Here is a 60,948-nt window from a genome sequence, read left to right as displayed (position 1 = left end):
TTCGTGTTTATAAGAAAGCATCTCATGCAAAAAGCCCAAACAACCAAGTTAAATCATGTTTAAAGATTAATTATAGATCAAAAACTAATTAAAATATAAAATTTTATTGAAATAAAATCCCATAATACCCTCCCTAACATTGGGTATCACTGGCAGGCATAAATATCGAAGCGTGCAGAGCTGAGTATTTGGCATTTTATGAGTGCAATTATGTGTGGCAGGGTGTGTGCGTGTGAAATAGAGACCGTCTGGGGCCAGGAAATAGGTGTGAGGCCTGCGTTTGATATAAATTTCGAACAAATTACAAATAAATTGGAGTTGTCGTGGCATCGCCATTGTCAACCCCAAAAGCAATCGCTGCCAAGAGGCCCCACTAGTAATTTAAAATATGCAAATTTTCCGCAGAGCTCAGAGTACCAACCCTCTGGGTTCAGAGACACACCCTCCACTTGGTGGAGTATTTATTGCGATTTGCTTTGTCGTCGCCGAAAAACAGTTTTAAAGACAATTTCCATTGAGGTTTTCCCAGCTCTTATCCTCTCCCCCACAAGCAAAGGGGCGTATCCACACAACTACCCCCAAAAACCATATCATTTAATTTACTTAAGTTCACTAAGCCGCTTTCGGGCCAATCACTTTGACGAATATTGTGTCTGGGCCGCATTTTAATTAAATGTATAAATCCATGTGCAGTTTATATGGTAGATCTCTGCAGCTGGGGCTTATCCTTTTGTCATTTCGTCCTTATTTTGTTTGTTTTCGTGTGTTTGTGTTCGTTTTTGTGTTTGTGTTTGTCTCTGTGTCTTATGTTTGATTGATGGCTATTGTGTGCAACTTTTTGTGGCCGGCAAGTCAACGCGAATTGATTTAATGCGAAATGCATTTGGTTTTATTATTACTTGTTGGGGCACTCTCGTTTTGATGGACAATTCGCGGACACATTGGTTCCGTTGATTGCATCTGGTCATAAATATAAATTCTTTAAAGCGCATATGATTGAGTTGCAGTTGCAGTCCTGCAGTCCTACAGTCCTGCAGGCCAAATAAACGTTCCTCCGAGCGCTGTAAATCATCGGCCTGATGAATGACCAGCAATAAATAAATTAAATTTGTTTATTGAAAACCAATTTATTTGTACAACTGAACAGTAAACTGAACATTCTTTTGCGCATTTCTAAATATTTGATTTGCATTTTTTAACTTTTATTTCAGTGTTTTTGGTGTATTTAAAATTGTTTGGCTTTCTCTTGCAATTTCGAATTCAAAGCCAGCCGCAGAAAGTGAAATAAAATTGAAATGTGCGCTGCACTTTTCTAAATAAAAATGCAGCGAAACTAGGACGAAGCCATGCCCAACCCGAAACTGCACAGGAACTCCACTTTGGCAAACATTTTGTGCAATATTGTTACCTTTGAAGTTGCGCAGACGAACTAATTTTTTGACTTCCACCAAGAGAACAACACTAAAAGTAGTTGTTTAAATTTCGGTGATGTTTGGTCCTTGATGTTCGCTTTGAGCCAGCTTTATTTTCGCGCATTTGCTGTTTGTAGAAAACAATAATAATAAATTGTGTGGCAATTCAGAGGGAGGCCTGCGTAGCTTTTACTTTCCCCCAGCTGGCATGGCAAGCACCCATCTCGTATCATTCCTGTAAACTTTCACTATTTGTGTTTGTGTTTTTCGGGACCGGAAAGTTTGGTGCGTCTTTTGCATTGAATTTATTTGTTTGTTTTTGCGCCAAGGGGATTTGGGCAAATTATTTAAGCCTATTGAACCTGCCGGTTGCCTGGCTGTGGTAATTGCGTAACCAAATAATTGCTGGCTTCTTGATTTTCACCCTAACTACTTAACCCTGGCTTTATTAAATTTACAATGGTACAACTTGTCGTATACTCAATGCCAGGGGGTTTATTTCTTTGGTTTTTGGGGGGGTGTTGTGAAAAAGGAAGGAAAACGCTGTTATTAAACATTTTCATCCGAAATTCGGCATTTAAGTTCAGTTTGTGCTTGTCTTTTCGCCTTTCGCCAGCCAACCCGGATTTCTTGCCACCAGTGCCCCCACTTCTTGGCCTTTGGCCCCATGCGTTGATAGACTTTTCTGACGATTGAGATTGAGGCAAACCGAGCGATGCAGAGAGCCCAAAGGCATAAGGAAACTGGCGCCATTTTGTATTCCGCACACACACATATATACTACTTATATATATATATATATTTATATATATATATTGTGCGAGAGTGTGTGTGTGGCAAAGTGACGATAAAACATTTGCCTCGATTGCTTAAGTATGCCATATCAGGAAAGAGCTGGCAAAGCTCTGGAAACGAGGGGATGGGACCGGAGGCGGCGGCTGATGAGCAGCTTGTTCCAGCACCCCAGCGAGTTGGGTATTATGATACCATTACGTAATTCTATGAACGAACTGGGAATCCTATATGCCATCAGAAAAATTGTGCAAACTCAATTATTGATGTGCCTCGTTGGCAAATCAAACGTGAGCTCTAGCTCGGTTCTTGGTTTTCAAGTGCCAGGCGAAAAGGGTTTTTGTTTCTGCAGCTATCAGATTTATAAGTGCTTTTCGTTATCTCATAGACGAAAATTGGTTAAGAGCATTTGAATATCCATTTACGATGTAGTCTTATTGATTTTCGCCTGACTTTTTCAATGTGTCTTCGCAAGCTGACGCCCTGCACTTAGAAATATGTGTTTTTAATAAATATTTATAAAAATCCATCATATCCTCAACACATTACCTAATCCTTAAATGAATATTTTGTATGAATATCCTTTCATTGGGAAACTCAAGTTAACTATTCATCCAAGGAACTTATATATCTTTTTCCCAGTGCATCATTGCCCACACTTAAACTTAACGGCTAAACGTTAGTTGGGAGTCGAAAAAGCTAGGCAAGCTGCTTGGTGCTCTGTTAATTTAAGTAAAAAGCATTTTGCCTGATGTGTTTATTTGCCACGCCCTCACAAGGACCTCCCTCCAGCAACGCCCCGTCACACACACGCACCCATAGAGAGAGCATTATCCTGGTGCTCCAATATTACTGATAATTTAGTTGGTCTCTTGTCCTGGCAGCGTACATTTATTGTTTGCCATGTAGCAATGGCTCTATATAGAGGAGCTAAGCGAGTGTCTCTGTATGGGTTAGCCCAGCATCTGTATGTGTGCGCTGCCAATGCTGGCAATGTGTGAGTTCATTTTTGGCCTTTTGCCAGGCCCGACACATTGGCGTCCTTTTATGCGAAAATGAGTTGAGGCAATGTGTTGGGTTTGCTATTTTTCGCATGTCTTTTTTCGTTTTTCTCATATCATTATGAAACGCTTGAATGGCTTTTTATGTGCACAAGTGTGAGTGTTCCTGTCTATGGATATATGTGTATATATGCACTGTCTGAGAGTGTGTATATAGAGGGGCTAATATATTTGGCTATTGATTTAGAGCGGCGATAAGTTAAATATTTAATAGATTCTATCAGGAATTTAATACAGCAATAGGAGGGGAGGACGATAATATCATATTTCCTAAAGTGAATGGCCTCTAAGGGATCTTCTATTATAGTTTTCTACCTTTAATGGCCTTTAAATATTTCTTTAACCCAAAGCGAGGCTGCATTACAATTTTGTTAAATTTACCCTCTCAGTTTGATCAAAATTTTTGGTTATTTTCCAATTTGGCTAATGCCCAAAAATGCACAAACATCCTTCCATCCTCTCATCCTCCTACCTCCCCAAACATCACACACTTTCAATACACTCGCGTATCTATGCTGGTATTTGTTTAACAATTATGCAAATGTCCCGGGCAGACATGCAAATACATTTTTCGGTAAATAAAACATTTTCGCGGCAGCTTTTAATGCCGCCAAATAAAACCAGCAACAGCAAACACACGCGAAAACATAAGAAAATAAATAAATAAGGCAAAAGTGCACAAACATTTTTCGGGCAACATAAATTATGCCAAAGCATGTGCCGGCAACAACAACAACAACAATAGCCAGACAACTCCCAACTGGCAACAACAACAGCAAAAGCCGCAACATCATTGTTGTTGACCTACAAAAACGACGGAACGAATTTCCATTTTCCCTGGCAAGTTTTTCCGCCCAAGTCCGCGCAAATTGCGGCCAATTAATTAGCTGCAGTCCGCGGCCACTCGGAACGGAATGTGTGTGCCCTGTAATTTAAAGTCTGGGCGACACTTTAAGCATTTGCTGGCTCGAAACTGTCAGGTGTCGAGCAGCCGAGAAGTTGCTATGAAATATGCAAGAGCATACAGTGCGGGAATGAAATTGTAAGTCTAAAGAGGGATTAAACTTATACTATATGGGAAACTAATCTTAATCGAGTCTTAATTAGAACTTGTTAATAAATCAAACTATTAAATTAGAATCAAACTTAAGAATCTCTAAGCTAAAAGAACAGAAACAGAAACTCCTAAATGTTAATATAGCATTTTTAAAGAAAGATATGGGAAGTATTTTTACAGTTTTGGCAAGCACTGTACAGCACTGACCAAGTGTTGCAGAGAATTCATAATTTATCGATAGTAACACTCTTCTTTTTACTGCAGGCTTTTTCACTTTTTCCTTTCTCTTAAATTGCAATACTAAATGTATTTTAAGCCACTGAGGTTTGAATCTTTAAGAAACTTTAAGTATGTCACATATTGTATAAATGCTAAAACATAATCAAAACCTTTCTAGAAACATAAAATTAACTCCACTGGAAAGATATCCTTTCCCCAAAGTCATTTACCCACAAATAAAACGCCAACGCTTAATCCCAATAATTCTCCGTAACCACAAATATAATGATACAGATTAAGACATTAGAACATTATGTAAATGGGGAACACAAAAATCAACCAGATATTTAAGGCAGCTTAAGTTTGCCGTGAATTATCATGGGCCTTGTCGCGACTCCCACTTAGGAAACTCTAAGCCGACTAATCCGCCAGATGTTCCCCCCACTTCCCTCGAAGCGAACTTAACAAATAATGTGGGATGCTGTCTTATTCATCAGGCAAGACATTTAGTGTCCCGGCCATCATTATAAGAATACTTACCTTGTTAATAAGATTATGCTGACGTATGTATGCAGGAAAAGTGCTGGCGCAATCCAGGTGAAAATTGCTTGAAAATATCCCGCTGCCAGCTGTGTTTTTGGGGGACCGCAAAAGCCAGGTAGCCAGGTAGCAAGCCAGAAGCAAAAGCACCCGCAATTCCGACCAAGGGGGTTGCCTGACATTTAATCAAGGCACAGCGCAAAGGTAAACAAACGGAAATAAGCGAAACTTCCTGTTGCTGTCACCGGTTTTTGTTGCTGCCCCAGCCTGTTTGCTGCCTTTTTGCGCATACGAAACGGAAATACAATCAAAATTGTGTAATGTTTGCTTGCCACCAGCACAGGCAGCATCAGCTGGCAGCAGGAAATGTGGGATGGCATGGGGTTGCATGGGGGTTCTCTGGGAGGTTAAGGGGCCTGGGAAACACGTGCCTGCCAGATTGTGGTAAGGGTTTTAGTTTATTTTTTTCCTTCAAACCCCTCGAAACGGGATGGGTTTTCCGACTTTGATGGCAGGCTCTTTGGGCTTTTGAGGTTTCGCTGAGTGCTGACAGATGTGATCGGTGGATATGTGCGCGGAGTGGTAATGAATTTTGCAAGCTATCGAGTGATTAGCATTATGCCAATTAAATATTTAACGCGCCCATTTATTTGCCATGTTAATGCGCTCATTCGATATTCGAAAAGGGAGAACCGCGAACAAGGAACTCACATTTCGACTTATTGCCGGGACTTGTATATGCAAATGGGTTTTTCCCCGGGAAAAGCCAAGTGGGCGGAGTGCCAAGTGGAGGTGCTGCCAAGAAAGCGTGAAACATTCGACGAGTGTCAGTTATAATTGATGTTTTGACAAGTCAATTGTCAGCTAATTGGAGCCCCATATGAGGCATATATGTATTTGGGGCATGGAAATCAGGGAATCGAATCGCAGTTGTCAAGCGACGATATGGACGGGGAAATCTAATCAATTATTCGAACCAAAATAAACCGAAAACGAATCAACAATTCAGAACAGAGAAATATAATTATAGATTTTTGAAATCTTCAACATTAATTAAGCTGTTTCATAAAAAAATATTAATCAGATAAAATGTTTAGGAAGAGTTCGAAAAACTTTTGTTATTACGAAACATTTTCATTAAAATTTGATTTTTACTTTGTGAAAAAGTGAATACACGAATGTTTACCCAATTTATTCCCAAAGTCATTGCCCTGTTGAGAAATTTTAAGTTGAGACCCCAATATGGCGCCTAAATTCGGCTTCCCATCGTGAAAATGAAAGCTTTGTGAAGAAGGCAACATTTGTAAAGTTTGTGGAAACTTTTTGGCGAAAAAGGCAATTAATTTATCACAAAAAAGGGTTACCGAATGTTGTCCATTTAAATACCATTGATAGTCCTTAATCTATCTATCCAAAAAATCAAATAAAAATAAATCAAAAACCATTCATACATCCATAATCCCCAGAATTCTGGCTTTTAAAGAGCAATATATTTCCAGAAAAAATCACTTGCCATTAGTGATCCCTCAGTAAAAACTATTCACACCTAATCCCCCAATTCCACGTCCTTGATCCATGGAATACCATCCTCTGGGGAACTCTACAAACGAACCCTTTCATAGCAACGATGGCAACGCCCATTTTATTTGCTACAAAACAATTTCCAAAGTCATATTTTATGCCATCAAAGGCATTTGTCATTTATGCACAAAATGTGTGGCAATTTGGGCAAACAGTTGCCAGAACAGAACTATGTAGTTTGCAGCGAGTATCTGACGAGTGAACACGATTCCGGGGTGATGTTTCTCGTAAAAATGTAGGCAGAAAGGGGTGAAAATATAATGGAGAATACGGATACACGAGCCGAGGATTGGGGCCAACGGCAGCCGACAGTTTGGCAAACTTGTGCTATTTGTCTCGCTGCGCAAAAATGAAATAAATACAACAAAAAATATATTCTATGTAGTGGATGAAAAAGAAAATGGTTACGCAAAAAAGTTGACGGGACGAGCAATTTGATTTTGGCTTTGGCCTGACTGACAAAATTCTCCTCTTGCTTTCGGCTAATAGTAAAAAATATGCGCGATGGAGTTTCTGTGTGACAGCTCTCGAGATTGCCATGAATATATAAGCTTGGCCAGAAATATCTATACGTATCTACAGGGACATGTGCAGCCAGTTCAGAACAAGAAAAAAATATGAGAGAGGACAGAGCAAACAAGCCAGCCAGCTATTTTATTACAAATGCCTTCTATGTTCTGAGTGCCTTTCATTCTCTGTGGGCCTAGGAAGTGTTTTTGGATAGGTCAGTTTGTAGAGAGTAATTCAGAAGAGATATTCAATAAGTTTTTGTATTATTTTATGAATAATTTTTAATGTAAGTAGAAGGAAAATTACTCTTATACCATTAAAAATAATAAACAATTTTTGAAGGATCTTCTTTATTTTATTTTTTTTTAAGTTGATAACACAAAACTTTAGGAAATATTAAGTAAGGTATAAGAATAGATGATCCTATCCTTCATTTTCGTAGAGCATCTTAATTTCCTCCCAGCTCTTTAGTTCAGTTTTCCCTGCTTTTGAAGTCTCGTCAAAACAGATCTCCTTCTAAATGTTGTTTTTCCACAATTTCTTGTTGCTGGAGAAATGCCAAGCCACACACACTAGCACATACAGATACAAGCAGAGTAAGCCTCTCTCACACACCCATAGACTCATACATCTGTGCACTTTGCGTTTATTGTAAGGCAATAAATTCGCTGGATAATAATTTCAGTCTGGCGTCATAGCAATGATAAACTGTAGATGATATATTATTGCGTTTTTAGTAGAATAAACAGCGACAAGTCCTCGGTCGACCACCCGAAGTTCCCTCATCTAGTACCCAACGCTTTTCAGCCTATGAGTGCGTGGCAGGATTTGGCGGCAGGACGCGCTGTTTACCACAAAATACAGACCAGAGCTCGGTCTAAGCTTTATAGTGCATAAATCTCATCGGCGGACCTTCCGCCACCCACTCCATTCCCCAGATCCAGCATAAAGCCCTTTCACATGCAAAGTGTTGTCTCGTGTTAGCAGCCTTGTACCGCCCCCGTCGCCTCTTTGGCGTTTTAAAATTCGCAGCGTTTTTATGAGTTAGTGTGACGAGTGCTCATAAATTTGATGGCTAAGAACTGAGTGGCAGCGTATATATTTATGTCCCGAATCCGGCTGAAATTTACAAGTATTTTGGGTGCTTATAAATTGGGCGGATGAAAGGTTGTGGTTGGAAGTTGAAGGAATGGGCAAAAAGCAACCAGTAAACAGCACAGAGCAAGGATTACGCAAGAAATAAATCATGAAAAATAGCCAGCCCGGCAGAGAATATTTCCCAGGGAATATTTAAAGCAGAGAAAGGATTGACAATCGGAGGAGAGTGGGTGGGCAAGGAAAGAAACTAAAACAAACAGTTGGGAACCTATCAGGAAATAAAATATATATGGAAAACAGAGCCCACGCAAACAATCGAAAGACTCGTGAGGCTGACAACGAAATTTGCCGACTGTCAATGCCAGAAACGCCAAGGAAAACCAAAATTAAATGAAATTTTTTTCCGTATATTGAATATGCACATAAAACGGAAGTGAAGGAGTTGATGGGGTTGGCACTATAATGCTATAAGGTGCTTGTGACATGCCGATCGATTTTCGCGAGGGATGCAGGCCAGACAAATATTTGCCATCATCTCGAAGGGTCTCGAGTGCCTTTGTCGGCTGTTTGATGGTCGATGTTCCGGCGTAATGTGATTGACTTTAAGAAACGCCGAAAACCGAAAACTTCGGCATTCTCTCTGTATGCCCGCAACGTAAAAAATTAAAACGGGCGAAAGCAGACCCAAAAAACCACGGCAAATAAGCTTCGCTTTTCGGGCCCAATCTCCGTCTCCACTTCTGCCATTTTCCCGCTTTTCCATCGGCGGTCAATGGAGCGTTGTGCCGACTTATCCGACTGTCGTAACGTGAAATGAAAGCACGTAGCATTTTCATTTCGGTCAGTGTGCGGAATGCCAATTACAAGATGTGCCGGTCACTTGGCGAAAAGGAAAGTACTGCCCAGAGAGAAATTTAGTTCTTTTCTTCATTGGAAATGCCTACAAAAAAAATGAAAAATTATATTTTATTTATATATTTATATACTTTTATGAAACAATATTTTATATATATTTTTTAAGTTTTTTTTTAAAACCATTTTATTTTGCAGTGTTGTTTGTCTTGAACTCAATGCCCGCTTCCTCAGACGAAACTCATTGAAATGAGTCGGCAATACCCATAACTGATAGATGCCTCTAGGGCCAAATTTTTAATAATCCTCAGCAGATGCGAATGTGTGGCAAATGGGAGGAATGTCTGGGGCACTGAGAAGTGCTTATGTATGCCAAGTTGGTCTGTGTGGATTTTAGTATCTGGCCAAAACAATGACACAGGATTTAAGAATTGGAGTTGGAAAATGAATATAAAATTGTTTTAATTTCTTTCTATTAAAACAGATATAATATTTATTTGAACTTTAAAGCAGTGTTAAGATTTCTTTAACATTTACCCAGGAAGAAATAAAGATCTTACCTATATAGACATTTTCCTGTCCTTATAATGTAAACACTTTAATCTCGACTGCTTATCACACTTCGCACCTCTTCATCAAAGGAATTTCTGTGGCTAAAGAAACAGCAAAATAGGACGCAGCAGACCTTAAAAGTGTTTTATTATTAAAGTCTGCAATTGGAATTTTAATTTTTATTTCATAAGTTATGCGTGTGGAATTCGAAATATATTATAGAGCAGGTCCTCCGACAAGTTCTTTTACCTTTCTACATAATGTTTTCCTTTTTCCTAGCTTGACTCTTTATCCGCTCTCGATTTCCCGTGTTTGTGTGCGAGAATTTATTATATTCATACGTGTGTCTGTGCTTGTTTTCGGTCTTCTTGTGTTTCGTACTTTTGTGCTTGTTTGCTAATGGCCTGTGCCCGAAAAGTATGCCACATGGCTTTGTCCCACGGCAGACGTGGCGGCTACTTGATATGCACACCTGGCAACGGCGCCTCAAAACGCTAGCAACCAACTTTAAAGCCCGAAACGCCCTCTTCGCTGGTAACTAGCCAGAAAGAAAAAGAAAACAATGGGGGAAAAGACAAAGAAAACAAGAAAAATTACTACGCACTGACAAAATAACATTTGCTAATGCCGAAGAGGTAATACCTTTTTTTAACCTTTTTCTTTAAGAGCTAGAATTGATGGATTGGTAAAATATATATATCTATATACCTTTAAGAACATAGCTTATATTTCCTTAAAGAAACCTATAGAAAGGGAGGACCTTCCTCTGTTAATAGTTAACTTAAATTAAATAATGAAATAATCAAAGAGAGCTTGTACACGAGATGCAGTCATACCTCTCTCCCACTTAAGAGCAGCAAAACCAACTATATATCACAATGTCAGCGCACTTAACATAGTTTATCCTCGTGTCGCTGTCGTTGTCCGTGCCCCTGTCTCTTTCGCTTCCTCTATATCTGTCTTTATCTCTATTCTCTGCTTTATCTTCCTCCCACGCTGCCATTATGCACACGTCGCGCATAACCATAACGATTATGTTAATGCTCTGCAGGGTGGTGCAAGTGGGCGTGAGTGGGTGATGGTTGGGTGGTTGGGTGGCTGTAGAAAATATCTCGCTTGAGGCTTGTTCTTATGCTGGTTACCTGCTCGTCACTCGCCTTGGCTTATTTCTGCTTTATTTACATGCTCTAAGTAGTTGTAATGGGTTCTCCACAGTCGCGACAAAGTGTTGGCAATAAAGCCAGATCTCGTCCTTGGGTTTTAAGCCATAGAGTGGCTATAGAAACCATAAAAGACTCCGGCTAGTTTTTCCATTTTCGCATGACACACGGCTTGCCGATTCGTGTGCGGATTTTCGTAACGAGTATGTGTGTGGATAATGAGAGGCGAAGTGAATTACACAACGCATTCAATGGCCAAAAGGATTTTCTCCGGGGTCGTGCCTAAAAATTGTGAATATGCAGAGCCATTTCCATGCGATGGAACGTCATAAAGAGGGCATTACGAGCCAGAGACCCGAAAAACTCAATTGCGCATGCAACGGCCGTTGGGAAAGCGTAAAACTTTCAATTTGCGTTAATGGCATTAAATAAAGTCACTTGCACGCACCCACACGGACATTATCTCGGAAACAGGGACGGGAAACGGGAAACGGAAACTGAAACCGAAACCGAAACCATGCCCTTTTCATTGGCCAGCCACTTAAAAAAGGTTGCCAAAGCCGCTCAAATGGGCTCGTGTCCTGGCTGGGTGTAAGTGCAGGTTGTGATGTTTTCTTTTGCTTCGGAAATCGCATTAAAAATCATTGGCAAGCCATTTGCAAGGTGGCCAAAACACGACACAACCAGCCCGACCAAAAAAAAAAAACTAAAATAAATAAATAAAAGTCGAGCAAGAAAACAGCATGCGTGGCATCAACAAGAGTTTCGTTTTCGGCTTAAAGCAGGTGAAATCTGGCCAAAAACAACCGACGACGACGTCGGCCCACCAATCAGGCAGCAAAATAACATGAAATGCCTGAGCAGAGGTTGGAGAATGTTGTACTTCAGATAAAGTTGCCGCTGCTCCATGTTTTTGTGCTTGATGTTTTTTAGACTTTGTTACAAACATTCGACATGCAATGCACGTAATGCCACAAAAACACATGCACACTTTTAGGCGCACACAGATACTCACTCACTCTAACAAACACCTGGAAAAAGTTTCTCCCGAGAGACTTTTATCCCACTTTGCTTGTTGTGATATTTTCTTTCTCCAGTTTGTACTCTTGCTGAGAGTGTGATAAGTTTTTCTAAAAACTTTGCCACGCCCGTTGCCCGTAACAAGAAATACATATCCCTCGTATACTAAATACATATTTATTTATTTTTTCTTTAATCATCATTAAACTTTTTAAATGCGTGCCAGTTTCCCAAAGTTAAAGATAGCTAAAAAGTTTTTATATGCAACAAAATGTAGTTTTAAATATTCTAGAGAATCAGGCATGCCAGAGATCTCTTGAACTTTGAAAGAGATTTCGTAGACTCACCTAAAATTTTCAGCAATAATTCAAGGAATCGGTTAGGGTATTTTCGGTTTGCGTTTGCCATTCCGTGTTTTTTTTTTTCACTCAGCCTGATTTCTTGGTCTCTATTGTTGAGTTTATAAAAGAAAGAAAGAAAAATGCACGGAGGGAGTGCGGGTGAAACTCAACCATTTGCCAGGACAAACCTCAGATATTCCCCCAACACGCATACGCCCCGTGGGCCAACGTCAAAGAGTGTGCTAGCACACTTTTCGGGGCAAGGCCGAGCGTTGAACATGATTTGTATTTTACTTACATACCTTTGAGTAAATCACATGCACAAGCACAGACACTTCAGAAGCCCAGAAACTTGGGCATTTACCGAACAACAAATAACAAACAACAAACAAACAGCCAACAACCAACAGCTAACGGCAAACAGCAAACAACAAAAAACCAAACGTTAAACGGCAAACGGCAAACGGCAGGCGAAACAAATTCGAATCTTTCCCAGGGAACTTCACTTCGATGTCTGCCCTCGCCTCGACTCACTGCAGTAATAATAATAAAGGGAATTGTTATTGTTTTCTATTAATTTACTTTTGTTGCTGCCTGTTATTGTTGTTTCTGTTCTACTGTTCTTTAGTTGCCACTGAAACTGCCACTGCCATAGCTATTGCCATTGCCACGTGTGTTGGTTGGTTGTGTGGGTGTCTTTTCTGGGTGTAACATTTTTGTGCCGTTGTCTGCATTTGATTTGATTTGTTTGGTCTTGATTTTATCTGTTGAAAAATTGCTCAACCACGAGATCTGAGTCTGGGGTCTCTGCTGGAAATTGTCTGTCAGGTTGGCACTGAAGTGAGTAAATTGATATAAATAGATTTGAATTTGGATGTGGAATGTTGTTTGCAACTGAAATGTGGAGAAAGTGCTTGGAGATTTCAATTACAGCTTTTGTTTCCTTAGAAGTATCATAGCCTGCCATATCTAATCACAATTTCTAACTACTAAAATGCCCTGAGTACACAGAGAATACTAAAATTTTATGTATTTCAATGGAAAGTCCTGCAACATGGCTTTAGAAACTCAACTTAAATGATAAGCTGCATAATTTTCTTGAAATCCCATAACTAGAATGTAAGGCAAAAACTAACTTCATTGCCAAAGTGCAGTTTGCCAAAGAGAAAAATTCTTGGCATAAATTCGTTTTTGCCTAGACCGGGCCTATTCCAATAATAATAAAAGCAAAATACTCGACTAAAGCCCTGCGGAGTAATTGCAAAATATTTCTCATAAAATGCCGCGCTTACATAAATATTTAAACTAAAGCAGCGGCATGAAAGGCATTTCTCTATCTGCACTTAGGATTCAGCCAGAAATGGGAAATAAAAGCCCTATGCCAGCTGGCGGCGTTGTGTTTTTCCCGGCAAGTGGAATTGGAACTCGAAGAAGGAGGAGCAACGTCTTCGGCTTCGCTCCTCCTCCAAACTGCTTCCCTCCGACATCCATCCTTTGCCATCGATCCTTGGGCGGCACGCTGACTAAGTGAGTGAATGATGAATAAGTCCCTGTGTGTGTGTGTGTGTGCGTGGCTCTGAATGCGAATGCTAGGATCTGGGCCAAGCCAGCTGTCCTTGGGCCAGAAAAGCGCTTTTCAATAGAAAACTCAAACTGGCAACATGTTACAGATTGCTTACTAAGACTCCGGCTCTGCCACACTCTCAGTGGAACTGCATTGCGTGAAAAGTTGGAATGGGTTCGCAATGAGGTCGAAATATTTGATGAACTAAACTGAACTTTTAGATTATTTTCTAAATTCTATATTAAAGCTGTAAATAAACAAATACTTTTTAAGCTTGGCACTTATAAAGCCCCATTTTAGGCCTTTTGTCCGATTGATGTTTTCGCAGCTGTTTTGAGAGACAAGGACTTTCTGCTCTGCCGAATTTCCATTGAAAGCAGTCGTAGGGCCGTCTGTCAATTGGCATTTGTTGTTCACCGAGTTGGCTTCAATTTGTTGCACGCACTTTCGACGCCTTTTGGTTGCAAGTTGCTTTTGTTTTCGTAGCCAAGTGGCAGGCAGAGAAGAGAAGGGTGACGGAAGCCTCCTCCGCAGGACAGGCCAGAACTGATATAAGCCAAGTGTCTATCTCGCATCTTGTTGCTGTCATTTCAGGCTAATGTCTTCGCTCCATTTTCCCTTTTCGTGTTCAATGTCTATCGTCATTCCCATTTGGTTTTCCGCTCGTCCTTGTCCTTTTTCCCTTTCCCTTTTTTTCCCCCCTCCAACCAGACATTGCACTGAGTTGCTGTTCTGTTGTTGTTTCTGCTTTTCTGCTGACACAGTTGGTAGTTTTTCCTCTTCGTCCTTGATACACATCATTCAAGCCTGCTTAACGTGTCCCATCATATTAACTCGGCCAAGATGCCAGCGAATGTAGTTTATTTTCCGCCATGGCTGGAATTTATGCTGGAAGAGAAAAAAGACTGACTGTCAGCTTGGATGGATTGAGAATGACGTTTCTTTGAATTAATTATTTTATTAAACAGAGCTCTCTCGTCTTTTACTTTCAGATTCGCCTTCTTTTAGGAAACCTCTTGAAAGGTATGTATCCGAAAGGGCTTTCAGTCAAAGAAAATTCCAAGAACCTCTGACAAAGCATCTCAATTTGTACGCTTGAGTTATTAATAAGCCAAGATCCTGGGCAGAATATTGCTGATTTTGAAAAACTTGTAAGAATATTATAAAATTATATGATTAGGGTCAACATCCTTCAAAAATCTAATTATAAAACCCATGCACCATGTATGCTGCGAAAAGTGTATGGCAGATTTTCAGCTTAGCAAAGTGAGCAGCAAGTTTTCCAGGAATTGGCCAAATGCCTCGCAGCGGGCACTCGAACACCTGACTCTGGGGAGACTTGAAAAGAGCTCCATGGGTGGCTTGGCACCAGGCAAAGTTAAGCAGCTTATGACCCAAACTGATCAATAATAAACGAATTTAGTTTGGGAGCTATGGCTCATTACGGTTACATAGGGTGCTGGGGGATTTTCACTTGGAAATTTATAATCCTCTGGGCGAACTGCAATTAAAACGACTTAATTGTTTATTAATGCGCACTTCCCGGCCACGGCGTGAAAAAATAAATTAATTAGTTGCTATTTTAAATATGGCGCAGACAATTTAAAATGCCACGCCAGTAAAAATAAAACTCCCAATGGCCGCGAAGGGCCAACTCCTTTGATTTATGCTGCCTGCACTTGTTCGAGGGGCTGCATCTGAAACAGAATCTGGGAAATGGAAATGGAAATTAAAATGGGGGAGCCAATTTAATTGCTCGCTGGATTTTCACACTAAGTCTGTGTTTCCTGCAAACAGCACAGAAATAGCCCCTTGAGTTGGGGGCAACATCACGAACAAGAAAGCAAGAAATCGGGGGGATATATACAAGCTCGTATATGGTAAAGGGGGCAGAGACAGCATGTCGTGTGATGATTAATGAGACAATTTTTATGACATCGCACAGTGGGCGAGCGCATGTAATAGTCTGCCGACATAAATATCCGAAATGTGGAAGCATTAAGTGGAAATGGGCAGATATTAAATTGATTACTTTACTACTGCTCCGGAATAATGGGAGGAATCGTTGAAAAATTCAAGATATTGCTGCAGTCTTTAAGTTAGGAGCGATGTGAAAAATATTTTTAGTACCTAAACTTTAAAAACGAAATCTTCTTCAAATCTTTATGGCTCATAAAATAGAACGTAAAAAATACATTTTGTTTCCTTATATCTTTAATGTTTTCTGTGTTTATCTACTAAAGCTTAGTCAGTAAAGTTTTTCAAATGAATTATAATATTAAAGATTTAAGAAATCACTTTTCGTCAAACAAAAAGCCAAAGAAATTCTGAACCTCTTCATACCATACATCCTAATGAGTTTAAAACATTCCCAGTTTCTGAAGATACTGATAATCTTAAAGATTTCATAGATATTTAATCCCCTGCACAGACAACTGCATTTCCCGAAACGGGTTAAACCGCCTAGTCAGAAAAGTAATCAATTCGGCTGTCAGACAACTGCCAATCCCCGACCACTGTGCAACTCCTACAAAGTTGGATCCAAGGGGATCCACGAAGACTTGTCGCAGGCACATGAATAACATGAATTGCGTTATGAAAAATGTACAACAGCAGTTCGAGGAGATGGATGGATAGCTCTGGATGGGATGGGATGGGATATGATGGTCTGGGTTGAGGAAGAAGATGAGGGGACTTTCGCGGGGTCTGTTTCTGGGTCTGTTGCCATCATTACAGAGCTGAGCGATAAGCGACGTTGCATGCGGCGACATAACCGACGATTGCAATATGATGGATATGTATGGACTCACATATGTGCGTGTGCCTGTCTCCATGCGTGTGCGTGTGCTTGCCACCGACAGACAAGAATGCGAATTGATGTGTCACGTGGGTGCAGTGCTGTTGACTTTGAGGGATTTATATGGAGAGCGCTGACAGCTGGCAAAAATTAGCTGCCAGTCCGTATTCCGAATTTGGTATTCCGAGTTCCAAGCTCCGAGGTCTTTGCATTGAAAATGCCCAACTCCTGGCGGCATAATTAGCACAAACTCAAAAACTTTTCGACTCCGACAGCAAGTGCTTACCATTATTATTGCTCTGGTTGTTAGCCAAGCCAAGCCGGGCTGCATACATAACCGGTTGGGCAACTCAAAATTTCGAGCCAGAAATCCCAAAATGTCAGTGGCCAACAGCAGCAGACAGTGGAAGGCTGTCAGGGGACAGGACGTCAGACAGGAGCAGCTGCTGCCTGCCTGCCAACTGCCAGTTTACCACTTTTCCCCAGTTTTCCCACTTTTGCCCGTTTCCCAGCTAGTAACAATGCAACAAAGCACTCGGCATAACTGCGGCAGCTCTCAACGCTCTCATTATTCAAATGTGTTTTTCGATTTGGACAAAAGTCTTTCTCAACTTCGTCTGCTAAAAAGCTTCATTTCCAAAAGAGTGAAAACTTTCTCCGAAAGATAAAGAAGAAAATAAACAATTTACGAATGTTCATATTTTTGTCTTTAATCGATATCCATACTTAACCGGGGCATAGACCTTTACTATACCTAAAGGAAGTATTCTCAAAATACTCTCAGATATGTACCAAGCTATTTTCCAGCTGTACCTCCACGACCACATGGGTTATCTTCTCACCTGTCATGCATTTTCTAGTCAGCTCTCACAAGATCCCCGCCTTCCTCGTCTCCAACCACACAGCTACCTGTTCTATTGCCGTAACAAATCCATTTTACCTGTCAGCTTTAACGCGTAAGCAAATGGCAAAACGGCAGCAGCTGGCTAAGAAAAAGCGCAAAAAGCTGAAAAAAAACCAAAGTGGAGAGCTATCTACATACATGAATGTATGTGGGTGTGAGGCAGGTGATTGTGTGAGGGGCGTGGCACAAGGGGAGGTTGGCTCTGATATATTGCCGAGGCGCAATTAGAGCGCAGACCGCAGAGTGAAACGAAACGATGGCTGCCGTGTAAACAAGCCACAATTGCGCTGGCGACGAAAAAGAAAATGGAAATAATAAAGCCGAGGAAGAACGAGCCGTTAAATACACTAACTTTTTGTAGTTTTTAAGCTTTGACTTTGTCAAAACAAGACGCACGGCTAAAAAAGTGAGTATTTTATGCAGCTAACTACCGAAAGTAAAAGCTGCTATACTTGCTTTTATTATTTTTGTTCTAATTTTTTGGTTGAGGCTCTGATTTAATGCCTGCAAATCGGGAAAATGTTTTGTAGCTCTAGATTGGTAAAAACAAGACTTAAAGCCAAAAGAATGACAATTTTGTGCTGCTTACGACCAACACTTACCGCCCCTATCACTCGTTTTTCGATTTTGTGAAATTAAATTTTTGCCGAAATTTCGCACTTCTTATAAGGGGTACCCTCATCAAAATTTGCTAAAAATGGGAAAAATTGAATTTTCCCAGATTTGAGTGCAAACCAATTAGGAATCATAGCAATCAAATTACGAGCCCAACGAGGTATTACATTCCTCATTTGGACCAATTTTGGCTGTGCTATGGCAAAATTTTTTTTTTTTTGGCCCAAAATTAGGTTACTTCTGTAGACAGCAGAAAGCCCGGCTATGTTCAAGTTTCTCAGCTCTAACTTTGTCAAAACAAGCAGCATGGCTAAAAGAATGACTGTTTTATGCAGCTAACTACCGAAACTAACGGCTCCTATATTTGCTTTTATCATTATAGCTCTCATTTTTAGGTGCGAGCTCTGATTTAATGGCTGAAAAATCAAGAAACCTAGTTTTAACAGAAATTTAAAATACTACGTTCAGATGCTCTAGCTCGGTCAAAACAAGACGCACAGCCAAAAGAACGTCTGTTTTGTGCTGCTAATGACCAAAACTTACTACCCCTACCACTCGTTATCCGATTTAGAGAAATTAATTTATCTGCAAAATTTTCGCATTTTTCATAAGGGGTACCCTCATCAAAATTTTCAAAAAAATGCCAAAAATTTAAGTTTTCCAGATTTGAGTGCAAGCCAACAAGGAATCATAGCAATCAAATTGCGAGCCCTACGAGATATGACATTCCATATTTGAACCATTTTTGGATGTGCTATGGTAAAAATACTAATCAAGTCATATATCTACAAAGATATTCTTCAAAGACATATGCTAAAAATAATTTGACATTTTAGAAAACATATAAACATACCAATTTTTGGTTATATACACAAGACCCACAAATACAAATTTTAAAAAAAGTTTTGGTTAATTTTTCAGCGCAAGTTTTGGAAAATTGTCCTGATTTATCCAAATTCATTACAAATTCTCCATACCCGTTCCGCCACGAAGAAAAAAGGAAATAAATTTTTGCACAAACAAAATCAAGCACATCTAACACACACACCCACACACCGACCGACATTCACATTTAGACAATCAGACTTTTGTGCTCATGTCCTCCGGTTCATGTGTGTGAGTGTGAGTGTGTTTGTACACGGAATACACACAATTGCAAATTACGAAAACGAATTCCGATTCCGAGTAAGTCACAAATGGAATCGCATTAAATCAAATCAAACGAAACGAAATCAAATGAAACAATTCTGGGCAGATGGCTCCCTGGGCTGGCTACGAAATTCCCTATCGAACGCCGTGTAAATCTCAGATGACATCTGAGCATATTGTCGACTAATTAAACGCATGTGCAGGGCTTGGGCGTGTCCCTCACGCATGGTATACCTCCGCCCAACAATCGCTAATTAGTCTCGGGGCAATGTGACAATGTGACACGACGCAGATCAAACGGTTGACTTCGGTACCGCCACACGGGTCCCGAGTTACTTTGCATCCTCGTTTATTTTTTTCTCTCTCTTATTTGGGCCGCTTTTCTCGTCCCTGAGCGGCATTTTTTATGCCATGTTTACCCCACAGCATTCAGCATTGGAGCGAAATTAAACGAAAACACAGCATTCGCGAAAGATCAAAGCGGATGCGACAGGTCTTTGGGGATCCCAAAATTTTCCAGGCTGTCCGTGCTGCGAAATTGAAATTAGTTGCACCGTTTAGCAGGGGAATGCTTTGGCAACTGGTTGCCAAAAATAGCAAGGTCTAACTTTCCATTACCTTAATGGGGATTTTTGATAAATTTACTTTTGGGGTTTCGGTAAGCTTGTTAGGAAAATTTTAGGTAATGCAGTTTATTAAAAATCGCTTTTTGATATTTTTGTTTATAAATCATGTATTTTTTTAGAATATTTAATAATCAACAAAATAATAGTAATATATTTTTCAATCAAAAATAATACATAAGCTAAATATATAAATAAAAGTAACAATAAATCAAGACTGCAGTCTTCCAAAAACTTCAACGCTGTAAGGAAAAGAGAATTTAAAGTATTTTCAAAATAATGAATTAGTTAATTAATATTTACCGATATATGCACGTGGAATTCGCACCGTGATTAGAGTTAAACGAGATTAACAGATTTCTAAAGAAACAACTGCTGTGCGCACTGTACGTCTGAGTGCGCTTGTTGGCCGCGTTATCGTAGGACCACTGTCCCAACAACTCCTTTTTGCAATTCGCCGTGGGAAGACCCTGGCGAAAGTGGGTGTTACTTAAGATCAAAATAAAGAAAAGATATAAACTCACATAAACATCAAAGCCCTTGGGAGCATTCTTCACACACAAACTGGGCGTCATTTCACGAGCCACGTGGGTCAGGGAGATGGCTTCCACGACTATAGTTTTGGCCAGGTGAAGGGTCACCATTGCCTTACTACCATTAAATGCAAAACAGGCACCTGGCGATAGTCCTGGGCGAATCATATTCACCGGCGGATTGGCGCTGAAATCCAACCCCAGAAATGTCTTGATTATGTTGGTGCCATGAATGGGTTGTGCTTTCACTTCGATGATCCTGGCGCCAAGTTCCTCGGAAGCGTAGTTTATACGAGGCTTTGTCACCGAGCCGGACTCAGACTTGGGACTGGATTGGGCTTGCGATTGGGCACTTCGGGCGGAGCACTCGGAGCTCATAATATTCTTCTTCAGGTTGTACACATCGTCCATTAAATGCCCGATCTTGCGTTTGAATAGATTGTCCAAATAAGCGGTCAATTCCGGGCTATCAAACCTGCCAGATCCCATTCCCTTGGGCTCTCCTCCAAGACAGTTGAACTTGTTCGTTTGGGCTTCTTTGCTTTCTATTTGCTGCTGACGTAGCAGATGCTGGGGGTAGTATATGGGGTTAGTAGGTTGTCTGGGTCAGTTAAGTTCACTGACTCACCGATATATCATCTACGTCCTCACGCAGTCGCAATATTCCCATATTATTCCTGCTGTTGTGGACCATTAAGTAGTAGAAAAACGCCGAAAGCAGCAGAAATGAGAGTATATAAGTGAGGCAGATTCGCTTTCCAGCACGTCGACAGTTATCCATTTCGAATGTGGAATTTTCAGTTTCTTAAAACTGGAAAATTTAAATGCTTGACCATAAAAGCAAAGTTGTGTTAATATCATAAAACGAATCTGTACAGACCAGTAACTACAGACTGCTTTCCTTTCAAGCGATTTGGAGAGCGACACTCGACCACAAAAAGAAGTCTTCGATAATGGGGCCAAAGGAATTCGATGAATCAAATTTAATTCCCCAAGAAAATCGCTGGAAATGAACAATTGTTGAGAATAATGAGGCGAAATCGCATTAGGTGCGGCGGCATCTGCGAAAGTCTCTAATTGTCAATGGCTAAATAATTGAGAGCCGAGAGCAAAAGGAAGCGAAAGGAGGGAAAAGCGAAACGGAACATAATAGCATTAAGGAAAAATCCAAATGAAAATCACTTTAAATGCTAAACAGCTGGTTGCCGGCCGAGGCGAAATAAAAACACATAAAGCGCCTTCGGCCCTTTAAGCATCCATTAAAAATTTAATAACTTTGGCCCGGGCCAAATGCAATTTTGAGAAATTTTCTAGCAAAATTAATTAGTCAAACAATCCATCAGGACGAGACCGGTGCCGGACCTTAACGTGGCCAGTGCCAGCAAATTATGCTGGCCACCCAAAGGCCGGTCCGGCAGCAGTCCACAAAAAAGGTACGAAATCCCGCAGAGAAGGCAACGAGAACGTGACCATCTACAGTTCGGGCACAGGATTTTTCATCCAAACACAGTCCTTTTGGCCCAGCTCACGTGCGTTGCCTAAGCTGGCAAAATATTGACCCGAACAAGACGAAAAAGGACAGGACAGGAAGAGAAATTTGGGTTACGGAGTGGGCGCAGACGTCCAAAGCCGAGTCCCAACACTTCAAAGGCCGCAACGAATGTAATTTTAATCAAAAATTGCTCAGCCCAAAGAAATCCCAATACAGGAATTCAAAAAAGGGTCCCGCTAATCCTTCTTAAAGAAGCAAGCCGTGGACTTAAGCTGGATATTTCAACGCATTTTATTTCCATATATTTATGGCACATTCAAGCACAAACAGAATCGCTAACTCTTAATGGAAAGTACAAATATTTCGCTAACTTACAAGACTCTGAGAGCCATGTCCACTTCGTGTTCAACAATTTTCTTGTTTAATCGACTTTGGTGCTGCGCAATCACGACCCGAAAACATTGACAGCTAGATGGAGCCATGTCCACAGACGAGGGACAACTAATTTTTAATGCAAGTCGCTCGAAAGATCAGCACCAGAGCCGGACACAAACAAAAACGGCATCGTTGAGAGCAAGTGGCACTGCTAATTGCACTCATTCACACGGCAAGCGACAACAAAGGCGGTCTGAAGAGGCATCCTGCAGAAGGTTGCAACAACATCAGTGGCAAGTCGAGGAGAACGAGTCGGAGCCGTCTCCTTGACGCTCGGAAACGGAAGCGTTAGTTGCAAGGATATGTTGCACTGCCGTACAATAGTTGGGGTTACAGTGGTACGAGATTGTTACTGAAGGTGCTTAAAGCTAAGAGTTCGCGGGGCTTTTACAGTATAAATTACCAAAGGGCTTACAATTTATAAGCAAACTCTTTAGACTTTAGTCTTTTTTTAAAAATTAAATGATTAATCTTTGTCGCAATAACATCAATTTGCCCCACTGTTCCAGCTACGATTGTGTGCACTGCAATTACGTGCCATTGAGGCAGCCCATTGTTAGTGCACTGCAGATAGCAAATAGTCGCCTCCCGAGCGGACTCCCTTCGGAGTCCGGCATTTACAGGGCCCCCATCTCCACCTCCGGCGTACTCTACTGTCATTGCCTATTTCCGGCGTAATTGTTATGCCAATTTTTAAGGGCCAGAGCCAGTGTGTGAAATTAAATGAGAATCAAATAAAGCCGGGGAGACCGAAAAGAACACATAAATGTGGTTAAATTCGCAGCGTTAAATGTTAACAGTCGATTTTCCAATGCACACAGCAGACACATAAAAATATCAACGCGTATTTGCGTGCTTCTTTCTTATCTACTTGTAAAAAAAAAGAGGAAAGCCCCCGGCAAACCCTTCCCTACGATAAGACCCTTCCTTTTTGGCCCATCAGCCGCTGACATTCCTCGTCATCATCATTCCGGCTTAGACTTTGGGGGAGTGCAAATTGACAATTTCTGTGAAATTGCACAAATACGAGCCTGTGCTCCAATTTTTTATGGCAAATTACCCAGCCGCATGTGTGGATGGCTAGGGTGGGCGTCGGCGGGCGTGGCTTTGGTAGGGTTTCGCTGTCACAGGAAAATGTCATAAAACCGTTTGGTTGAAGCTCCGTTACGGCAGGGTTTTTTATGATTGGTTTTTAGGCGGCTTTTCCCCTACCGAAAATGAGCAGCAAAAAAGGCAAAAAGAAAAGGGAAAAATAAATAAAATATAAACTGCGTTATGTTTATGCGCCAAAAAAGAAAAAATACGAGGAAAGCAGGAAAAGCTATCAGGACGTCATCAGCCAGCGTATAATTAAACATTACGCAAGGGCAATAAAAAGACGAGACAAAAAGAGGAGGATTTTGCAGCATTTTCAATGGTCATGAAAGGCGAAATAAAAATACGCAGCATATGTATTTACGATAAAAGAATGAATGCTGATTAGCCCGGAGTAAAAACCTTTTTTTTTTTTATGTTAATAAGCCATAATTAATTTTAAAATAACCCTGTAAGAGCATAAATAATATATATTTTAATATAACACAAAACTTCCGGAAGCAATTTGTATTGCCGATATTTCCTAAAGCAAAAGCGAAAACAAACATTATGAAAAACAAATTTATTCCTTGGTGAGCTGCACAGTTTCCCTTTGGCAGCTGTTGTTTTCGAGAAAAGTTTTCCTTATATTAAAAAGCAATTAAGCTGCATATAAGAGTACATAAAAGTTAATAAACAGCATACGAACGGAAGCCAAACTGCATAAACTCACTCATTTTATTAAGTTTTGTTCTTAGTATTTTTTGGTAATAATTTATTCAAAATAAAAAATGTCCCCTCCAGCATTTGTTTTCGATAGCGAAAACACTTTGGCATATTTGCGAAACTTTAAAAGCAATTAAAAAGTTTGTGCATTGCTATGATTTCCCCTTGCCACTCACCTTAAGGCCGAAATGAACTTTGCCGGGGCAGCAGCTGCTGTTGGCCAAGAAAACGGCAACATTAGGGCACACACACACACACACACATATCCATAGTATAAACATAATGATAAACATAATATGCCGCTGAGTGCCTGGAAGTATGCTTAATTCTGTGCAACTTTAGTGCCTTTAAGGTGCTGGCTAGAGGGGGTCAGAGAGGGGAAATGCCCTTAAGTGAGCGCTGGACGCTGGGAAACTCTCGGAAAACTTTCCTCCTTTTCATACTTTTCCTCCTGATTCCGCCGCCCCTTTGAATTGTGTTCCTTTCTCTAAGTGCACATGCCACAAACAACCTAAGCTGCTAGGCAAATGTACATCGAAATGCGAAATGGCAGCAGGACGAAAGTGCTCAAAGGAATGCCGGCTGAGGCGTTTATTTGCGTTTATAATGTGTGAGCTATTAAAATTTTAGAGGCTGTTAGTGAAGGGGCGTGTGGGAGTGTGGGCGTGTGTTCATGCCACTGCCACTGGCGCACTTGAATTAAAATTGTTTCTGCTGCAGCATAAAATGAAAATTAGTTGATTTTTTATACGCTTCGTGCGGCTGGCGCAAGGCTCTTAAAGCTTTTAGGGCAGCAGCAGCAGCTGCCACAAGAAAACATGGGAAAAATATATAAAAAAAAAAGGTCTTTTAAGTGAAAATTCTCACAACGCTTGTTTGGATTACATTCATATTCATATTGTTTGTATTTGTGTTGGCAAGCGTAAAGTGGAAATTAACATAAAACAGCGGCAACGCGGGTCGAATACTTAATGTCAAGCCGAAACCGGGATGCCCTCGAAAAAAATGCAGGAATTAATTGCACACAAGGATAGCAAACAGTTCTAAGATCTCTATGGGATACATATAAAATATTTAAGTTATGCAACTGCATTACCAACTCTGTCCATGGACTCTTTATCTACCCGCCCAGCCCTGCTCAGCTCGCAGAGAGCTTAACGAACCCAAAAGTCCTGGCTCTTTTATTTACTTTTATATAAATATTTTTTGCTGTAAGCTATGGCATTTTTTGCACCTCTCGGATTCAGCTGCAGCTTATTTTTGATGCATATTTTATTTTGCCATTGCATGCGTAATTTTATTTGCCGCCACGCCCTCCTCGCCCATTTCTCGATGGCGTTGTTGCTGCGGCTAGTTGCGGGCTCGTAATTCGCAGCGAAGGTATAAGTTTTATGACCATTGCCGCGATTTTTGTTGCTGATGCTGTAGGTGATGAAAAACCAGCTTTTTTCGAGCCAAATGTGGGGCTTAAAAAATAAATCTGTAAAAAGAGTTAAGTGCTTTAATATCTATTATGTGTAAAGGGAATCATAAATGTGACTGCTTTTTTAATGAGTTTCATATGCAAGGTAAAATGGAAAATAAGTATTAATATTTGTTATGGCTATCAAAGAGTATCGGTTACTATATAACCCAGGTAACACTCTCCTCTTGTCGAATATTCTAGCTATCCTAGAAAGCTGCAGATGACATCACAGTTTGGTTGGGTCTCCTTTGGCAGGTTGTAAAAAATTTATGCATTCTACAACAAAATGCTGCTTGTTGTCGCCACTGTGGCTGCACCTGGGCGGATTGTTGTCGTCGTCTCGCTGCCAGAATATGCACGGCAATGTGCCAAATTAAGTGCTCTGCCTGCCAAAAAGGAGCAGCGCAAAAACACGAGAAAAAACGGATCTCGACGGGACGGGGTCCTGTGGCAGGACGTCGCTTAAGTTGTGATGTAAATTTTAATTTCCACATGTTATGACATGTTCGCAGCGCCCCTTTGAAGTTTTCCCACAACTGCATGACTAATTCCGGGTTTCGGGCTTTAAAATGCCTACGGAATTTTAGTTCAAGTTTAGTTCTTAAATTTAACAAATGCAATTTTCAGCCCTTCGAAGTATCCGCTTTAAGTTCCTGGGCGTTGTCTGGCCTCACGTTGCCGACGGCAACAAGCAAATTGGAAAATTGCCATTTTAACGCAGCTGCTGATAAGTTTTTAATTAGGTTTAGGCTTATTAGGTGGTCTAGGTCATTAAACTGTGCGGTTTTAGAGACACTGACTACTTACCTAAATCGGCTAACTTAAATTTATATCGGTTGTTATACAAGGTTATTAAGTATTGTTTAAAAATGGCTTACAGATAGAATAAGCTATTATTTATTGTACAAAAACTGTTCACTACTAAAAGTAATTAGGGATATTTATTAGGGATAATTCCAATGTATATATCTCTTTATATAGAACCCCCGACAAATGCCAACCTGGAAAAACACTTCGCGTAATTAGCTCTTCCACTGGAAGTAAAAAAATCAAAGCTACCTAATAAATATCGTGACGGTATGAACTCAACCTTTCAATTTACACAATTAATTATCATGCATACGTCGTGTTGTAAAGTTAATGCTCACATGTAAATAATCCTCACCAGTCGTCAATATATCAAAGGGATTTTAGAGCAACCCGATATCGCAATCAATTCCTTATGAAATTTTCATTTGGTCGTGAGTGAAAGGTCAATTTGGTGTAAATGCCTATTGATTTTTTTTCGATCCAGCTAACGGAATGAAATTGAAATTATTTTCAATGACAGCAGTTTAGCAGGAGACGTGTCAATGCCTGGGCCTGTGAAAACATGGGATATGTGAAAAATAAAATAAATATTTTTCTAGCCCGGAATAATTCCAGCAGTAGCCGCAGAAGAAGGCAGGAGTTGAACAAATCTCTCAAATTGCCCAAGGCTGCTACGTTCATGTCATCTTATTAAATCACACAAGATAGAAAAAGTTTCTGGCCAGGATGCTGGAAGTTGGTGGGTGGAAAGTGAGTGCTTCACACACTGGCAGAGGTTCAACTGCCTCTTGGTCTCGACTGTCAAATCATTTTGTGATAAGGATATAACAAATGTGTACACTCAACACACAGACGCAAATGCTAGCCAAGATTTTCTATCTCGTGTCTATGTGTCTGCGTGTCTGCTTCATAACTGACAAATGAAAATGTCAAAAAATGTTTGCTGACAAGCCAACCAAATGAGAAAGAACATTTTCCATTTATCTCTGGGCTGAAAGTTGCGCAGAGAGACATTTCCGAAATTTAATTAAAATTTCGATTGGGCTTAAACGCACAGAAAACCAGCAGGAAATATCTATTGAATTGTTCAATTAGGCGAAAACCAATAAAAATATTTAAAGTTCGATTAGAAAAAATGTAAAAAATGGATATTCTGACCTTTCAGTAGTTTATCATGAAAACTTCTTTATCTCTTAATCAGTGTCATTACATTTACCTTATTAACAGACTGCCAATGTTTGTAAGTCAGGGCCTAAAGGATCCCCACCTGTCCGGTGTATCATTACACACAATCTCGGCTTCAATTTCAGGCTAAGCACCATACATTTGAGTGAAAGCCGAAAGCAGCTGGGCCAACATTAGGCCATAGAAAGTAGGTGGCCATGATTAATGTTCGGTTATTAATAATGTCGTCCTGTCGGCCGAAAAACAGACTTCAGGTGCCTGCCAAATCAAGTCAATTTGCTGGAATCCGTAGGCGAGTATCCATTACGCATTTGCATTGGTGCCAGACGGTTCGTATTTAGCCCAAACCGAGTGAAATTCAAGTCCGTTCATAGTATTTGACGTGGGAGAAATGGCAGCTAATGAAGCAGTGGAATCTTTTTAGGAGCCGCCTTTGTTCGACCAGCTCATCTTGGGTTCCCAGAATCAGAGTCGCAATCCAGGGCTTTGTTTTATGTTTATTTACCACGTAGAGCGCAATTTCTTGGTGCGCACAATAAACCTGCATTTAAGTTAATTTTCCTGTAATTTATCTGTTATTTAACTAAGGCGGCCATCGTGCAATATGTTGCATGATTTATGCCTGACATTTTCAATTGTTTATGGCTCTCGTTTCCTGCTCAGCAGGTCAGGTCTGCCTTTTGTTTTTCACTTAGATTAATTTTGACAAATATAAATGTCAGGCTGGTCCATGGGGAATTTAATGAACTGCCCTCATAAAAATATGAATAATAAGCAAATAATAGCGGGGACAAGGTGGAAACATAATGAGGCGCCTTAATGGGGCCAGCAAATTATTGGGATTATATCAACAAAGCGACCAATCCATTTCCATCCAATTAAAGTTGGACAATGCCCACTCAATCCGCACTCTCGCTGTGTCAATGTTGTGAGTGCGATTTCCATTTCATTTTTATCCAGGCCGGGATATATATTTACATAACAGCGATATCGATTCGAGTAAAAAGAGTGCCGTAATTAGCTTGTTGTGGCCCTCGATTCGCTTTTCAACTGAAATCCAACCGATCCGATTCGATCCGATTCATTATGCAAGAAAACAAACACTCGAATAATTGAGAAGCCTCGTTGAAATGCGAACTGCAGCTGCCTGCGAGAACTATTAAAAATAAATCAGCCGGCTCAGACACAGAAACTGCCTGGCTGGCGAGCTTATTATTGGGAATAAATTACCACTCGGCTGCGTTTAATTTATGGGTCTATGTCACGCAGATAATGAGCCAAATTATTTTCAATTTATTTGTGTGTTAATCGCACGAGAGCCAAATTAGTTTGACTGTAATCACAGAATACATAATGCTTGCAAGGATTAAACTAAAATATTTGAAAGTTACATTTTCGTTAGTTTAATCGCATTTTACAATTCGCCAATCGCGTGGGATCGCGGCATTTTAATTAATTTTACATTGACAGAGAGATAATGAATGACTAATCGAAAATTGCAAAATGGCTTTTCACAAAATTTATTGTGTTTTATTTTAGTTAAGGTCTTTATGGCTGTCAGTGATATATTTTCCTAGTAAAATTACATAAGATTATAACAATAAATAAAGTCAGACCTTCTTTCTAATCCCTTCTTAATATCTTTTTTAATTTTCTTTCAGAAACCAGCATTTAACAACATACAAAACAACTTCGACAAGAACACGCGGCAAATGCATTACATTATAATTTCATTAAGGACAAAAGCCTTTCTCTGCCGGCAGTGAAACAACGTTGCCAGGAGATAAAACCAGGGTAGAGCTGAGAAAGAGAGGAGAAGAACTGAAAGCCTAGAAGCAGGAACGGCGAAAGGCGTGCGGAGAAAGTCAGAAAGCCGCAAAAGGGCGACAATAGCCCCCGAGCCCATTGCCTACTTCTGGGCGCTGTCAAGCGAAAATCAAGAGCCTGGCATTTTTATGAAATTAATACAAAGGACACTGAAGAAGAAGTAGAAGTGGAAGCGGAAGTGGCAGCCATGACAAAAGCCCCAGCGACAGGACAATGATGGGCGGCCCACCGATAGCGATTAAAGTGGGAGACGCGCTGCTTTTATGGCCCGACACTGCTCGAGTAGACGTGACAGCCTCCGATCGGCTAATAATATTTACCCGCGGAAAAAACTCCACGGCATAATTTGACATGCCAACGTGAGCCAGCTGGTGAGAATATTTACCCAAGTGCTACCAAGAACCATAGAACGAAACTTAGAAAAATCTCTGAACAAAAGGACGCTAGCCAGGAGGCACTTGAGACAATGAGTGGTCTGCACTTTTTGATAGCGCTGCTCGCACTTTTAGCCCTAACTCGGGCCTGTCCGCCCGAGGTGTGTGTGTGCAAATGGAAGGGCGGCAAGCAGACGGTGGAGTGCGGCGGCCAGCAGCTCTCCAATCTGCCCGAGGGCATGGATCCGGGCACTCAGGTACTGAATTTTAGCGGCAACACCCTGCAGGTCCTGCAATCGGAGCGGTTTCTCCGAATGGATCTGCTCAACCTGCAAAAGATCTATCTATCAAGGAATCAATTGATTCGGATACATGAGAAGGCCTTTAGGGGTCTAACAAACTTAGTCGAACTGGATCTCAGCGAGAATGCGTTGCAGAATGTCCCTAGTGAAACTTTCCAGGACTACAGCTCCCTGATGCGCCTCTCGCTCAGTGGGAATCCCATCAGGGAGCTGAAGACATCGGCCTTCCGCCACCTGTCCTTCCTCACGACACTGGAGCTGTCGAACTGCCAGGTGGAAAGGATTGAGAACGAGGCCTTCGTGGGCATGGACAATCTCGAATGGTTGCGATTGGATGGCAATCGGATAGGGTTCATTCAAGGCCCCCATATACTGCCCAAATCGCTGCACGGCATCAGCCTGCACAGCAATCGGTGGAATTGTGACTGTCGTCTTCTGGACATCCACTCCTGGCTGGTAAACTACAACATCCCGTTGGCCGAGGAGCCCAAGTGCATGGAACCGGCGAGGTTGAAAGGTCAAGTGATCAAGGGCTTGCAGCGGGAGCAGTTAGCCTGCTTGCCAGAGGTCAGTCCCCAATCGAGTTACACGGAGGTGAGCGAAGGTCGGAATATGTCTATCACCTGCGTGGTTAGGGCCATTCCGGAACCCAAGGTCCTGTGGCTTTTCAATGGCCAAGTGATGAGCAACGACAGCCTGATGGACAATCTGCACATGTACTACTATATCGATGAGACCATCGGAGGAAGTGGAGCCGAGGAGAAGCGCAGCGAGATCTTCATTTACAACGTGGGTGCCGAAGATAATGGTACCTTCTCCTGCGTGGGTCAGAACATAGCTGGCACCACCTTCAGTAACTACACTCTGAGAGTTATAATCAAGGAGCCTCCGGTGGTGAATGAGGTCTCGTTCCCCAGGGACTACATGAACTACATAGTGGCCAGCAGTGCGGGAGGTGGCATAATCTTCGTGGTGCTGCTCTGCACCATTGTGGTCAAGTGCAAGAAGACCTCGGAGCCAGCCAAGCAGCGCAAGAAGTGCGATCAAGTAACGAGTATTGCCGGTGGCACGGATTCATCGACGGGAAGCACCCAGGACACGGGCATGGGTATGATGAAGTGCGCCTCGATATTAAATGATGGCGGGGATAGCTTAAACGGAAATGCTGGTCTCCTGTTGGGCGATACACTAACACCCACCAAGGCGGCGAATGGGGCAGCTGGCGGAGGCATAATCCTGGGAAATCAGATGAAACAAAACCTCCTGCTCTACGCCACTCCGAATCCCGCACAGCAGCAGCTTCAGCTTAATGTTAACTTGATGGGAACGGGACCAGGATCTCCACCTCTACTCCTGAGCAATGGTCATGGGTTGGCGGCAGCCTACTGCTCTCCCCCTGCATCGCTGAGAAACTACCAGGAGAAGAATCCGGACTTAGTCAACGATGCGGAGAGTGTGAAGCACAAGCTTAAGACGGCGGTGAGCTTGGACGGTGCCGGGGAGTATGAGACGCAGAGTGATTGCGGTCAGTACGAGGGCTGCTATCAGCTGGCTGCTGCTCCACATCCGCATCAGCACCCTGGGCATCCGCACCCACATCCGGGACATCCGTTGATGGGACGCTTTGCCCAGGCGATGACCACCTTACCGCGTGGCATACAACTGAAGCCGGCTCCCCATCAGGTTGATGTCCACCTGAATCCGGTGTGTTTCCTGGGCCAGGATGGATCGTTTGCCTACGATTACAGCAGTGCTCACCTGGTGCAGCAGCCACCGCAGCAGCAACAGCAACAACAGCAGCAGCAACAGGTGCAACCAGCCGCCAACTTTTATCGGACGTTGCCACATAACAGGTTGCACAAGCAGCAACAATTTCAGGCGGCGGCAGCGGCAGGCGGAAATGTGGGTGGTGGCAACCCTACCTTACGTTACAGCCTCGAGGCCGAGTTCATTCAGAGGGGGCCGACGGTGAGCTACGAGAAGTACCAGCTGCCCAATGTGCGCTTTACAGCGGAAGGTTATCCGCAGCAGCAGCAGCAGCAGCAACAGTTGCAGCTGCAACAGCAACATCAGTTCCCCTCGCCGCCAGAGGGCTACAAAAGCGATCTGGCGATGATGCCGGCGCCGTTCCAACAGTGGCCCAGCTGTTTGCCCGGCTACCGCTTCGCCCAGTCACCCACCAGCCAGTCATCGGTTGCAACACCACCTGCCGCAGTGGTGGCCCAACCTCCACCACCCGTTGTCTCATCAGCAGCAACCACACAATCCACGGCCACATCCACCATTCCGGAGTTGGATGAAAGTGAAGCGAGTTCGCCGCGTCTCGAAGAGGCTGCCGGGTCAGCAGTGCCACCTGGCGGCGAGGAGGAGAGCTCCGATACCGGGAAACTCAAACAGCTTAATGGCCCCTTGGCCGACAGTCCCGACGAGGGATACGTGGGCGACGGTCAGGAAACCAGCGACATTTGACCCGGCCAGCAGCCAGCAGCCCGGGATGAAGCGGCCTTAGACGATTCAGTGGCTCTGTAAATGGCCAGGCTGATCACCAAACCACTCATAGCCTAAGTTCACTCTTCACTTGTTTCCGTCCTCCTGATTTTACTTACTTTTCCCTTTTTCTGTTTGTTGGTTTGCACGCAAAAAAATACAAAAACAAGCAAACAAAAGGCAGACCCAAGTTTAACCTAATAATTGGCAGAAAGAGAGAGCTGGCAATGCGAGTCCGAAAAGGAGAAGGCCCAGAAAACCAAATAAAAGAAGCGCAGAAGGAGAAAATCTCGGGCAAACCGAAGTTCAAATACCCAAGGATGAATGTTGATTTCTCAGAATTTTGAAAGGATTACTGCACGTTTACCTTAGCTGTAAATTTTAAAAAATTGGCTTAAATCGAAAAATATGATTTTTAAGCCCAATCAACCAAGAAATTCTGAAAGGTCAAGGTCGTTTTACCCTTCTTTTAGAAACCATGTAAAAATGGAAAATTTCAATTTAAGATAACATTTGGTTTACGCCTATTTACAGAACAGTTAACCATAAATCATGTTTTTAATTTTTCTAAATTCAAAAGTCCTTCCAAGAGTCACCACTTTCTCCCAGGACTTTTTGCGTTCAGGGTATTCGGCAGAACAATAGGCGGACCTAACCTAATAAAGCCGAAAAACAAAGTCGCCGCTAAACAAAAGCCTCTTGTCGTTGTTTGTTTCTGTTTGCTGCGTGCTTCGTGCTTCGAGTGGCAAGCTGGCAGCATTTTATTTCCGCTGATGTAATTGAAAAACTTTTTCATTTAATATAAAGTTTTCAGCAGCTTCCCCGCAGCACAATGGCAGAAAAGAAGGCAGCGAAGGCAAAGAAATCCCAAGCCTACTAGACTAGACATATGGGGGGTTTCTAAATGTGTGCTTGTATGTCGATTGAGTTGTCGGTCTCTCGGAGGCGTTGTTAGTTGACAATCGACGGGGAAGTCCCAGGAAGGCCCAGCCCCCTTTCGAGGATCCACTTCACGGGGTTCCGAGTCGGTGGCTCACTTCAGAGCCAAGTGGCATGTGTTTTCGCCATGGCGACACCTGCTCTCCATGACACAAAGGACTCCAATCTCAAGGACCCGGCTGTTGAACTGTTGAACCTTTCACAGCAAAGGGCTAAGTCGAGTATTCCGGCCGAAAATCGCGAGTGGCATTAAGGGCTTCCCCTTTGTAGTGTGCTCTAGTTTATGAAATTTTAATTCGGGCCACATCCGCTCCAATGTTGCATTTAAATAATTTATCGCATTTATTTTCCACTGAATTTTCCCTGGGTCCTAAGCAAACCTTTCGTCCTTCCACACTCACACCCACACCCATACCCATCCTCAGACTTTAATTCTCCCGCCTTAAGTTTGTTGTATCGAATCGAACAGACATGAAGACAAGTGTTTCCGGGTAACATTAAAGTAGATATCGTAAATTAGAACGGCTTAACATTGTAAGAACTAACTAAATATAGGATAACCCCAACCGTTTGAGACTTGTATGTAAATGTAGCTATAGTAATCGTTTAAGCAGAGCCCAAGCTTTCCCTTTTAACGTAAATGTTCTGTAAAGTGTTCAAGACTTTTCCACTGTAACATAAATGAAAAAGAAAACGGAGATTGGAAAATGCTTGCAAAGTATTTTGAGCAGTGTAAGAAACTAAAAACATACAATTAGCAATAGCTAAAAAGCATATGAGGAAGCGAGGGCAGAAGCAATCATTTAAGCACAATATGAAATATTGTAAATTGCATAAATAAATCATTAGGGTTAAGGACAATGCAAACACTAACACCTGCAGAACACACACTGACACACACGTACTCGGAATGATTTGTGTATGTAGCGAATGATTAAGTTTTATTTTCACCAAGTGAGTTAGTTGGCAAAGTGCACCTAAAGGAATATAGCAGCAGAAACTAAATTAACAAAGCGAAAAATACCACAAGACAAAAACATTTTAGCCTAGCAAACTGTTTAAATCTCAGCCCAAGAACACACACACACACACACCACACACACTCGAAGGTATATTAAACAAAAGGATTGCCTGCAGGCAGAATAATTTTAAATATTATATGGCATACACTACAATATAAAGAGAATGTTTAGCATTAAGTTAATTGTTAGGCAAGGCAGAACATATACGCATAAACCGAATAAATGGCCCATAAACGGTCGCAAAACATTTAAAAAGATAACAAAAACACACAGAGAGAGAGAGAACAACATTCAGATGGACAATGGGAAGACACACAATCTAGTTATAAATTAATTTTCTAAGTTAAATTAAAATTAAAATGCATAAAGATAATAACAGAAGCAAAGTGTAAAAAGGAAAAGAGAAAAATTAAACCGAATAAAACGCATTAAACTGAAGAATTTAATAAAAACTAATTTATGTCGCCTTTTATTTAAGCCAACAAAGAGGATGCAAACCATTCCAGCGATTGAATATTAAATAGACTGGCGGATAAATGGATCCTTTTTTTTTTTTTCTTTCCAGCTCCAGGATAATGCAGTCCTAACGACGAATGGCGTGGGAAATGCAAATGCGTCGCTAGGTAGGCAACGCAAAAAATCCATCTAAAGCTGGGCGGAATGCTGAGATAGATGTGTTGGAGTATTGAAAAGAAATTAAATGGGAAATGAATGGGGTTGGGTGTAAAGAAAAGAGAGTTGGAAAGTGCAGTTAAATGCCTTTTGTGCTGATTAAAAGAAAGACAGCCTTAACTTATAGCAGCAGTAAAAAATATAATCAAACTGAAAAACTTAAAAAAATCAGCAAATCAAACTCGATTAAGTTTAATTATTAAATAGGATAAGAGGCTAACTTGCCCCAAAGGCCACACCACAAAGTACTCACAAATTCAAACATCTTCTAGTGAGGGAAAATGAAATTGAAAACTCTGAGGGCATATTAAGGCCAACAAAGTTAAATTTTAATAACTGAATTAAAGCAGTGAGGTGAAATGTAATTATCGTAAGTCAAAGCCAACTCTGGGCTTTAGTAAAATCCTACCAAAATGCAAACGCCTTTGGCATATGTAATGACAGCTTAACACGAACAACAAAACCCGTTGCAGCACAAGGTTATTTGCAGGCCTCAAGATGCGCACATCACGCATACGCAGTGTCTGCCTCAAAATGAGCACATCAAGGCGCGGCAAGGTCACAGCAGCCCGGCTCAAAGTGAATGCTAACACAAGGCCCGGACTTAAAACCCAGACCCGGGTCCGGGCCCGGGCCTGGGCCCACTGACGCATTATACGTTTCAGTGCGCAATAATGTCATTAAAAGACGAAAACGGAGCACCGAAAGGAAGGCACAACTGGGTCAGTTAATGCAGCCAGCCAGTTGTTACCTCGACCTGACATTTATGAGCAGCTGTAGAAAGCTGTAGATAGCTGCCCCGAGGCGAAAGACACTTTCCAGCGTCGAGCAATTAAGAGCAGGGTTTAAAACCGGCTCCTCACCAACAGAAGCAGCAAAAGCACCAGTGGCAGCATCAGCTCCACATGAGTGTCGAAATTTATTGGAAATGCCTTAAGCCCGCACACCCAAAAGACGTCTAAAGCCGGCAAAAATATGGCCACGAAAGTGGTTGGGGATAAGGAGAACTTGGTGGTTCTCTCAGGAACGGCAGCCACATCGTTGACAGCACCAGAGAGAAAAACCAAAGCCAAGCAGGAATTGCGGCAACGGCATCAAAATCAAAGACGAGCACCCAGTTCCGACCAAAAACCAAAGTCAGAGGCGCGCATAATTAATGTAGGCATAAAAACAAGTGACTTGTAAATATTGCCAAGGCAATGCACAGCATGCCCATACACACACACCAAACACCCCATACCATACCGAGTATCTTTGGGTTGCGAATATGGCTGGGCGAGTGCCTTCGGTGCGGCTACTTACAAAGTGGCAAGTACGAGCAAGGACTGCGTGGCTGAGGTTTCCAGGATACTAACAGTGGGACCAAGTTGTATCTGGAATTTAATGAGTCTTACAAGGGTTTTTAAGGAATGTTCGGTTATTTTTACGTCAATTGGATTATGTTAATAATAAAGTGTATTTTATATTTCATAAGTGATTTTCTATAAAAGCTACTATACAGATATACAGATATACAGATATACAGACTCTAACTTTCATCCCACAGTGCATCATCTAAGTTTCGCTTTGGTGGTATGGCGCTAGAGTGGGCAAGACGCAGAGCCACTTAAAAGCGCACACAAAGCCACAGCATGTGAGGGTGTATCTCGGTTGTTTATGTGTGCGAGAGATGGCCGATCTCCCACCCCTGCTCGTCCTTCTGGCCGCTTGCCTGCGTTTATATGGTCTAGTGATTGTGACATTGTAGCTACAATTACAAGCGGAAGTGACGCACATCAACGCACAAATATGGCGGCTTCTATCTTTGCTTTATGTATGGCTAATGCGCCACTAAAGCTGCGCACAAATTGGGCTTATCGTATGGTTATTCCAATTCTATTTTATGCCCCAGCTCGACCCCTCTGCCCAACCCGGCCAACAACATCAAACATTGTGTGAAAAATGTTGAGTCAAAGTTTGTGGGCATTGGGGCGGAGAAGATTCAGCCAAGTTGGCTAGTTTGTCTTATAAAGTTATTAACCAAAATTAATGTTTGTTATAAAATTTGCTATGCGGTTCGGAAGTGCTTGTGCATAAAATAAACGATTCGGGCAGTCGATATATATATGTTATGTATATATCCTTGTGAGATAGTGTGGTTTACGGCCACAAGGAAGGCAATCAGAGTCATGCATAAGTAAACCATCTCGGAATGGCAGGTGATTCATGAAGAACTTTGTTGGTCATTAGGTTGAAAGAGATTAGGCGTTGAGCTGGCTTAATATGCCAATTAAATATTAATGCCGGCAATACATAAATTTAAGACTTTCAACTAAAACTTGCAATGCTCAAAACTTTGGCCATAAGTTCTCCACTATTTTCAAGCACGTTTTCCCTGCCGTTGAGAAACTTAACCAATTTCAAATCCCTGACATCAAATGTGCCTTTGCCAACTTCCTTCATTTATATGGCTCGTTTCGGGTTGTGCCGTAAAAAGAACGGATCCGGGTCTTTTGTCACAGGTTCCATCGCAGAGTCGGAATTAAATATTCGCATTCACATTCACGCATGCATGCACATTAATTTGCATAACTAATAATGCCGTGCCAACGAAAAATGTACAAAAACTTTCAGTGTCCCAAGCAAAAGTGGACTCTCGAAATATGTCAAACTGCAAAACTCGGCTGACAAACAATGGACAGGGCCGAAACGTGCCCGGCCACGAATCGAGCAGCTGCGGAGATGTCTTCCAAATTAATTCAAACTCATAAAATATTGACTATAAACAGACTTGGCCTGCCAGCTGGTCCGAAGATGATGTGGGATGGCCATTCATCTTGGAAAACCTTACACGTATTTCGTCCTTGGTGTCCTCCTTTTTGGCTATGTATTTGTCTAGTTGTCAATTTTTAATGTGGCTGCTTGACAAATCAATTTTGCGAGACTGCAACAAATGAAACGAACAAAGGACTTCTCGGGAAAACTTTCTATTTGCCAGATCCGGCACACAAAGAGCAATGTCAACGTCTTTAGGATAATTTGATTCGGATCTCTCTTTCGGCCCCCTCACTATTTTGCCATATTGATGGAATTTTAAATTTGTTTTGCCAGGCAACGTCCATTGACTGGCAATTAGAATAATTTGGCCAGCTGTTGCTACAACTCGACTGGGTCTCACTTCGACTTGGACAACTCCTGGCTCCTTGGCCATTCTGCTGGTGATTACACCAGAATATTTGCCAAAATATTTAATGGTCACACTTTGGACTCTACCAGCAAATAGGATAGGATTGCATAGTTGAAAGGGTAAGGTATATGCGAATATAGGATACCTTATAAATAATAATGAATAAGAATGAATATTAAATGGCTCATTGCCCTTTCTAAAGTGTAAGTTACTTTCTGAGCCCTCTGAAAAGATTTCATAAGGTTCTAGTTCTCATTCTCAAAACTTACCAATGCCAATATGAATAGTCATGGAGCACTTACCCCAAGGTATTTTCTCTAAATTTGACAATTTACCATCAGACTGTAGGTGTAGTAGTTTGTGAACTAAATTCTGGCAAAACATATTTTAAAGGAAAAGTTAAGTTCAGCACTTCCTTGCCTTTAACACTTGCCATCTCTTATGCTTATCTTTGGCCAAATACCGACCCAATATTTTCTCTTAACACACACAAATCCGGCCCAACGCCCTCGAACCCTTTTGCAAGGATACTTTGAGCATTCTCTAAACACAAATCACCAAATAACCAAACAGGTTTTCTGGTCAAAGCCAAACGTACACACACACACACACACGCTCACCATTACTCCATGCGTATTAAGTGTAATTAACTTGGCCAGAACTTTGGCTGGATCTAAGATGGCCCGAAGGCCTCTGGTAAGCTTTGTTTGTTTATATCCATCCTTTGTTATATAATTTAAATGGATTTTGTGGCTGTTTTAAAGATAACTATTGCAGTATCTTGGCCATAATAAGTCTAAGCTGGGCATGTGGTTTCCTTGCTTCCTTCCATTTCTTTTTTTTTTTGTGTTTTGGTTTTGGTAGGGGTTTTTGTAATTTATACAACTTCCGGCTGACCCAGTTCTTGAGGCAGAGCGCTAAAGCGATTTACGAACAAAACTGCTTTGGGCGGCCCGAAGCAGTTTAAGCCAAGATATAACAATTACTTTTCACTTGCAATTGAATCCTAATCGCTCTCAGTGGCAAACAAAAATATAACATTTTAAGGCAAAAACATAGTCCTTGATGATCTTACAAGTTTGACACTCTTCTTTTTTTTGGCCCACATTGACAATTCAAAAAAGCTCAACACTTTGCTGCTGCGAAAAATCAATTTATATGTTAATTTGTAAGCAAAATCCACAACGACAAGGGAAAGTGTGTGAAAGCTTTTGGCCCACCTTCCGTTTTTCAGTACCCCTTCTCCCGCCACTCCCCCACAACATTGGCAAACAAAAATATTCACTCACGCAACACCGAAAAAGTAAAGAAAAAACAAGAAAAAAAAACCCAAAAAGTTCAACAAAGTGTTGTAGGTGCCAAAACTGACATTTGCCGAGCCAATATCTGTGTGTGTGTTAGTGCCAGGATGTGTGGGTTGCGGAGGAGGTTCTGGCAAAGGGGCGGACAGGAAGAGACACAAGTTTTAGCAGGCAGCTGTAAGCCATCAGTTGGTAGAACAACATGACAGCCCTGAAAGGCATCACTTTGGGCCAGGATGCATACGCACCCAGCAAAAGAGAAGCATATGAAAAAAATAAATTTTCAACGATTTTAAGATGTTTAAAAGCTGTATTTATTCATAAATTATTCATTATAGTCAAAAGTTAAAGAATTAAAAATCAAAGAACTTTTTCCTTATGAAAATAATGTTAAAAATGAAGTAACAAAAATGTTTCTTTATTTTTGTATTCATTTATTTGTACAAATGCTGAAACCACCTTTAACTCCCATTTTAACATCGAAACATCAGAAAAAAACCTTCTGTCCTATCTGGTTTTCATTGTCTATGTTTTTCCTGCCCTGTTTGCCACAACAACTGCAACAACTATAAAATATGGCGCAAGATCAACCGAAAAAAAACCTCGGACAAGTTAAACGGTAAAAGGGATGGCAAAAATATGGTTAACTTTAAAGCATTTTATTAAGCGTTACCCTTCAAGGGAGCGCAAAAAGGTCGCTCATAAATCTCGGCTGTGGAAATACCTACGATTTTTGTATTGTCTTCTAACTTTTGGCTTTTGAATCGGACGGCAACCGTTTAAGCCATGTCGAGTTATCCTTAGTCCGGGTAAACAACTCGGGCCATTCTCATCTGCCACGCCCCCGCCCAACGATCCCATCGTACCACTTGCCGCCCTCATCCTAACCCAGCGCATTCGCACAAAGTTCAAGATTTAGATGCGTTAAGCGTTATTTATGGCCGCAAATAAATAAAGCTTAAACCATACGCAATGCCTCATTGTGGCGTTGAAAGTTTTCGACGTTCATTCCAATTTGGATGTGTGTCTGCGTGTGTGGGTGAGTCCTTTTCGCATCGTGCATGTGTGCGTGCGTGTATGTGTGGAAAGGATATTTCGTAGGGCTGTGGGTGCCCTGTCTAATTAGGAAATGTTCGCAGGCGACATCGCAACCGGAATAATAAATTCGCATTCAAATGGTCAGATAAGTATGGAAATGCTTTAGCTCGACTTTTCCTTGAATACCAAATCAATTTAATTAGGAACATTTACAAGGCTTAAAAATATGCAAATTGGAGAGTATCGAGATGATCTCATCTTAGCTCTTCCTTGTAATAAACGGCCCAAGTCACGAGATTTAAATGCCTATTTAAATTTCCGTTTAAAGTTTCATATTTTCCACCTGTCAAACAAATTGACGTGCATTATTGACAAGACAGCGGCAAAGTAAATAAAAATATTAATTGGTCAGCTAAAAACAAGCTCTTCATAAATTGCCATTGCCAGCTTGTGCATTCTATGGTAGTTTGAAAAAAAAAGAAAACACGAACAGACAAAATCTCTTGAACAGGTGCATTATGAAAACACAAACAGACCGCACTGTTGTTTGAACTAATTAATTTTGAAAATTTAAATTCACGCCAAGCTAATTACACAAACTCCATTGAACGCAAACAAAAACAGAAATGATCGTCTGGCAGGGCCAAAAAAAAAAAAAAAAAAAAAATAGTAGACAATTACAATTACGAGCGCATGGCTGAGCAGTCAATAGAATCGATACAAAATTGTTAATTAAATTCTGCCCAAAATGAACTGCGCCCGGCGCTGAGCGGCAAATCAAATCAACTGCCGATGGACCATATTAAATAGGATGCCGAATTCCAAATCCATATTTACCCGTATGCTCCCCAAAATCTGGCCAGGCCGCAGAGGCAATCTGTTAAATTTACCTTGTACCCGGCCTCCCGATAAAATGCCAGCGACAAATGCCGTGTTTGCCCGCCGTTATTATGTTTGCCTCCCCCAATTTTTGAGTGCCGACATCGCACAGTTTGACGAAATTACCATAAATAAATTTTAGATATTCCTGCCCGCCCTCACCTCACCGCACAAGGGAAGCCAAACATTTCTGATGTTCCATCGGCATTGGCAAATTTGTCAAAAAGGCGTGTGTGTGGCAAATATTATTGAGTTTTTGCCCAAGTCGCATGAGCCGGGGCCATACATTTTGCAACATTTCGCGACTACGCGGAAATTGCAATTAGAGCCCGCGCTGCGCATAAATAACGTTCAAATTGTTGTGTGTGTATTCCGGACTTGGGGAAGCTAAAAAAGGGTTATATAGAATTGGAAATACCGAGTGATTCATGCCAAATAACTAGGTAGCTATCAGAACTTTCTCTACTTTTATACCTTATACGATTCCTATTTTCACTTTGATTAATATCCAATTGATATCAGCTAATCTCTATTGGCACATCTCTTAATACCATCGAAGCTCTTCATTTGCCTTGCTTTAAAATGCTGTTCTTCATTAAGCTTATACTTTATGGTGTGTATCCCTGTCCAGTTTCCACTCATCCCATCCAACCTGGCGTTTCCGATAGAGGGAGTCCGGATTTGGACAGTTGGCCTGCGCATCAGTGAGGCACATAAATTATACAAACAAACTGAACGCAAAAGGCAAACAAAATTGTTACGGGCCATGGCAACGCCATAAGAATCGAAATAGGGTTTACTGGGATATTGGCAAAGGCTGGGATAAAGTGCCATGGAAATGGGCTTGGCTCGGCAGAGCCATCAGCGGCATAAAATGAAAATCCAAGCGGCCCTTGTCAGCATGATTAATGATGACGTCTATAAAGGCTGCCCCGCTGGCCAGCGGCCAAGGATAGAATCGCTTTCTTTCCGGATTCCGGGCTCCGGGCTCCAGGCTCTTGCAAAGTGTCCGTGCTAATCCACATCATGACTGCAAATAATAGAACTTAATCTATTTTCAATATGGCAAGCGGCAGCGCAACACAAATTAAGAACTCATCAATTTTTAATGCCGCTCTGCATGGGGGAGCTAGAGATGGGCCAAAGTTTCGCCCACGACGGGCTCCACTTGAAAAATACACCCCAGGGAATTGCTCGGAAGTCTCCGTCCGACAACTTTCTTTGCTTTCTCCTCGAATCCAGAGGAGAATCCAGAGTGGGTGGGTGGTATGCAGCTTGTCTTGACCAACAAGAGGGCTTAAGGTTATATTTTAACAAACAACATAAAAGTTTCACACTTTCCCTTGTTATTCCCGTTGTCCTTGAGGGTGTTGATGTTGTTAGACCTTAAAAACTGAAATTAAATCTGCTAAAGTGTTTTGCCAGGAAGGCATCAAGGAATTTAAACCAAAACACTCACACACACAGCCTAATTGAATCAGAAAGTGCAAGAATATTCTAGAAAGGCTTTCTCTTTAACAAAAACATATTCTGTTGGGTGTGAGTATTTTTTAACTTAATTTGACTAAAAGATATAGGGCTGGTGATAAAGGATTAAAATCTTGCAAATTTAACTGAGTCTTTAAGGGAAATACTACGTTAGAATACGGAACTTAAAGAGCTAGCCCTGCACTTTCATTTATTCCATGACAGCAACTCTAATTAGCAGTCGTCCACTCAACACTTCAAACAAATCCGATCATCTGCCGGCTAAGCGATTTTAAAGTCGCAAACTGCAAACAGTTGTTGTCACAATATGCCGGGATGTAATTGAAGGCCCTGGACACGGGAAACTGAATCGCGCAAACAGAGGGCCCCAAATTCAGCGAGCTGCTGATCAACCGCCAACAGCAAACAGTCGGCAAACGCAGTACGGGCACCAATCCCAGTGGCCTGAAATGACAGGCCCGTCGTACACCTCTTTGTCCTTCTCTAACTTCTCTTCCTCGGGCAGATGTTCACAGGATGCTAGATGTACAGATACAGATACAGGCGGAGATACAGATACAGTTACAGCTACAGATACTGCCACCGACACAGGACCAACATACTGCTAAACTAATTAACTAAGCGCAGCTGCGGCGACGTCACCTTCAGAGCAACTGTCGTCGACCACATCGCGTCTGTTGCCGGGGGTCAGGATTTTTTTCCGCCTCCCTGCTGCACAAGTGCGTGCTGCAGCCCTGCGAGGGGGGAAATTAGAGTTATTGATTTTCCCTGCCATGAAATAAATAAATATATTCGGAAGAATTTAATCCTTAATGAAGTGGAATGGATAAAATCAGTTCGATCCCTGATAGGTTCTATGAAATGGTAACGGAAATCCCAATAAAGGCTAACAGTTTCCGGACTCTAACAGCTCACCTCGCATTGACTTCCGTTGGTGTTTTTGTGAGGCGGACATTAGGCTCGGGCCTGATGCAGTGGTTTCGGGCGACGGCAGTTTCCAGTTGCCAACTCTGCACTCACTTGTTTGGCAATTAATTTGCCGGCGTCTGTTATTTCTTTTCGCCGGCATGAGTGTTTGCAATCTAAACACGGTTATTCGCTAATTAGCAAAAAACAAGCACACAGATACAATTCCGGGGAGTGAGCCGGTTTTCGCAGCATTTCCCTGTGGTTCTGTGTTTGTTTTCGGAGGTGCTTGGCCTCGTTGCCATTTATTGGCGCATCCCCAACCGCCGGATTCCTTTTTTTTCGCACTCTCGCATAAAATTAGGTCGTCTTGTAATTAGCTGCTGTTGCTTTAATTTTAGCACTTCACGGTTTGTTTTTCACATTTTCCTTTTTTTCCCTGAATGTTTATTTTAAATGACGTCGCGAAATGCGCTGCAATTGCTGGGACGGCTTCAAGAGCTGGGCGTAAAAAAATTCTAAATTAAGCCTGCAAGTGGGTGGCTAATACGATGTCTTAATTAGTGTGAATTCACGCTGCACTGACTTATTTTCTAATTGCCTTTTCGGAGAGTCTAAAACCTTTTTGCCACTTGAAAGTATCTGCAAAATTTTTAATATATTTTGACTTTGCTTTGATTCCACATTACGCATACGCCGCATGTTACGAGCAGCCATAAAGGAATATTTAAAACTCTAGAAACTGTTTACGTACCTACTACGAAACCTATCGGAATTGTTGCCAGTGGCTGCTGGTTGTTTATTAAAATGCCAGAAATAATTTCTATTCGAAATTTCCTTAGACTTTCGGTAGTTGTCGTTTTAGTTTTTGGTTTTCACTTTAGCTAAGGTGTGGCCTTAGTTCAGAGTTTTCCTCCGCACACACGGATAATAAATATTTGCTTTGGTATTTTGATATGAAGTTTTATGCAGTCGGGGATTCGAGGGTTTTGCAAAGTCAGCACACAAACATTCAAGGAGTTTGGGGCAAGATATCTAAACAAAGCGCATAGTTCATAAGTTGATGCCGGGCTATGCCAAAAAAGCTGCTTGTTTTCCTCTTTACCGGGGAAAATGCCAGAAATGCTTCAACTCTTGCCGGATGGCCAACTCAACTACAACAAAAAAAAAAACGGAAAAGGTATATCAATTTGGCATGTATAATTTATGCATACACAATTTATGCTGCCATTTTTAGCAACATTTCAAACTCGTTGCTCGCTTTTCAATTTGCTCGAATTGACTTTATCGCACATGGCCATAAATCGCAAGGAGCAAAACGAACGTGGAAATCAATTTAATTATGTGCTGCTGCCTGCCTGCCGAGGAGAGACCCTAAACTTAATGTATTCTTTATGGCAGTGAAATCTATTGAACTGCACTTTGAATATCTCGTGGCGGTGGGCAAAACTTTCCATCCGTCGAGAGTCAATATCATGAATAACGATGTAATAAAATACGTGATATGAATCCAAAATTCCGCCGGCACACATGATGAACTGCGAGGTCTTTTGCTCTGTCTCTGTCTGAGGATAAGCCTGAGCCAGCACATAATTCTTGAGTATTTTCTGTGAATTAGCTGGCATACTTCAGCCATAAACAGGCTCTAGCATCCTGCTAGTCTGCTCATATCCATTCTCTCTCGCCTTTCCATTGGTTATTTGACTCATCCTGTTAGTCCTGTTCCTGTGTCCTCACGAGCAGGAGCAGCAGGAAATTCCAGCAATTTTGCTGGCACAAACGCAGCGCAGAAATATGATGAGATAATGCCAGAAAATAATAGCTGTGACTACTCCAACGTCCAGTGGCAGCCACAGCAGAGCCAGCTTCCCATAGGCTCAACCTCAACCGGTTCCGACTGAAAAACACCCAGGACCAAGTTCCGAACGCCATTCCTCTACTTTCCCCCGACAAACACTTTAAGAAAATTTGTTTGCCTCTAAGAAAATTTATTATAAATTATAATAAAAAGAATAATTGTCTAGAGTTAGAAGGATTTTTATAGTAAAAGGTAAAAAAGTGCTTAATAAATGCAGAAAGATTTCCAAACACACACAAATTTGAGTTTCAGTGTAAGCATTCTGGAAACCCATATACCCCCGCAAAGACCACTGAAAAGCCCGGAGCCGGCTACAAATTTTGTGACAGGCAGCAGTTGAGAACGGACTCGGTCCTGGTATCCGAATCCCCATTCCCCGGGGGTCACTCAAGTCCAAAGCGTCTGTGTTTCTGCATATGCAAAATGCAAAATTTTCGCTTTGCTTGTATTTTTTTTTTTTTTTTGGCTTGGTTTTAGACTTGCAGATTTACTTGCCATAAGGGTATTTGGTAAGATTCAGTGGGAACACAAACTAAATTGCTATTCTTGTTATAATAACTTTGCGATTGTCATTTGAAGTTACGAATTGAGGAGGCATAAAAAGGAATGTACTATGCTCGGATATAAATATACCTAGAAGGGTAGAAGCTGTTTAACCTTTTAAAACTAATTCGTATTATAATTCAGTTTTTATGACGAAATATTATAGAACTTACTTCTTTTACTATGTAAATATTATTAACTAATCACAGATCATTCTTAGCTAATTCAAGAGCATAAACTATTCGTTTGCTAGCCATGTCGTAACTCTTATTTTGTTTTCTGTTTACGTTGCTGTTTTCGTTTTCATGCAACGTCGCATTAGGCAAAATGCAAACCACTTTTGCCAGTTCCTCTGGTGGCAGTGGCGAAAAAATGAGGAAAATAAATACGAAAAAAGAAAACAATCAGGAAAATGCTGCATAAATTTGTTGCAGGGCCGGCAAGTTGCGAAAGCGAACGCTGTCAACCTGGCTAATTTGTTTCGTTTGAGCGGCGGCAATGGCGGCACCGACTCTTAACTCTTAAGTTGCAGCGAACAAAAGTTGCCTTTAAAGGCAATTTAATTGGCCTGGCCGTGACAGGTTGACATAATGCCTCGATTATGCTGACACAAACACAATCAGATATATGCGAATCAATAATGTGTAAATTGTAACATTAAATAGTCATTAGTGTCTAGAGCCATTTGACCGGAAATTAATCAAGCAATAACCGCACGGGTCGAACGCTTTATATTTGACCAGTCGCCTGGCTGCTTGTTTTCCACACTCTCACGCCCAATCGCACCGAAAAGGGTTAATGTTTGGCCAGCCTTTGTATGTACATATCATTAAGCACACAAATGCCAGTACATTCTATATTTATATATACTTATATGTGTGCGGGGCAATCAGATTGCGCCTTGTAGATGTGTCAAACAAGTGACGGAAACTGTTTATTATTGCCCCATTGCGTGCCGCAAACGGAAAAGGATAAAGGATGTGTCAGCTAGTCGGGTGAAATGAAGGGCGATTTAGTGGCGGGGCAGTGTCCCAATAAATTTAAGTCCTGGCATACAACAATTTAACTGCATACCTCTGAACCAGATGAACCCGAATTCCAGAGCATCTTGCTCCGACTGCCTTTCGATTCGCAGATTAAAATAGAAAATTGTCAACAATTTTCGGACTTTGTCTGGGCCAACATAAAATAAATACCATAATGGCTTCTGCTGCCTCAAAGCCGGAACTGCTCACAACACCAAAATCCAGGCACAAAGTACAAGTCAGCAGGACGTTTGTCTTTCGCATTGTGATTGTCCTTCTGCTCCTCCTTCCATAACCACACCCACACACACTCACACCGACAAGAGCACCATTGTGCTCAAGGACCGCCCACACATACATCCACATCCGGTGGCCAACTTCCGTGTGTCAAGAAGCGCTCAAGCATTCATTTATGAATTTTTATTATTTTTTATCTTTGCCACCATTCGCTCTCGACCATCCAAAAACACCTCCTCATACTGCTACGCCCGGCAACAACCCCACATCCGACCCCGATTGCCATGTAGTTTATATTGTTTTTAGGGGAAAACTGACACCTATTGCTTGGAGTGCCTCTTCGGGGCCGGGGAACTCTAGATCAAAGACACCGGCACACAGGTTGAACGGCTTGCAGACAATGTAAACAAAGTTTGCAGCCACACGCAATTAAATTTCCGGAAATCGTCTATGCTGAATCCGATTTTAATTAAAATCGTTTTGTGCAGGAAGGAAGGATGCTCGATTTTCGGTCAGGCAGGTAACCGCACTTGCAGAAAGCGTCACAGGGTAAAGCACTTGCAAAAATATACAGTTTGGTTATCATCGAACGATTAACTAAAGAATTTTATGACTTTTGGCTTGTGAGACCTAAAACAAAATCGTTATTTATTTGACAAAGTTAAGGTCAAGGTTTCTAATACTGCGGTATCATACATAACTATTTATGCACCATTTAAGAAAGTTTTTTCCGCTGTGCATCTGAAAAACCAAAGAAATTTTCAACCCCGTAACCAGAGCCGCAGCTTCCTCTGGTTACAAAACCGCTGAAATCGCAACGCTGGCTTGGTACCAGAAGTTAAACGCTGGCCGCTGATATTCATATAAATGTGTGTAAACAGCAGCCAGCTGAGTAGCGCTAAGCAAAGACAAACACTTTAGCAAATATCGCACACCCACAGGACAGCATACACACACACACACACACAAAGAAACAAACACAAGTGTGTGCGCGTTGATTTCTCGAAAACCAAAGTCATCCAGCCATGAGACCAACAACTAGCAACAAGCCAGGAGCACCAGGAGCGAAGGAGGAGAACTGCCGGGTCGGCAGTGGCTACAGTTTGTGGCAGGCGACGCATGGCCTTGTCATCGGGGCAGCCAAGGGAGGACGTAGGACGGGAGGACGAGCCACAGATAGACAACCATAAATATGAATGCATGTCCTCAATGGTGGTATAAAGCAAGTGAAGGGAGGGTATGGTGGTGGGGTGGAGTTCTGGTGGGCGGAAGGAAGTGGGCGGGGGAGGGCTGCTGGTCCAGCTTGTTATTTACAGCCGGTTTTCAGATCTTGTGGCATAATTTAAGCACCTTGTTTAGCCACTGTTTATGGTCTCTCATGTCACTGGTCCATCTGCCTGATGTATGCACAAAGAGAAATAGTTGCTCTGGTTAATGGCTGTGTTTTCAGTTTAATTAAATTCAAGTTTCATTACTTTTATTACTCTTAATGTAATTTCAACTTAACACTTAATATTTTACTAATTTTGAATGTTTTTTAACTGAAATTTATTGTCAGTTTTCTTAGAAGAGCCTCGCCTTAGAATGTGTAGTTGGTTTTTGGGGTCACGGGGTCAATGATGGTCAGTGCACACATTCATCAAGCCAAGCTGAGCTGGCGCTATGCCACTTTAAATAATTTATAAATGCGACAAATGTAAAAACAATTTGGCCATAAAGTTGCTCGGCAAGAGGATTTAGGGCCAGTCACCGCCCCTCGAACTTTACTTACGCAAATCAACAAACAAATCAACGGCACCAAACTGCAAATCCTTCGAACGATTTCTTGCTCTGACTTCTGTCAGCAGAAAATTCTTATTCGGCTATCAAATTGTAAAATGAAAACCGCTGACTTATTTTTCTCCCCACCAATACGTGTGTACGTGTGTGTGGGTGGGTGTGTGTATGGGTGTTGACTGCCTGGCATTATGCAAACAAGAGAGATCCTGGGCAAAGCCAAAAAACCCTTTACCCCTTCTCAATTTCTGCCTTTGCGTGCTGTGCACATTCAACGTGTTTCGTCCTCGCGTTTTTGGTACTTTTTTTTTTTTGGGAAGCTGAGAATTTGCAAACATTGGAGCATAAGGGGCCAAAGGAGAGTTTGCCATAGAATCGCACCTGAGATGTTTGAGGGCCATGGAAGAGGGCACGAACAGATGCCACGAGGTGCCACTCCGTTTTGGCAGTTATGATTTTTAAGTGACGCCAACGATTTCATTTTCCGATTTTGAAGATTTCGTCACGAGGTATGGGGTTACGGATGTGGAAAACATCATGGTACAGTCAATGGATATATCTCTCTGGTTTTATAAAGATGTATCTAAATCACATTAAAGGCATTAATAATAGAGAGTAACAGGCCTAGTTCAGTGTAACCCTATGCCTCTAAGGTCATTCTAAGCTTAATTTAGTTTAAAATCCTTTTTCGATTATCAATTTAAATGCTCGGCTGGCAGTTTTAAACAATTTTGCAAACTAAATCCTTTACGCGCCTTAAACTGCATTAATCGGCAGCGAGAGTCGCGAGGGGTGGCCCTGCCACATATCATATTGATCGCAAGCCCATTAAATATGCATTTGCTGATATCGCCTAAATCCGCAACGAAAACAGCTTATGCGGCATTCGCCGTGTGTGGCACGCTCATATGGTATATGCTCATATGCTCACACGGTCGTATGCTCACACTCCGTGGCTTTAGCCCAGTTTGGGTGTGCGGTTGACAGTCGTAAAGAAATACATGGAAATCCGGAGAGCCGAAGGAAAAAGCAAACAAAACAATAGAATTTAAATGATTTTAATGCGACCATTGAATTTTATTGAAGCCGACGGATGTCGAGGCATTTTGGGCGCTTGGTTATGAGCTACACGGGTGTCATATGAATACCAACCATGTTTCGGCCCAAGCCCTCAATCCTGAAACCCAAAAACCCCCTTTTCATTCGCACTGACAATAATAATAATTGTCAATTGCAGCAGCTGTCGCACAAGCGGCGCACACGAGGTTTTCCATTTTTTTTCATATTCAATTTCAAATGAAAATTTCATGTCGCACCCCAGCAAACATTCGTTCAGACCCCCCTTATATGCTCGCCCTGTAACCATTCTGGTGTAAATTTCACGTTAGCTCTTTGCCAACTTAATTCCGAGCAAAATCTTTGCATACTTTTCAGCATGGTACGCAGCTGTTGTAGTTTTACCCACAATTTTCCCATTTTTGCTTTTTTTTTTGATTTTTCACTCAGCGGTTGTGTTATTAGCCGAAGCTGAAGATATGTGCGGTGGCTAGAGCTCGAGCTGAGCTATTTCGGTATTAAGCTGAGCTGCTTTGCGTCTGAGCTGCTTACACGGTATTTGCATATTAGCCTGTCCATCGCATATTTTGATTAGAAATTGCTTCAGGTTCCTACACCACAAGCGTTCCAAGTATCCTTCCATATTCTCAAGGTTGCGCCCGGCTTGCCACTGGCCTTGTTTCGGAATTTCGCCATATGAAATTCATACGGATTAATATCTCTGGGCCAGGTGGGGTAGCCATGGGTAGCGTTTAAAATTCTGATTTTGGCCAACTTGTTTATTGCTAGCATAATTGTAAGGTTCAGTACGTAATTGGGATTCACTTTCATCTACCGGCATTGTTAGACGTACAAAATTATATTCATTACAATTTCTTGTTTAGATGGAAATTAATGATGAGTAATTAAAACTGTTCAAAGTAAAGGGGTTATATTTTATATTGATGTTAAGCTCTTTGTTAAAATATAAAAATAGCAATGAAATGGCTATACCAGGACTGGCATATTTTTGCATTTTCCTCTTATTGCAAACCGGAATTACATATCAGAAACGATAGCATTATTATACTAGGAAACTCACAACATGACAGCTTCGCTATCAGTTTCATCCACTTGTTTCCAGTTTTACCAATCAATTTCGGTCCCATTTGGGTTCAGCTTTAATTTCATTTGGTGTTTTCGGTCGGGTGCCCACGGGTTCAGACGCCTAACTGCATCACTTTGAGTGCTGTCAGACAGCAAAGTTCACATAATGCAAATGCTAATGACATGTGTTCGCAGCCGAGGCCCGAATCAGTTCCTCACAGTTCCTGACAGTCCCCCACAGACACCCACAGGACCCCATGGAACCGATAGAGCCCACAAACAACAGGCATAATAGGCACATAACAACATTATCATTAGCAGACGCAGGCAGCACATTAAATTGCAATTGTTGTTTCGCCGGGTGGTGGTAGTGAGTGGAGTGTAGGCATTCCGAATGACGTTCTGCAATCGGAATACGAGTATGTAAATGCATGTGTCTAATTGATTTTGTTGGGTTCAAGCGACAAGAGCTTCCTTTCGCCAGGGCACGTATGCGTGATGGTGATGGACCTGAACCGGAGTGTCTACTAAAACGCATTTTAAAGCCATCTTAAAACATTAGCAGCATGTGTCCCGGCTACCTGGCTTGGTTACTTGATTCACTTTATGTGTTTGCTCACAAATTTCATTTTGATGAAGCCAATGTGTGTGTGTGTGTGGGTTTTCAGTGTGTGTGCTCAGCAGCCGAGAGTTGTTGGCCTTAAACTAGCTCAAAAGCCCGATCTGAGTGGCTGCCTCGCCCTCTCTTCGGCTGCCTCGTCATTAGCATATGTAGTTGAGGGTCTGGCCCAAACAAGACAGGCAAAAAAAGTGTACAGCATCCCACACCCCAGCAGCAGGACAACACCCTCCCGGCTTGGGTTGAGTTGAGCTGACAGCCGAGCTGTCAAAGCGGATTTTAGAGCACTCGCTGCCAGGTAAACAACAACAGGGCAGCTGAATGATCAAAACATCGAATTGGGAATGCCCTTACTTTGCTATGAGTAATTCCTAACTTTTCCATTCTTACTAGATTGCTGTAGAGCGTTTGAAAAAAAAACGATTAAAAGGGATTACATCTGCCAGTTATTATAAACCAAACTAATATTTATTATTACATCAGTGGAATCTACAGTCTCGAGTTATCTTGCCAGATAGCCAACATGGTTGCGAAAATGTCTATACCCCTGAAACGTTTTGCAGAGCAAACACCTGTCATGGGTTGAGTGTTGGCCAAAAGGGTTTAACTACGTATCTCACTTGTTTCTGTTCTGTCGTTGTTGCTGCTGTTGGTTGTGTTTTGCTATTGCTGTGGCGGTTTGCCCTTGGCCAAAAATGCATTGTGTTGGCATATTCACGTTTGTGCGGCTAAAATTTTGACAAGCGCCAGCACGACAAGGCAGGCGAAGGACATCGAGGCACCAAAATACCTTGTAAACATATGCGTGTGCGTATACTTAATTTCACCAAAATGTAGGGCACTAAATTTAAGTGATAAATGTGGCTAAAACTTGATGAAAGCCGAGACTCAGGATGTGTTTACTTAGGACACTTTCACCTGGTGGCGAAATTCATATTTTCTTGAGTTTATTTTACGGCCTTAAGTTTGGCTTAATTACAAAGGAATGAAGTCCATTTTCGACATCTTTTCCGCTGGATTCCCATCGTCATCTACAAGCAGGTGGACATCTGAGTACCGAATCTTGTCCAGTTCAGCATAAACGTTTTTGTCAAGGCTTAGTTCTGGGTTCTAAGAGAAGGGATTTTGGATGAAGCTGAATTGATTGAATATTACAAAAATATATAAATACAAACCATTCTAGCCATTTTCCAGCACTCCAAGGCAGTTTTATTTCGGTTCAGTCTCAGGTTAATGGTGGCCAAATATCCCCAGACATCGGGCATGAATATGTTAATTTCGGTGCAGCGAGAAAGGAAGGGAATTGCCTCTTCTAGTCGATTTTGCTATGATAAAACATTCAAAATAATTAAAAATCCAACACCTTATTCAAAACTCACATGGTAAAGACTCAGTCCCTTCCCATAGTTGGCTATAAAGTTCTTACGTCTGCGACTAGAAGGCAAGCAGATGTCGTAGGCTTTTTCAGCCAGCTCATATTGACCCCTATCAAAGGCCAATTGCCCCAGCCTCACAAAACTCAACTTGAACAATGCCTTGTCGTCCGGGTCAGTTACTAAAAATAAATCCCAAAAATATTTTAGAGCTTCGTCACAGCGTCCACGGGAGTACTCCACACTGCCATTTATGTGCAGTTGGTAAGAACGCTAGAAAAGAGTTCTTAACTCAATAAACTTGCTTTGGTTGAGAAATATAATCTCACCCTTAACCTTCCCGGCACACTGTTATCGGTGGGCATATTAATAATCTTGAATTTAGCGTCAATCTGCCGTTGTAGTATCTTCAAAGTGGTCTTTATAAGATATACTTCTGCGTTCGTAAAACACTGTTCGATATCGGCGAATACAACCTCGGCAAAAGCGTAGGCTCCCAAGCGAGTAAATAGCTTAAAAACGGGAAAGAACTGATTATTCATAGATGTGGATGAGTCCTTCATATCAAAATCAACTGGCAGATAAAGTTCGTAAAGGGAACAAGGAGTAAAAGCCGAGTTGCTTTGGGGTAATGTCCAGGAGATTCTGAAACTTCCAACGCGTGAACTCCATTCCTGGCAAATAGCTGACTTCCTTATAAAAGCAATACAATAGAATCCAGATCTCCGATTCCAAACTGTTCTCTGCAGCAAACCGGCGGAGACTTTCGATCATATTTGACTTCGCTGTGTCTGCGATTTCTTCGTCTGGGGATCGCAGATCCACCATGTAGTTTACATAGAGTTGTATCAGCAATCTGCGCTAAAAATGGAAAATAGGTGACTAAATGAAATTAAATTTCCAAAGAGACAAGTTTACTTTTTTATTTAGAGCTCTTAATTTCTTAAATATAATTCTTATATACTCACGTAAAGTAGTGGCCACTCCAATCGCTGGTTTGCGGTTTCATGAAATACCTAGCTGCCTGTTCGAACTGCAAAGTCTCTACGCTATTTAGCAGTGTTACGAAGTCGAAAATAATTCTGTTTTCGGTGTTGTGGTCGATCTCCTCGTACATCTGAATGGCCAAGTCCCTCTGGCCAGAGTTACTGAGCAGTCGCATTTCATTCATCAGCCGGGTCAAACCATGTTCTCCATGCTCCATAAGCGTCGAACAATCGCAATTGTTTTTCCAGCTGCAGGCAGTAAATATCCCCTCAATGCGATCCATCAGCTCCTTGTACATGTGGGTCAGCATTTCCTTTAACCTAAAAAAATAAAAAACAAATAATTTTAACTATTTTATATACCCACTCTGAACTCAAGATTCGTTTTCGTTGGCATTCGTATGTTGAAATCACAACCGCAGATTTTCAGCACCAAATTACTCAGGTTTCCCAGCTGGCAACAGAAGAAGTCCTTTCTATCACTGATATCCTGCACATCCCGCTTTATTATGAATCCGATTGTATCTGTGATCAGATCATCGAAGGCGCGATACAGCTCCAGCAATACGTCCTCATCCTCCTCTTCCTCCTTTAGAAAATCCATATTGAAGCAACGTCGCAACCTTCCCCGTTTAAGGACATTCTCATTGTATTCGTCAAGAGGTTTATTGCGCTCGCAAATTGGCTGAAAGAAGCAAACCTTGAACGTGCAGAACATGGGACCCGTTTCCAGTGATTCTCTCGGAATGCTTAGTTTTGTTGAAAGGCTCGAGAACAGGGCTTAAACGGGTTGCAAAGCGGCAATAATTAACTAACGCAGGTCAAAATATTTAGTTCAGGGAAAAGTTTATAAGAATAACAAATTACCATTTGGATACCCGAAGATACTTGGATTGATGGCGCCCTCGTAAAGGACATTGCCGGGTGTCTCTTGATACAACTGCAGGACCAACTCATAGTCATTGTGTACAACAGCCTGTTCGAGGATCTTTCGCATCTCCTCGTTCAAGACGAAGCGATGCATGGAGTTGTTGATCAGGGCCAAGTTCGTAACAGGATCGATCTTTTCAATCTGAAAGTCAACGTCCGACTCCCAGAGCAACATGCGAAACAACTTAGGTAGCTTCACCCTCGAATTGGTTTCCATCTGATTGAAGCTGTAAATCATTTCCGGATTCAGATCCCGCTTGATGCTCTCCCACACAATGCTGGTGTTCTGGTCACTGATGATCTGGGATATAAATCCGGAATAGGTGCACAGGGGAATCACCTTGAAGGTGCCATCCTCCCCTTCTGGTTCCTTTGAACGAAAGGCAACACTCAGGCCCAGGTCAGCGGATAGGGAATGCAGATCGTCTGGAACATTGTAAATCGATTCCAGAGTCAAAAAGGCCAAGTTCGTGAAGTTGAAGTTCTTCAGGATGGGCAGAATGGAGTACATGTGCCAAACGCTGTGCGTGGTGATTTTCTCAGTGGTCCTCGCCTGCGAAATTGCTCTTATACTCCGGATACAGATATATGGTAATGTCGCTTATAAAGCGACGTCGCTGGAAAAGCTGCAACAGATCACAGTGACCCCGGGACAGAAGTTCCAGCCTCCCCTCTAAAAAGGTACCTCCCTCACCTTCTTCACCCCATTCTTCGTCAACTTGGTCAGATCCTTTCAGACTCAATCTTTTCTTGTTGACATTTTCACCAAACTCCGAGGCCTCTGTTGATTGGCTGGCCTCCTGCGAGGGAGAAATAAGTTGCGTCTTTGATTTACCTTTTCTGGAACCTCCTTTGCGACGTCTGGGAATTCTTTGGTAGAGAGAAATCAGCAAAGGCTGATCACTGAACGTGTTCATGTCCTCGATATCGTCCTGCATCACTCCCATCGCGAAAACGGGTTTCTTCAAATTGAACTCCCGCTGGTAGATGATGGTCTCTGTGGTGTAGCGTTCCTGCATCTTCTGCAGAGTGTTCTTTGGATGGTAAAGATGCAGTTCCAGAGGATATTCTGTATTCGGCAGGTTGGTCATTTCGTTCAGTTGGATGTAGAGGAAGACTCGTTGCTGCAAGGCCTTGGGCTCTTTAGGGAGCTCAACATTCTGGGCAAGGGATTTCTTTACGACCTCGGTCCCTCCGCTTAAGCGCTTTCTCCTGGTGTGGCGTCCAGTTCGACGGAAAGTGTTACGGCCGAGAACGCTGCTCACATCCATTGTAAACTAAAATATAGGTGTGATCGGAAAAACTATGAATATTTGTAGATTGAACTCAGCAGGTGTTGACACCAGAAGCACAGATTTCTTCTTTTCAAGAAGGGTCCTGATAATAAAATTCAGATTCCACTCCTTTTCATACATTTAATTCAAATTCTTGAAGCCCCTAACTAATTTTGAAATGGTGGAATGCGGTTACACATTCCTCCCACACAAGAACTGTCTGAGATACCTCCTTCAGACTTGAAATGCGTATCCAATTCTCAGACAACACCCCAAAGCCTTGAAGAAGTTGAAAAGGTTACTTACTCACCCACCGAGCCTCTCATCTGCGTATCTTTTATTTAAAACGAAAAAATGTTTTATGTATTCTGATGCCGACGCCGCGGGATTCTAAACAATAAACACTTCAACAAGTTGGCTTCGCCCTCGCAAATACCAAACGGTCTGGCCTAAATATCGCATGCCATTTGGTATAGGGATGCTCCGTGGGTTTTATGACTCCCAGACATATAAGTTTTATTAGACACGGTGGGGTCGTAAAGCATATTTCGGCAAAGTGTTAAGAAGCAACTGGAATATTATATGACAGGTTGAGAATTAAATACGCCAAGGGTTCTTTGGCAGCTGCACACGCAGATCTAATTTAATCAGACTTGGACTTTTAATTGGGGATTCCTATGAATTTTTACATCTCTTTACTTTGATTTCCACGAAAGCCAAGTAAGTTAGCAATTAATAAGGCTGGAGTAGACAAAGTAAAACCTAAATTGATTTTAGTGCGCTTATCCGAAGGCCAAAGAAGGCTAATTAATTTTTTCAATTTCCAGTCAGTCTGCCTCTGGGACGATGCACTTCATAGTTGTCGGCTTTGTGGCGCTATTTGGTTTTCTTTTTGTTTCTTTTTTTTTATTATTTTTAGCGGATTGGTCAAAGTCACTGCGAATGCATTTTTTAAATTAAACTTTTGCGCAAACTTTTCGCATAAATGTGCACATACGTAAAAGGCAAGGACAAGAACAATAAAACTGAAATAAAAACGAGAACAAAAATTAACACTTGACCTGTAAGTTGCTGGGTAAAAAAATGCCAGTGACTGCAACTATATAAAAATATTGCAAATTTATACAAGCCATGGGGATTTCATTTCAGCTTCTTTTTTCGAGACCGAGGATTGCAATGCGTAAACTTATGCCATATATTGCATTTATAACGGGCTCACCGCCCCGAATATTATTATTATTTAAATGTGGGTCAGTTGAAATTTGCATAGCGCACTTTTTGGCCGGCAGGGTCCTTTTACCCTCAAGATCGTGTGTGCGAATTCCTTGGCTTCTGCTTCAGCTTCACTTTTGGATTCGGTTTCATGGCTTCCTGCATTTCAGCCATCGTCAAAGGAGGAGAACTTAAAATGCAGCGCTCACAACTTTAATATAACTTAATCCTTTTTGCGGAGCCAGAGTGTGAGTATGTGTGTGTGTAACTTACGAATTATGGCGTTAATACCACTGTGTGCTTATGAGTCCGCTATCCCAGTGTGTGTGTGTGTGCATGTTTGAGCTCGTGTTACTTTAGCAAGTTGACTTTAGGGATCATCATTAGAGAGCCGAGAGTGTATGAGTGTTTGCCAACATGCAGCTTGCGGCTTGAGTTTTCTCCAGCAAAGTCCCGATGACGTCAGAAGCTTTGCTTCGAAGGCTTGCCACAAAGAAAGTTATTTATGGAAATAATGTTAATTATCGCAGTAAGCAGGAAAGTTGATCCCTTTCAAATGAGCAGGGTGAGCAGCTTAAGAGACAACATTCCAGATTCATTCTTTAGAGGTATTAATCTGTAGGTTTCTCAACACCACTTTTAAACTAAACTTTGATTCCTCTCCGTCACTTTAACACTTAAAACTGGTTCTCCAGAAAATATATTCTACTGTAAATTTCCTTCAACCAATACTCATATTTTCTTATGCAACATTAATTTATTTTATTATTTCACACAGCTTGGATAACTGCTGCGACGTGTGGTATCAAAAATGATTGTAATAAATACACAAACCGACAGTTATAATTGACTTTGCTGTGCTTCGTACGTAAATACTTGGCAAGAAATAAAATTCGAATAAAATCCAACACAGAAACCTTAACACCTTACAATATCAAAAAAAAAGAAAGGAAATGTGGAATAATTTATCAAACATTTTAAATTGATTTTGGGCAATGGCTTTCATGTTCCCACTTAACAAGTTCTTTTAGTTGATTTTAAAATGTATTTTCATAATACTGAGCATATTCTCGTAGAGTATCATCATCAGAGCTTGGTAAGAACCAGCGAAAAAAATCAGAAGCCACTACAAAACCAGTTACAACCCCTTGGCCACACATGCTCCTCCAATCCGGCTAGTACCACGAACAACCTGAGTGAGTGTCACCAGCAGCATCCACCGCATCAGCAGCTGAATGGGTGGCGCAGGGAGGCATCCACTTCCAGGAGCACACGTATGCCGGAACGATTACAAAATGCTGAAAACGGAATTTGCAAAATGTCACGTCTGACGTTCGTTGGTTACTAAGACGGAAATTTACCACTAAATGACGACCAACCCCCAGAAACGAGATGTCTCCTGCCCCCAAAAAGCAACATCAGAGCTAAATGAAGTGTTAAAAAAGGACAGCCACTGCAAGTTATGACCAAGTTTCTCCCCAAGTGATCGGAATGCTTCCAACCGATGGTAAAAAAAAGTATTTGATTAGAGGTAATCCAGACAGATAGGCGTTTAAAAATTCATAATTTGGCCGAACACAGTTACAGACGGAAAGCTTTCAATCGATGTGATTCCAGCTGAATGTATACGGTTTATTTGCATCCGATGGGTGCATCATGGCATAGCCATTCCAGCTGCTAGTATCGTCGCCCGCATTCGATTGCAGGTTGTAGTTGCCGTAGTGGCTGTAGGGATTGCCCATGGAAGCCTGCAGTAGTTGTCGTTGCAGTATCTGCGCCTGGAGCTGTTGTATAATCGCCTGGTTGTTGCACGGTGACTGCAATTGGTGCCGCTGCTGTTGCTGCTGGGCGATGGTAGCACCAGGACATGGACTAAAGCTCTGCTGGCTTGGCTTGGTCATATACGATGGTGCAGGACCTGGAGTTTCTGGTCGGTCACAACTTCGTCCATATGACGGATGAGGTGCAATGCCCTTGTGGCCCTGAGTTGCTGGAGCCTGCGGCTGTATCTGCTTCATCTGCATTCGCTGATGCACTGCCGCCTGTTGAGCACTCAAGGGCGGCTGCATGGGAACACCATCCACCAGAACGGGATACACTTTTCCGCCAAAGACGAGCCCGCTGCCATACATAACCGTGCCATTGTTAGGCATTTGCTGCTGACTATTCATATTAGAAGAGTTTCTCTGTTTTCTTTATAAGAATTTTTCCCGAATTTCAATAACCGAACACCGAAAAGTTGATCGAAATACTGGCCTGAGATAGAAACAGATCTTGACAACAAGCTCTCGGCCACTCTTTTGAAATCCTCCTGGACTGCTAATTAATACGCCCCACGTAACCTCTGAACAACACCTCTTTGTTTGCTTCATGAATGACAAAGTCAAAGGATTTTTACACCTTATCAGCACGTACACTCTGAATTGATACACGGAGTTGGCTCTAAGAGGAGGCATTTTAATTAAGCTAAGAGTAGAACCTGAAGTATGCAGCCCAGACTGTCTGTATACAGGAAAAATGCATGCAGGAAAGGGACAAGAGAGATTATTTCGTAAGATATATGTAAGATAACAATGAGGATTTATGTGGGCATTCAAATTCAAGAAACATAATTAGACTGCTTCTTCCTAGCTAAACCATACCATTAGTATTTTGTAAGTCCAGTATAAGCTGAGTTTTGTGTCAGTTGGTAACTTGATATTCAAATTTAAATCCATTAAAAAATCACAAAAAACTATTCGGCCCACCATCTTAAAGACTGGCAAGTACCACATCTTGGCCCATATCATCTAAAATTTAAACCCAATCAAGTGAGTCTTAGCCATGCGATCTTAGAGCTTAAGATTGGGTTATAAACCTTATGTCCCTTAGGTAATTCCTAACCTCTCTGACCAACATGTTCCCGGATGACTACGACGTTGAACCCTTCAATCCGTTCAATGTGGGGCCACCCAATAGTGGAACCCCCTCCGAATTCAAAATCCCCACCTGCGTTACATATCCAC

At 41.8% G+C, this 60,948-nt stretch overlaps 5 protein-coding genes across 5 annotated transcripts in view; 2 read left to right on the top strand and 3 right to left on the bottom strand.

Moving 5' to 3' along the window:
• Positions 1-14,749: 14,749 nt before the first annotated feature.
• Positions 14,750-33,003, top strand: LOC108104127. Its single transcript, XM_017210029.2, has 2 exons — positions 14,750-14,782; positions 29,229-33,003. The coding sequence occupies exon 2, from the start codon at positions 29,861-29,863 to the stop codon at positions 32,537-32,539; it is 2,679 nt and encodes an 892-aa protein (XP_017065518.1). The 5' UTR covers positions 14,750-14,782; positions 29,229-29,860; the 3' UTR covers positions 32,540-33,003.
• On the bottom strand, positions 19,977-21,187 carry LOC108104128 (SUN domain-containing protein 3). Its single transcript, XM_017210030.2, has 4 exons — positions 21,009-21,187; positions 20,372-20,950; positions 20,151-20,317; positions 19,977-20,089 (listed from the first exon to the last, which is right to left on the bottom strand). The coding sequence occupies exons 1-4, from the start codon at positions 21,159-21,161 to the stop codon at positions 20,059-20,061; spliced, it is 930 nt and encodes a 309-aa protein (XP_017065519.2). The 5' UTR covers positions 21,162-21,187; the 3' UTR covers positions 19,977-20,058.
• Positions 33,004-53,003: 20,000 nt separating the features above from the next.
• LOC108104018 lies at positions 53,004-56,728 on the bottom strand. Its single transcript, XM_017209850.2, is given in 10 exon segments — positions 53,004-53,278; positions 53,344-53,493; positions 53,548-53,814; positions 53,871-54,152; positions 54,154-54,397; positions 54,510-54,841; positions 54,895-55,290; positions 55,292-55,338; positions 55,395-56,016; positions 56,018-56,728. Coding segments are annotated over 10 exon segments (3,186 nt in total). The 3' UTR covers positions 53,004-53,143.
• Positions 56,729-59,541: 2,813 nt separating this feature from the next.
• On the bottom strand, positions 59,542-60,144 carry LOC108104044. The gene has a single exon (XM_017209890.2). The coding sequence runs from the start codon at positions 60,112-60,114 to the stop codon at positions 59,542-59,544; it is 573 nt and encodes a 190-aa protein (XP_017065379.2). The 5' UTR covers positions 60,115-60,144.
• A 479-nt stretch (positions 60,145-60,623) lies between these two features.
• LOC108104038 overlaps positions 60,624-60,948 on the top strand; it is a 1,394-nt gene continuing 1,069 nt past the window's right edge. The window contains exons 1-2 of the mRNA XM_017209873.2: positions 60,624-60,753; positions 60,815-60,948. The exon at positions 60,815-60,948 is cut by the window's right edge and continues 1,069 nt beyond it. Of these exons, the coding sequence (XP_017065362.2) occupies positions 60,840-60,948 (109 nt within the window). The 5' untranslated portion in view covers positions 60,624-60,753; positions 60,815-60,839. The remainder of the gene's footprint in view (positions 60,754-60,814) is intronic.

Source organism: Drosophila eugracilis, unplaced genomic scaffold (assembly GCF_018153835.1).
Source record: "Drosophila eugracilis isolate 14026-0451.02 unplaced genomic scaffold, ASM1815383v1 contig_445, whole genome shotgun sequence".
In the NCBI taxonomy this organism is placed as follows: Eukaryota; Metazoa; Arthropoda; class Insecta; order Diptera; family Drosophilidae; genus Drosophila; species Drosophila eugracilis.
Note: the sequence above shows the minus strand (reverse complement) of the source record. Positions and strands in the feature narration are given on the sequence as shown.

What these genes read in the sequence shown, in the direction of transcription:
- LOC108104128 (XM_017210030.2), bottom strand. Translation starts at nt 21,161, where the DNA reads ATGGATAACTGTCGACGTGCTGGAAAGCGAATCTGCCTCACTTATATA. An exon ending in AGGACGTAGATGATATATCG is followed by an intron (nt 20,951 to 21,008) that starts GTGAGTCAGTGA and finishes TACTACCCCCAG; the next exon opens with CATCTGCTACGTCAGCAGCA. An exon ending in AATTCCACGTGCATATATCG is followed by an intron (nt 20,090 to 20,150) that starts GTAAATATTAAT and finishes TTTTCCTTACAG; the next exon opens with CGTTGAAGTTTTTGGAAGAC.
- LOC108104044 (XM_017209890.2), bottom strand. Translation starts at nt 60,114, where the DNA reads ATGAATAGTCAGCAGCAAATGCCTAACAATGGCACGGTTATGTATGGC.
- LOC108104127 (XM_017210029.2), top strand. Translation starts at nt 29,861, where the DNA reads ATGAGTGGTCTGCACTTTTTGATAGCGCTGCTCGCACTTTTAGCCCTA.